The sequence below is a fragment of the Sciurus carolinensis genome, chromosome 11, assembly GCF_902686445.1.
Source record: "Sciurus carolinensis chromosome 11, mSciCar1.2, whole genome shotgun sequence".
Taxonomy (NCBI): Eukaryota; Metazoa; Chordata; class Mammalia; order Rodentia; family Sciuridae; genus Sciurus; species Sciurus carolinensis.
In genome coordinates, this window is record NC_062223.1 from 72,757,360 (window position 1) to 72,823,439 (window position 66,080).

The 66,080-nt window shown below is 35.9% G+C and overlaps 4 protein-coding genes and 1 pseudogene across 4 annotated transcripts; all 5 read left to right on the plus strand.

The window, feature by feature from the left end:
* The first annotated feature begins 7,863 nt into the window (after positions 1-7,863).
* LOC124958565 (hemoglobin subunit beta) lies at positions 7,864-9,257 on the plus strand. The gene is made up of 3 exons (XM_047516725.1): positions 7,864-8,024; positions 8,153-8,375; positions 9,001-9,257. Exons 1-3 carry the CDS (start codon positions 7,933-7,935, stop codon positions 9,127-9,129), a joined length of 444 nt encoding a protein of 147 aa, XP_047372681.1. The 5' UTR covers positions 7,864-7,932; the 3' UTR covers positions 9,130-9,257.
* Positions 9,258-30,905: 21,648 nt separating this feature from the next.
* LOC124959956 (olfactory receptor 52Z1-like) lies at positions 30,906-31,865 on the plus strand. Its single transcript, XM_047518460.1, has one exon. It carries the CDS (start codon positions 30,906-30,908, stop codon positions 31,863-31,865), a length of 960 nt encoding a protein of 319 aa, XP_047374416.1.
* A 9,490-nt stretch (positions 31,866-41,355) lies between these two features.
* LOC124959554 (olfactory receptor 52A1-like) lies at positions 41,356-42,306 on the plus strand. The gene has a single exon (XM_047517965.1). It carries the CDS (start codon positions 41,356-41,358, stop codon positions 42,304-42,306), a length of 951 nt encoding a protein of 316 aa, XP_047373921.1.
* A 3,012-nt stretch (positions 42,307-45,318) lies between these two features.
* Positions 45,319-46,472, plus strand: LOC124959555 (ribosomal protein L18-like; annotated as a pseudogene).
* Positions 46,473-51,917: 5,445 nt separating this feature from the next.
* LOC124960324 (olfactory receptor 52A5-like) lies at positions 51,918-52,868 on the plus strand. The gene has a single exon (XM_047519046.1). The coding sequence runs from the start codon at positions 51,918-51,920 to the stop codon at positions 52,866-52,868; it is 951 nt and encodes a 316-aa protein (XP_047375002.1).
* Positions 52,869-66,080: the final 13,212 nt, after the last annotated feature.

Genomic DNA, 66,080 nt, shown 5'->3' on the forward strand with positions numbered 1-66,080 from the left:
ATCCTCCTTTTATCAGGGCTTCCCATTAAAGATCATGCATGGAACCCAAAGGGTAAGAAATTCAGGGGAAGATGAGGAATAAGTTAAAGATAAGAATGTTAACCTACATCAAGAAACTAAGATGTGTGCAATAAATGAATAATTATAATGTGGAATGATAATTGCAATGATTACTGTCATGTTAAGATAACATGGAAAGACAGAACTCTAACAGAAATGAAGTGATATTAGAATCCTGGAGAGCACCGCATTAAAGACATAGAAATAAAAAATAATGTCACTTACTTACAAGGTGCCTCTTATGTAATGTGTAGAATATATGATCCCATGATTCAATATCCAGAGATTATGAATTAGGCCCAATTGCCCTTTTTCAAGTCAATAAAGTAGTCATAAAATCAGTATAATTAATTCACCCAGTCATATAGCAAGTAAGCAATAATTGAACTGAGATTATTCATTGAACTAATTTTGTGCTTATTAAATTTCAAATAGTTAAGTAATCTGTTCAGGATAGCTAGATGGTAAATTTGGTAGAAGACTTTACACCCAAGTTTAAATGACCCTGGAGTCCTTATTATTTCTCTCATACCACATAGCCTATTCTCTGTATATAACCCACCCTGTCCTTTACATGGTCCTTTCCTATTTTGTCCTTTCTTGTGAGTTAATTTTTATTTTAATTGTACAGATGTATAGGATGTGATGTAATACAGATTTTCATGGTCAAAATCCAAAACTTTGTCTCCCATTTTCTGTGAAACTAGCCATAATTTGAATTCCATCATGACCCAAGTTGAAATTATACTAAATAAAATCAATACTGATTCTAAAACTATTGGGCACTCTTTGTTCTCTGACCTCATATCTTGTGATTCACACTAAATATGGGTGCTCATTAAAATTCTTTCCTTTATCCACTCATTTTGTGGTTCAACATAATCTTTCTTAGGTATATCAATTATTCCTAAATGCTTCAATATAAATTGTATAATCATAATTCTCAAGTCTGATATTCAGCTCTCACCTCTGATCTCTGTGCCCAATCCACACATTGAAGAGTTTACTGAACTCTTTCACATAGGTGCCCTTAGACACTATGAAATCAACCTGGGCATTTTGCTTATTCTGTGGAAACAATTTTACTTCCAGTGTTTTCCACTTCAGTCAAATGAAGTCAAGTCTTCAAAATTCATAAAAATAATATATAACCTTGAGGCCTTAAAAAGTTTACTTCATATTTTTAAGAATCAAGTCCCTTGCTTACAAGAAGGGACCTAATGATACAGGATTTCAAGGAGGTATTAGTAAAGAGCATTTTCTGTCATTTTTGAACAGGTGGTGGGGGTGGTTTGTACAACATGCTGTGGTCTGTTTCTCTATGCTTTATTCCATTCTGTACTCTTGACCTGGCTCTATTCTTTCTTCCAAACTTAAATACCTAAATATTTCCTTTTGGATTGCTCAAAAGTGCATCAAATACAATATTCCCAAGACACAGCTCCTGGTCTTATTTTAATATTTCTCTTGCAAACTTAGCCCTCTGTTTGTCTCCCCTTCTCACACTAACACCACCATCTTGGCACAGCTTAATATGGAGATGACCACTGTACCTGCCCTACCTACTGCAACAGCAGCCCAGCTCTGTCCCTGTTTAACCACTTGTAAAATTCACCTATACACTGAAGAGAGAATAGTTCTTTAACAATACAAATCAAATCATGCTATCTCCTTTCTTGAATTATTCAATACTTTTTTTTTTTGCTTGCAGATGATAGAAAAAGAATCTGTAATGTAGTTTAAAGCAACTTATGGCTCCTCTCAACCATCCTAGCATACAAACTCTCCCTTGGGGTCCTAACCCCAGCCACACTGTTGATGTTTCTATATATGGTTTGAAGTCTTACCTCTGATTGCTTTTAATTAGTCATAAATTTCACCAATATGGCAGCATTGTCGCCTCTCCCTTCCTTTATTGTCTTTCCACCTTCTTCTTGCATTCCATTTCAGCCATCCCTCCATTCCTTTCTCCTCTATGTTCCTGGTTCTTCCTTTCATTCCCCGCTCCCTTCCTTGCTGTTCCCCCTCTTTCTCCCTTCTTCCCCTTCCTGCTATGAGGACGGATGTGAATTTGTCTGCTATTATAGTATTACTTTGAGTTGAACAAAAAGTGTAAATGTCTTTTAAGTATTCATCCCTGAATGTAAATCTACTTTTTCTGAGAATATATTTGTGAAAAATTCTGTACTATCATTTTCCTAGACAACCTGTCAGATGTAACCTCACCAAATGAGGTAAATATGCTTTGCCCTTCCTACGTGTTCTTTCTTTAGTTACAGCATAATTTTAAGCAGATATAAGTATCTATATTTTCCTTTGTCTCTTTGTAAAATGTTCTTATTGCCATCCATGTTCCCAAAACCTATCTCAGTAACTGGAAGAGAGACACTTCATTGTACTTTTAATTCTTTTAATGGATATTTCTTTCCATAAATGAAGAGAAAATAAGAGTTTTGTAGCAGGAAGGCATTACTCAAAAGAGAAAAAAGAGGGTTCAAATTATGGTAAAGTGTTTATCCATTATACCACTCTAAAATATTCCTAGAATCAAAAATTCCTAGAAACAAGCAGTAACTCTACAAAAAGTTAAATTGCTAAAATTCCTGCTCTACAGATTTGTTTTCTTTTCATTTTTTTTTTTATTTTTTGCAGTGTTGGAGGTCAATCCCAGGGCCTTGCACATGCTAGGCATGCACTTTACCACTGAGTCACACCCCCAGCCCCAGACTTGTTTTCTTAAGTATAAAGGGACTGAATTGGATGAGTTGAATGCTAGAATACTTTTCACTATCAGACTGAGTCACACGTATGAATGAAACTGGAGATATAGCTGCAGAAGCAAATGCTGAATGAGAGGAGTTCGGGAGGTAAGCAAAAGGACCACAAAATTTTGGAGTTCAGACACACAAAATCTAGAATAGCCAAAATCAGCACCAATTGAAGTGAACTGAAGAATGTAGGTATGTCTTCATCCTCACAAGCCAATGAATTGCCAGATCCTAGGCCAGTTTGCTCACAAGGGCAGGGAATGCAGTTGTACTTGCTAAGTGGGAGCCTATCACAACACTAATTAATCAAATATATATACATACACGCTGCCTGACTTTTCCTTCTATGCCTCTTCTCTTCCCCACCCTCATCCATGCACTCCATGCTTCCTAAAGATTTCTACCTATTCTGTTTTATCTTGTGTGTCTACTGTGCCTCCCACCAAATTCTTACATGTGTAGTAAGTGAGGATTTACTCAATGGAATACTCAGTGAATGAGTGACTGATTATTTCTTGACCCAGAACATCTGGTTTGGAGCACAATTGAATAATAAAATGATCCCATAGAGTATGCAAGAAACTAAAGCTCTCTAAAAGCAGTCATTTGCTTTCTGTCTAGGTAATTCCATTTATTCTTTTGAGTGCTATTTTGCTATCAGTAAAATTATATGGATTTTTAGAAATCTCTAACTCGCTTGCATTTCTTTAAATCTATATCATGCTCCTGTTGGTTACCTTTTGAGTTATTTGAAAACCTAAACAAAGCCTGGTGCCTCCTTCTGTATAAAAGTACTTTCACAAGCTCTGACAAGATACAATGACAATGAGTTGCCCTTTACTGGTTTCACCACTGCCTGAGAGCAAAGGTCCTTATATATCCATGTTTTCCTTCTTAGGTCCTTGTGTACTGCAGCCACTGGGAACTTTGCATTTCTGAGTAGGATCTTCAAGGACCACAGGCTCACATCCCAGAAGCAGAGCTACTCCAGGGCAATTTTACAAAGATCACTGTGGTGTTCCTGAGCATTAAGTCCTGATAAGAGTCAGATATGAGGAGAATAGAGGCTTTGAGAGTATTCCAAAGAGGATAAAAGAGATTATGGATAATCTTAGAATGGGGAAAAACTACCCTCCAAAAGCCCAAGGAAAAACAAAAATAGCTTTCTGTATCCTCTCCTATTCCTTTGATATTGAATAAAAGCAGCAGGTTGGGCCTAAAAATTTCCATATTGGATAATTCAGGAGAGCATGACATGGATGGGACTCCTGTTCACCCTCCCCTCATCATCTACTTATCAGAGAAAACATTTGGCTTTTGGTGTTTTGGGATTGGTTTATTTCACTTAGCATGATATTTTCCAACTCCACCCATTTACCAGCAAATGCCATAATTTTATTCTTTATGGATGAGTAATATTCCATAGTGTATATATACCACATTTTCTTTATCCATTCATTAATTGAAGGGCATTTAGGTTGGTTCCACAATATAACTATTGTGAATTGAACAACTATGAACATTGATGTGGCTGTATCACTATAGTATGCTCTGGAAAGCAGTATGGAGATTCCTCAGAAAACTTGGAATGGACCCACCATTTGACCCAGCTATCCTACTCCTCAGTTTATACCCAAAGAACTTAAAATCAGCATAGTAATTTAAAAATTTCTGTGAAACAAAATGAACAATATTGTGTTCCCTCCCCAGCCCACCCCTTCCCCTCAGACACACACACCAACACACCTCTTTCTGCCCTTGACCTTCTCACCATCAACATGAAGACTCAGCATCAGGATATAATCATCATATCTGTGCTGAACAGGAGTTTTTTCATACATTTGTAATTATTTGTCACATACTAAGCCAAAACTTTAGCTCTGCAGAGGTGCAGGCCCAATTTAGCTTGGAAGAAGATGGCCCTTCTGTGTACATTAACACCATACCCACTTCATGAGGAAAACAGAAACTCATGTTGAGTGATTGCTTAAGCCTGAGGGAGGAAATATCAGTGTTAATGTTCTAGAGTTGGCCGCCAGTTGTTCTGTAATAATTAGACATGTATTTTAGCAATCCTGTATTTTGTTGACTACATTGCTTTCTGGTGAGAAATATGGTATTGTTTTAAAAAAGAATGAAACTTGAGTGTGTGGTTTCTTTCTAGGAACTCTGTTTCTCTTTGGAGCTATTTTATTCATTCTGAGAAGATGTTTAGCTGAGGTCACCAAGAGGTTATACACATGGGAAGAAGACTGTAGCAAGTAGCTAGGCTATGCTTGGATTTGGAAAATAGATGTTTTGCTCCTGGAAACTGATTGAACTCCAGAGCATATACAAAAAGTATTCTAGTTCAGTGTCATTTTTTGAAGCAAATAAAAATACCATGTTCCAATGGATGAGTGTCCTGATTTTTTTGAAGGAAGTTAATGTTTATTCTCTTCATAAACTTAGATTAGGCCCAGAACATTAGGAATTAATAAAGCTTGAATAATAGGAGTAAAACAAATAAACTTTGAGACCTGTCTCTTTTTTTGAGGGCTCGTATTACCTGCCTGTGCCTGTGTGTGTGTTCAGTGGTCAGTGGGGCTGGTATTGGGGGTGCTGTAGGACTTTCACAGAATGGAAGTGAGTTCACAACCATGAATGGGGCAGTGAAAACATGGAGCTTGAATTCTTGAATGGGCCAGATCTGAACCTGAGGTTCTGAATGTAACCACATTTATCACTACTATAAGAAAGGTCTTACAACTTATTTTGGCTTTGTATACCTGAGCTGTTGATAGCCTTATGACCTTAAAACCTTGTTCCTGCAGAAATGAGGCAACTGAAGAAAAATTCTGATTTCCACACTAGGTCACAGTGAGGAGCAGTCTCAAGAGCAGCTGCCCAGCCCCTCAGGCTAGGATGATAGTATCTACAGCAGCTTCCAGTAGAAAGAGTTGCCATAGACCGGTCATTAAGGAAGAAAGCAAAATAGAACTAAGGAGAAACATTTCAGGGCACAGAAAACGATAGGGGATCTTAAAAAGTGCTAAAGTCTCCCAAATAAGATTTTAAACTTGTAGCCTTAACAATTTGGCTCTTTGCAGAAAAATATTAAAAATTTCTATATTATTTTTAGTCAGATCTAGGGGTTTGGGGGACAAGATTCCTGCAAAGGATGCAACAGAATTTCCACAAAACACATTTTTACCCCATCTGCATGACTGATCTCTGGCAGGAAGTTTGTGAAAAAGGACATTGAAAAGAGTCTGGATGTAAAAAAATTATAAGACTAATTCATATTTTAATATAATGAAACCCAAGAATGTAAAGATGAAGCTAAATCTTATTTTTTAACATTTAAAATATTTGAAAGAACTCTTATGCCAGAACAATGAAGATAAAAATTTTACGAATTTCCTTTGGAATAACTGGCAATACAGAATCTCCCTTTTTTCAGGGTAACCTAAAAATATAGTGTAATTGGGGTTCAGAGTGTTAGAACTGAAAGGATAAGCAATCTCTGTGAAATGTGTTACCAGGGACAACAAGGGAGGAGATGGATGAGTCTAGACATTAGGGTCCCTGAGTCAGGAGGAGATTATAAAGTAGAAACATGGTAAGGAAAAAAGAGCATGTCCCTTTTTAAAAAGGAAATGAAATATAATCAAAGGTCAAAGTTCAGGAGATAGACATGATAGAAAGTGGAAAGATGACTTAGAGGGCCGTCGGGGAATGTTGAGATCTTATGCTACTTTCAGAAAGTGCAAGTTGCTTTGCTTTCTAAATTGTGTCCACTAATAACAAAAAGTAAAACTCTACACTTCAAGAGCCTTTCCCAGGGCTGGGGATGTAGCTCAATTAGTAGAGTGCTTGCCTTGTAAGCATAAGGCCCTGGGTTCAATCCCCAGCACCAAAAAAAAAAAAAAAAAAAGTTTTTCTTTTTCCCTGCCTGAGAACTTAGCACTGTATTATGTAAGGCAAAAAAGAATGGAAGCGGAACAATACTGGAAAAGCTGAAGAGATAAAGAAAACATTTAGTACAGAGGACTAGTCAAATATATAGAGAAAAAGAGACTCAGGGAGAGAATTTTAACCAAGGACATGATTCTAAAACACAATATTCTTAGAGGCATAGGGGGACAAACAACCCAAGCCAAAGACAGAATGTCTTGTCACCTTGTGACCACTAAGGTTAAGTCATAGAGAATCTCTGTTTTCACATTTTCCCAGATGACCCCAGGCAGAACCATCCCTCATTAGTCTCCATTTGACGAGTATTAGTAGTTGCTTCTGCTAATACTACCCACAACTTTGTGTTGTAAATAGCTTCATACTAATTTTATTTTTACTGTATTAAGGTGTCTCTATGTTTCCATGTCTGGGTCTTATTACACAAGACAAGTTTGGATTCAGATTTATTCTGTTTTTTCAAAACAATTTATTTGATTAGGTGACCAAATTAAACAAACACACACACACATATACACACACGCACAGACACACACACACACACACACACACATACAGAAAAACATCAAAAAATGAATGAATGAATGAATGAATGAATGAATATTTATTTTCTTACCAGGAGAATTTAATCCAAACCAGGAGAAGGAAGATATACTAGAATCATGACAGAGGCTTTATCCATTCTGTCTGTGGGTTATTTTTCACATTCTGGAGAACCAGGAGGAGATCCATCCATGCACTCTTGAGCTGAACCATACAGGCAAATCCCTTACATTTTTCTGTGCCTCCTTTAAAAATTAGGGAAATAATCTCTAATAGACCTATGATTTATTCCAAAATTTATATAAGTTGCCAAGAAGGATATTTATAGTGGCCATTTGAACTGCTGACATGGGACCAGTGTACAGAGAGGGAGGGCTGAGAGACTGAACTCAGACTTCTAAGCAGGGCCACAACTGCCAAGGACAGGTATGGCTGTCATCGTCCAAGCCTCACCCAGTAGGGCCACGCCCTGGCCTTGGCCAATCGGATCATTAGGGCAAGGAATGCAGGAGTCAAGGCTGGGCATAAAAGATAGAACAGGGCCAGCTGCTGGTTACATTTGCTTCTGACACACTGTGTTTGCTAAGCAACCCCCAAAAAAGACACCATGGTGCATCTGAGCGGTGAGGAGAAGGCTGCCATTGCTACCCTCTGGGGCAAGGTGAACCCGGATGAGATTGGGGGTGAGGCCCTGGGCAGGTGAGTATCCAGGACATCAGGCAGCGTGGGGAGTCAAATGGAAGCTGGGCATGTGGAGACAGAGACATCTCCTGGGTTTCCGACAGGCACTGACTTTCCCTGTGACGGGGCTCTTTTCACCCCCTCAGGCTGCTGGTTGTCTACCCATGGACCCAGAGGTTCTTTGACTCCTTTGGAGACCTGTCCTCTGCAACTGCTGTGATGGGCAACCCTAAAGTGAAGGCTCATGGCAAGAAGGTGATAGATTCCTTTAGTAACGGCCTGAAGCATCTGGATGACCTCAAGGGCACCTTTTCCAGTCTCAGTGAGCTGCACTGTGACAAGCTGCATGTGGATCCTGAGAACTTCAGGGTGAGTCTAAGACATGCCTTTAATGTTACTCTTCCTTTTCCTTTCTAAGGACAACTTCATAGCATGAGGAAAAGGCTTAGGTGTTAGGGACAGTTTAGAATGAGAACAATTGTCTGGTTGTACCACTATCAACCCCTGAGGACAGTCAGTACCTTTTATTCTCTATTGACAACAGGTGTTTCCTCTCATTGTGTTCTTTTTCCTGTTTGCCTTTTCTGTAATTTCTACTCTGTCTTCTTCCATTAAACTTCTTAGTTTCCATTTGAAATTAAAGATCTTTCATCTTTTAACCTACATTTAAAAATTTTTTTCTTCTTTAAAATACAGTCTCTCATGTTTATTTCAAGGCAAGGAGGACAAAATTTGTCATGCTTCTTTGAACAGTCCTAAGGAATAACAGTGTAAATTTATTTCCTGGGTGAAGGAGATAAGAAAGAAAACATCTGCATATAAATTCTGACAGACACAGAAGAATTCTTATCTGTAACAGCAGCTAATTTCAGCTATCATTCTGCTTTTATTTTATGATTACAACCAGAGGCACAGCTTGAGATGAAGTTGGAATATTCTTTGTCCAGGCTGGGCCTCTGTTCACCATATTTAAGTCTCTTCTTTTTTCCCACAGCTCCTGGGCAATGAGATAGTGATTGTGCTGGCACTTCACCTGGGCAAGGATTTCACCCCGAAGGTTCAGGCAGCTTTTCAGAAGGTGGTGGCTGGTGTGGCCAATGCCCTGGCTCACAAATACCACTAAGCTCCCCTTCCTGTTGTCAACCTCCTATAAATGGCCTATTGCCCTGTAGAACAACGACTGAAGATTGGGGAACTTATAGAGGCCTTTGACCATCTGACTTCTGCCTAATAAAAACACTTTTCATTGCATTGGCGTACATTATTATTGTGTCTTTCATTCATGAAGGAACATGGGAAGACAAGGCATTTAAGACATTAAAAAATGAGGGCTTAGTTGAGACCATGGGCTGACACATGTATCTTGGACTCCATAGGGAGGTTATTAGTAATTAACGTATGTGGGAAACTTTCTGCTTTCTAATCCTTACTTACCAATTATAAAAGGATATAAGTGAAGCTTTGATTCAAGGGTTAAGTTTTGCTATGTTCTTTCAGCCTTCCTCATGAGTTTCTCTTCCTTCTCTAGTTTCTTACCGAGACCCTCACAGTCCTTAGTCCACCAAGTTCTCCTGCTTATAGATTCCACTACTCCATAAGGTTTTCCTTCCATGTTCTACTGAACACATTGCTCCATTTATCCTGATTTCTTTTAGCCTTAGTTGCCTCTACTGTCTCAAAGAGATCTGTTTGGAGAAGGGAAAATAGGAGAGTTGTGTGTCTTGAGACTTTGTTCTCCACCTCTACCATTAATGGTGACCACGAATCTGCAATGCTGGTCTCCCTGGGACCTTTGTTCTTGGGAAGTCTGCATTGGAAGGAGTGGGCTGTTAATAGTATGATAACTGTATGGCTCAGGGGGCTTTTTATGGCTTGATAAAAAGACACAAATAGACATTTTATTGTTGTCTTACAAACTTTATATGAGCCTGTGTCAAGTAGAATTTCTGTCCTTCCTCAAGATGTTTATCATTAATATTTGTGAAGTTATCAGAGATCTGCTCTCTCCCTTAGGCTTCCTGTCTTAAGTGTTACCACAAGTGACATATTCTAGCTTCATTTCCTTATTCAATATCCACTTAGGTATATGCTACATTCTGGAATTATTAGTTTCAAGTGGTCTCTGTCCTCTCCTCCACTCCAATTCTGAACCTAGCTGGCAAGTAGAAAGTAATGCATATATATAATAAGTGATAAGTAGTTGTGGAATACTTTGTATAGGGTTTTAACAAATTATAGTTTGAAGCCCTAAAAAAGAAATTAAATTATCTTACATATGTACAAAAGTCTACTCAAAATGGATTTAAGAGTTGAAGTGAGACCTGAAACAAGAAAATGTTTAGAAGAAAACAGGGTCTTGGCAACAAGCTTTTGGATTTGTCACCAAAAGCACAGAGAAGAAAAGCAAACATATACAAGTGGGATGATATCTAATTAAAAAGCTCATGCACGACAAAAGAAATAGCAAAATAACATGCAATCTATGAGATAGGATAAAATATTTGCAAAGTATATATCTGATATGAAGTTAATATCTAAAACACACAAGATAGTCATATAACTCAGTAGAAAATATATGAAATGGACAGAGGAACTCAATAGACATTTTTCAAAAAAAGAAAAACAAATGGACAGTAGGTACATGAAAAGCACTTCATCATCACTAATCTGAAGGGAAATGCAAATTAAAACCACAAAGAAATATCCTCTCACTCTTGTTACAATGGCTACTATGAAAAAGACAAAAGACAAATGCTGATGAGGATGTAGATGTATATATAACGTATACACACATGGATACAAGGAAACATGCACATGCTATATATATATGCACACACGTACCAGAATTTATGAGAGAATCTAATTTGCCATCTTTGCTAAGGTGGTTTTGTGGGTGATAGATTCCTTTGCAGATGCTCATGGCACATGTGGTGACTCTTCTCAACTATGGCTAGCCAAATGAGGTTGTCCATCAGTTCTGCTAGAAGGGAGATGGCATGTATGCAAAGCAGTGAAGTCTAATCAATTGAAAAAAATGAGCTGAAAAATCCCCTTGGCTCACATCTAAGTGCCTATAATGGGAACCCTGAGAGAAGGAATGTTTGTATATAAGAGACAAATAACAAAACATTAATGTATGAAAAGGTGGTAGAAAACAATCATCAGTTGTTGTCATAGATTTAAGTATTCATAGTCATTGCAGAAGTATTCTTTTCATTTCATATGTAAATTACTTCTTCATCTTTGGGTAGATTTAGTTGGAAACATATATCCTTCCTAAATAAAAATCATTGAGCTTTAATTCAGCATACTGAAATAATGTCTACCTCCCTTGTGGGTTGTTGGGAATAAAATAAGGTAGATATATTTTCTCAACGAATAGAACAGGATTACTTTGACTATTTGAGGTCTCTTGTTCTTTCAGATGAAGTTCATGATTGCTTTCTCTATTTCTATGAGAAATGTCATTGGGATTTTAATTGGAATTGCATTGAATCTGTATAGTGCCTTGATAGAATGGCCATTTTGACAATATTAATTCTGCCAATCTTATATTTCCTCCTAGCCTCTCAGTCCTCTCTTTCATTTACCCTTCTTAGATTACTCTTGGAAAAAGATTCAATTGCAAACCAAATCACAAATCTTTATCAGTTCTTGTCTCCTTTTTCATTTTTACTTGTTCTTCTTTCTATCTATTGCTTGCTCACTTATCTTTTTTTATAAAAGTAGAGTCAGTTCAGTGTATCAAAGAGGAAAACTTTATGTGCATTGTGAAGATAATTTATGATTCTTTACATTCAGTTTTTAATTTTCTTATTTTATTTTACTTTCTTTCTTTCTTTTTGGTACAAGGGTTTGGACACGAGGGTGCTTAACCACTGAGCAACATACCTAGCCTTTAATTTTTTTTTTTTTTTTTGTGACAGGATCTCTCTATATTGTTTAGGGACTTGCTAAATTCCTGAGGCTGGCTTTGAACTCACTATTCTTCTGCCTCAGCCTCTTGAGTCACTGGGATTGTAGGCATGCACCACAGTATCCAGCTCCCTTTATTTATTTTTGATTTAGTTTTATTCATGATGCATTTATTTAGTTCCTATATATTAACTCTAAAAAGCAACGTGTCTTAGTCATTGGAAGTAAACAATAATGGAGATCCATTTTTTTTGTCCTCAGAAAAACTGTGAACAAATTAGTTTGGATGATTCCTCTGTTAATCATAAAATTACCACTTCTCTGCAAACTTGAATTGTTAAGGTTAATATCTAATTCAGAGAGGCAACATCAGATTAAGAATTGTCCCAGGAGAGTGCATGGAGAGAAAGTGAGTCAATCTGACTTTGCTTTTTGGTGTGAGGGTAAAATTGCATGAGACAGTCAACCGTATCAGTCTAGTAAGGCCTTAAGCTTGGGAGCCCTTAGGTCTTAGATGTGAGACCTTAGGTAGATGGCAGGTTCTACTTGTCTGCTCTTTCTGTTCCATCACCTACCTGCTTGTTCTGGATGGTGACATTAAATGTCACATTTCACCACAGTATCAGTTTGTGCACCTACACCAAGATTAGACACCAACTCCCTTTTCTACAGAGAAAAGGAGGAACAACCTGAGTGGGATGTGGTTTACTTGAGTCGTTAGAGGTTCTGGTATTTCTTTAAATCTGTTTCTTCTGGGACCAAAAGATATCTGTTCTTCTCTTATAATTCTTAACCAAATATGGGCAAGCATATCTTCACTTGTTATTATTGCTCCTGGATATAGCCATGTGCAATTTAATTGTGTTAGAGCTCAGTTTTTCAACTATAAAGTGGGAATAATTATAATAATAAATTTCTGCACAGTCCTGTAATAAGAACTAAGAAGGCAGATGAAAGGATCAATTCAAAACATGGTCACAAGAGAAATCAATCATTATATTGAAGGTCAGTCAAATAACATTAAATTCTAGTGGGCAGATAAACAGGCAGTATATATAAAAATTGAACTTATGTACATCCTATGTCCCAGCAATTTCCATAAATGTGTTACAGTTCATAATGAGAAAGGAACCAAATCCCATCAACAGTGAAGTCAATAAGTATATCATGGCATACACGTAAACTGGAATACCATGGACAATGAAAGGTAATCACCTTCAGTCACACAACATGAAGACAATTCATAAACATAATGCTGAATAGATAAGTCAAGCGTAAGGAACACGGTATAATTCAATGTATAATAACTTTTTTAAAAGGGACATAATAGAAATGAATCAAATCAGGAAAATGACCAGTTGTGTGACCAATTAAAAGTAATGACAAAGTGGATAGAGGGGGTCTTCCAAGATATGTTTCATGTTCTGTTTCCTATACGAATTGTTATTACATGTGTGTATTTTCTTTGTAAATGTTAACCAAGACACACATGTATATTCTATATGCATTGATATGTGTATGTTACACTTAAATATTAAAATAAAAACTAAATTAAAAAATAAAGCAATGGGAAGAGCCATGCTATTACTTAGAATTTCAAGAAATGCATACTAAGACATTCTAAGACATTCTGAAATGACTTAAGTAGTTAGGTTTTGTTTCACCATTATGTTAGCTTTTATACCTAAATCTAGGTAAATGGTCTTATCTCCATGGAGAAGAGGGGAAAGCAATATTTTAAAATATTAGAGAAATACCTTTAGAAGAAAAATAAGGAGTCTAGAAAAATAACATTAGAAAGCGACTCCTTGGAGCATCCTTCACTTTTTTGAGTTGTTATGACTTTACACATACAGTCCCAAGTAAGGAAAATAAAGTGAGGAGATCACAGAGTTAATAAGAAGTAGAACTGAGATTAATCTAATCCAAAGCCAATGCTCCCCATACACAGTGCTTTATTTCCAAACAGTGCTCCATAGAAAAGATGGGGAAAAAAGCATCTTTATTGTATACTGAGAATAAGTTAGCATTTTATGACATGAAAGAAATGTTATGCCAATTGCTCACCTCTGCTAATATGTCCAATGGACTTCTCAAACTCAGCATGTTGAAAACTTAATGGATCATCATATCCCACTTCTTGGAATCTCCTCCAGTCCTCTCAAACTTGGTGAATGGCTCATTTAGACTTTGAGGACAAAAATTTCATTCTTAGTATTTGTCTCTACTCTCCATTCTCTTCCATTAGCCATGTCTATTTAATTATCAATTTCTGATAATTATCATACATGATAAATATTCATTAGGTGGAAAACAATTATTTTTCATATATTATCATTATGCCAACAATATTAAATAACAAACAAACAAATAACCAAACTGATAATCAGGCTAAGTGTTGAGCTAAAAGTTCTATACCTAATAAATGGCAATGTAAAGATTCGAATCAAGTTGTCACTGACTAGAATACTCTTTTAAATAGAATTCCCAAACTCTTCCATGGCCTTTTTCCTCTAGCTATCCCAACGTCATGATTTGACTTGGTTGTACTCCACTTCTAATTTCGAGCCACCATCATATCTTGCCTGGAGTAAGACAACAATTCCAAATCAGTTCTATTTCCCTACTTGTGCCTTGCAATATAGGGAAGCAGATTCTGGCATGAGACAGCCTAAGGTCTACTCTTGTCTCTGTAATTTCATAACCCTGACTTAGAGACAAGTTACTTAATCTCTTTATGCCTCAGATTCTTCAACTATAGAGAGGTATAATAAAATCTATTTCATAAATTTATTTTAATGAATGAATTAACATAAGGTCATTAGAAAAAAGACAAATCAAAATTTTCAGTAAATGACCTTAATAATGATGATTGTGATATTCATAATATAAATAAAATAGTTTTCTTTACTTGTAGCCATGGTGAACTTCTACATGACAAATAGGATTATCATCTTCATTTATATTGTATAATCAATACTAATATTTCCAAGCTCATTCTTACTACAGAGCCTGAATGTGGTGTGCTCTCAAAATAATAAATGAAATGAATACAGATAGATGATAGATAGATAGATAGATATCAAACAATCCAATAAAATGACTATGAAATAATGCACCATATACTATGCCACCAGTGGTCTTCTGGGTATTTTATCCCATGCTAGGACAATGAATCTTTCAAAATAGTTACCAATTCCAGTCTGAGGGACATTTTTTTTTTCACACACAATTTGTAAGACCTTGGAGTTACGTACACTCATTTCCAAAAGTATGTACCTTGGGTAAATCAGATAAGACTTTATCACCTCTGGAACATTCTAGAAGTAGAGGATCTACTAATCTAAGAAATTATAATTTCACAGTATAACGATGATCAAAGAACTCTGACATAGTATTCACATGGAACATGTTCAATAGAACAATCCAAACATCCAATGTCAAAACCTACCGCAAGGCAGATTTTCTTCATTTTATTTATCAGAACATATGAGATGTATAGGGAAGCAAACAAGCCCTGCAGTGAAGTTTACTCTTAATTACTCCACTATCTTTTCTTTCCAGTAGCAAATGTCCTAGCAAAAATGTCCAGGTGAGCTTTGAAAACTAACTTTCCTTCCTGACATAATGTGGCTACATACCTAGATCTCCTGCAGTTCACTTAGTGTTGCACTGAATGGATTGATTTTTGTCTGTCATAAAACTTAAACTCAAGACCAGCATGTCTTTATGCACAGGGCTTTGCAGCCAAGAATTCCATCTCTGTGGCAGCTGAAGTTCTAGTGGGAATGTCATGTCATCCAGCAATGCTAGCTGTTTCCTCAGTCTTTATTATACTTAAGGATATGGATACTAGTAAGTTTTTTTTTTTTTTAGGAGAACTGAGGAGTCATTTGGATATCCTGGACTCTGCTATGAACAACATCTTTAATTTCAGTGTTCTGAGGATACAACTACTTTATAGTAATCGGCATGAGGATCTAGGCTGCAATCTTAGAAAAGAGTACCATCTTCTACTGTGGATGAAGCAGGTAAATTTGAAGAACTGCCTGGCGTGGTGGTGCACGCCTGTAATCCCAGTGGCTCCAGAGGCTGAGGCAGGAGGATGGAGAGTTCAAAGCCAGCTTCAGCAACGTAGTGAGACCTTTAGCAATTGAGACCCTGTCTCTAATAAATAAAATATTTTTTTAAAAGTCTGGGAATGTAGCTCAGTGCTAAAGTGCCTCCAGGTTCAATACCAATACAAAAAATATTTTGAAGGACTAATTTACCTCTTGTAACTTCCTCTCACAGAAGAGGGTGGGACTGGAAATGAATGCTATCAAAGGAACTCAAAACTTCATTATTAATAACATTTCTATTAAACCTGTGAGTATAGTCCTAATAATGTGAATTTCTAAGACTAATAATTCTAATATAAATGTAATGTCTATAATTTTTCTAGACCTTTTTCCTGAATACATTACTCATTTGACATATTGCATTTTTATTGCTGGAGAAAACTCTTCTTTCTTCTTATGTGATGATCAGAAAACAAGAGAAGTGATAGAGGTGATGATGATAGATGATTCACTGAAGACACCTGGACTTGAAGTCTAGCAACCTGAGTATCCTGACTCAATTTCTTAGAAAGTTTCTACAGATTCCTTTGTCTTGAAAATGAGACTACTGAGCCTGATTGTCTGGCCCTATTCTGGAATTTTCATTGGAAAAATTTAGATATTTGTAATAAATACAGCATTTATTCTTATAAACTAAATGGTCCACTTTAGTTTAAAGATGACTTTTTTTAAAGTTGATCTCATAGTAATAGTAGGTAGGTGCTCACCAGTAGTTGGGGCAGGGCCAGGAGAAAAGGAGAGGAACAAGCAGAGAAGCTGTTGATAAAAGGGTACAAAGCTGTAGTTAGACAAGAAAACTAAGTTTTAGGGCACTGCATGGTGACCATAGTTAATATTTATGTATGTATATTTCAAAATTGCTAAATAATAGACTTTTTAACATCTCATTTTTAAAAAATGATGAGATGTTGAGGTGAAGGATATGTTAATTAGCTTGACTGAAACTTTCTATAATGTATGCATAGACCAAACCCTCCTGCACTCCATAAGTGTATACAATTCTTATTTGTCAAAAATGAATAATACACAAATACATAGGATTATTTGAAATTTCCTTTCCCCTTTTCTGTTTTCAACTTTCATTCAGTATCTGATACTTTTTATGGTTGGTTTTAACTAGTCTCACATTTTCTTAAAGAAAAAGAATTAAAGTAAACAAGACAGATAAATAAATCATTCATGTCATAGTCCAATTGAATCATCTAAATCTTTTTTATTATTATTATTTTTTTATTTTTACAGCCTGCCTTTGATTCATTGTACTTAAATGGGGTACAACTTTTTGTTTCTATGGTTGTGCACCATGTAGATTCATACCATTTGTGTAATCATACATATATAGAGAGAATAATGTCTGTCTCATTCCATCAGTTTTCATACCCCCGCACTCTTCCCTCTCATTTCCCTCTATGTAATCTAAAGTACCTCCATTCTTCTCTCACTCCCCCACCCCCATTATATGTCATCATCCACTTATCAGGGAAAACATTTGGCCTTTGGTTTTTGGGGATTGGCTTATTTCACTTAGCATGATATTCTCCAAGTCCATCCCTTCATCTGCAATTGTCATAATATTATTCTTCTTTATGGCTGAATAATACTCCATTGTGTATATATACCACAGTTTCTTTATCCATTCATCTGTTGAAGGGCATCTAGGTTGGTTCCACAATCTAGCTATTGTGAACTGAGCTGCTATAAACATTGATGAGGCTGCATTACTGTAGTATGGTAATTTTAAATCCTTTGGGTATAAACCGAGGAGTGGGATAACTGGGTCAAAGGTGAGTTCATTCCAAGTTTTCTGAGGATTCTCCACACTGCTCTCTAGAGTAACTGCACCAACTTGCAACTCCACCAGCAATGTAAAAGTGTGCCTTTTTCCCACATCCACGCCAACATCTATTATTGTTTGTGTTCTTGATAATAGCCTTTCTAATTGGAGTAAGATGAAATCTTAGAGTTGTTTTAATTTGCATTTCTGTAATTACTAGAGATGCTGAACACTTTTGCATATATTTTTTAATTTGTTATATGTCTTCTTCTGTAAAGTGTCTCAAATCATCTAAATCTTGATGGAAGTTTACAAATGCAGGTGGCCACAGTTAAATGTACCTTGTCATATATTTTTATCTTGCTTCTAAATTATAGAAAATAACCTTTTGAATACTTCATTCTTGATGTTGGTAATATTTATAGACATTTCATAAACAACCTATTTAACACAAAATCAATAAGTAAGACCATTTATAAAATTGATCATCACAACCATTAATGAAAACTGAGCCTTTAAGCCTACTTTGAGTTTATGATGAAGAATCCTCTCTGATATTGTCATACACAGAAACTCTAAGCGCCCAGGTCTTTGGATACAACCTGTAGGAGGAGGTGGTTATCTGTTCAGCCATGCCGAGGACCAAGAGGGTTGAACTCACTTATGCTTATCCAGCTCTGAAACAAACTTGCTTTGCCCATGAAGAAAGGAGAAAAAAAGCAATGGATCACTTCTGTCCCCTACTGGTGTTTTGAAGGAAGGGGTCATTAGAAGAATCATCTTTAAAAGGTGGTAGGCCATGTGTGGGTACCATTCAGTGATTATGCTGGACGAACAAGTAAAAAAACAGACTCAGCCATATTTGGTGAATTAGCAAATTTTTGTGATTATTTTATTTACACAGAAATTATATATCATTCATATTAAATTGGAGCACTTCATTTAAAAAATATTTTTCAGTATTTCAGCTCCAGAATTATTATGCTGGTAAGCTTAAGCATGAGTTCTTCATTTTTCCTCCTCACTGGATTTTCTGACCTGGAACATCAGTATATCTGGTTCTTCATTCCCATATCTTCCGTCCATGCCACAGAGCTTGTAGGCCATGGCATGGTGCTCCATGTGATCTGGGCTAGGCCAACCTCTCTGCACAGGACAGGTCTTTCCATCATGCTATCATGCATACAATGTTGGGGAACCTATGCAGATTCAAATGAGAAGTCAGTTCAGATTTCCACACTGCTCACTCCTATTTCATTCTTCATCTATCCTTCATGGATGTCTGTTCTTTGCAGTTTGAAACCCACGACACTATTCCTCCATCCTGACAAATTCTGGGTTTATCAAAATTACGTAGTGAATTAGGTTGGAATTTATCCTTTATTATATCCCTTATGATTCATCCCAAACTAATTTGTTATTATATCCTCACATTCTCTCTCACTTTTTCTGTTTCCACCAGGATCTTCTCTGCCTAGACTATTGGGACATCTGATAAAATAGATACCATGACCATTGCTAGCCATTTGCAGAGTGTCATTGTATGCTATGTTCATCCCTAAGTCCTGATTTTTAATTCAGTCTTGGCAATTGTCTTGCATGAGGGGTGGAATCAATCATTTTGAGCTGTATCTCCTACTTCTGTGTTGTCCTTGTGTTCTACATCCCTATTATTCTGATAATAATTATTTCATAATAATAATAATTTCAGGCTAATATTATTAGCCTGAAAATAGTGCACTGGTTTTGTAAGCCTTTCTTTCCCATTGTCCAAGTTTGTGTTCTGCCTTTCCCATTCTCTACAGTGTCAAGACTCAACAGATTCATGCCAGAATACTTAGACTGGTACATCTGAAAAAATAGTGCAATACTCAGGTTTAAAAAAACATGTGACCTTGGGTAGTATTGATATTTTAACAATATTAATCATTTAAATTCATTGAATGGGAGGTCGTTCCAAAATTGTTTGTGTCTTGTTCCATTTCTTTCATCAGTGTTTCTTAAATTTTTCTGGTATAGGTCTTTCACTTCTTTGGTTGTTTATTTCTAAGTATTTTATTTTATTGTATCTGTTGTGAACAGGATTACTTTCATATCTTTCTCAGCAATCTTGTTATTGACATATAGAAAGTCAAATGATTTTTGCATTTGATTTTGTATCCTGCAACTGTACTGAATTTATGAGTTCTAATAGTCCTCTGGTGAAGTCTTAAGATATTCCTGTAAGGTAGTATGGTACAATCTGCAAACAGGAATAATTTGACTCCCCTACATTTATATGGGGATTTTATTTCTTATAGATTCAATATAATTCTTATCAGAATATCAATGATATTCTTCACAAAATAGGAAAAAATCTTCAAATATATAGGGAATCAAAAAAGACATCAATAATCAAGGAAATCTTGAATGAAAAGAAAAAAGGTGGAGGCATCACAATACGTGATTTCAAGATATACTACAGAGCAATAGTAACCACAACAGCAAGTATTTCTTGTTATATTTAGATATCAACAAAAACCTCTCTAGGTTTTTCTTTCTGTATTTTTGACGTTCCCTCCTTTTTATTTTTATATTTCATCCAATCTCCGTGTTCTTTGACTTAGAATCTGGCAAGCAAAACTATGGGATTTGTTTTCCAACAGTTTAAGTCTTAAAGTAGGGAAATAGTTCCCAAATAGGATAAAATGTTTTGGCTAGAATGAGTTTCTGAAAAAAAATTTTAAAAAGAAATTCATTTGGAGGAACTGATCTTATTATTCATGACAATGAAAAAAACTTAAGAAGAAAATAGGTTCATGATATAATCAGTCATATTAAATCATTGATATAAAAAGGAATAAGCAAATTGCAAATTAAACAAAAGTATAAGAAGTGAATTAAAAGCATACACATCAGAATATAGGTTTAAATAAGCAAAAGAAAAAGATAAATATGGGGAATATGGGGCACTTCATGGAGGGAGGTCAAACCAGGGGGACTATGGTTGTAGCTCAGGGGAAGAGCACTTGCCTAGCATGTGTGAGGAACTGGGTTTGATCCTCAGCACCACATAAAAATAAATAAATAAAATAAAGTTATTGTATTCATCTAAGACAAAAAATTTTTTTTAAAAAAATTCGTCCAGAAACTCTATCACCTTACTAATGGGAATTCTAGAAAGATAGAAGAGAAATATAGGAAAAATTATTAGAGAAGGATATAAAACTTTTCCTTCAACAAAAGAAAATAAGAGTCTAAATTGAGAGCATTTTCTAAGTCCCCAGTACAAAAAGTAAAATTAAATAATGCTTCATGGTAAGCTATGAGAATAAAAAGAAAAGCACACATCAAGAAAATATTTGCAAAATACATTATATAATAGTTTGTATCTGAACTATACAAAGAACCTTTAAAATTCAACAATAGGAAATAACCTGGTTAAAAAGTGAGCAAATGATCTAACAGACACTTTACCAAAGAAGATGTGCAGATGCCAATAATTGTTTAAAAAGATGCTCAATACCATACATCATTAAGAGATCACAAACTAAAACAACAAAATACCAACCACAGTACTTCTATTAGAATGACTAAAATTCAAAAACTGATACCATAAAAATGCCAGTGGGGAGGTAGAACTACAGCAACCCTCATTCATTGTTGATGGGAATAAAAATAGCAGAACTAATTTGAAAGTCAGTTTTATAGTTTCTTACAAAATGAAATATGGAATTATCATGCAATCCTGCCTTGAAACTTCTAGTTATTTACTCAAATAAGTTGAAAATGTAGGTCCACCCAAAGATATGCACACAAGTGTTTATAGAAGCATTATCATGATTGACAAAAGTCAGAAGCACCCAAGATGAATGGATATATAAACTGATACACACATATGATGGGATAATATTCAGTGATTTATAAAAGCCATAAAACTATGAGAGGACATAGGGGAATAGTTAACTGCATATTTCCAATTCCAACTACATGACATTTTGGAAAAGGCAAAACTACAGAGTTTATAAAAAAAAAATCACTAAGCACAAGAGGTTTGGGGATAGGGAGGGAGAGAAGGACAGGTGGACCACAAGGGATTTTTAGGATAGTGAAACAATTCTGTATGATACTACACGGTAGATATATGATATCAGGCACTTACCAAAACCCATGGAACTATATAAGCAAAGAGTGAAACTTAAGGCTAACTATTGACTTCAGTTAATAATAATGCATTTATATTGGTTCATCTATTTTTTAAAAAAATAAATACAATCATACTGTTATTGCCATCCTACGACAACTCAAGGTACTTCAAAAGAGTATCTATTTAAAAAAAAAAAAAGAAAAGGAAAGGAAAATGAGGATAGAAGTGCCTTTACCAATGAACATTCTGTCTTTTCTATGTGAATTTACACACACCCAAACACAGAGCCACATATATACAGAACACACACATGAGTTGTTGGTTAACAATTCAAGAAAGGCTTGATTAAGTATTTGGTTCTACTTCAGATGAAAGGGGCTGAGGTCACTCCATAGGCATGGGAGTGGGTTGAACTGGAAAGTCCAGAAAGATGCCACACACAGGCCTGGTGCTCCTCCACCTGGTCACACTTTCTACATGGGTGGCTTAACTTCTTTACCTCATGCTAATTTCAGAATAGCTATATTTCTAGCATTGGTGGTTGATGGTGAATTAGGAACAAAATGCAATTGCTAGTCTTCCTAACATTTGGGGTAGTAACCCCAGAACATCACTACATTCTCTGGTAAAAACCACCACATTCTCTGGTAAAAACAACTACCTTGAGTGGTTGGGGGAAAATAAGTCCTGTTACTGAAGGAAGCAGTTGCACACAGATACGGAGAATGGAAAATGTGATCACTGTCCTCTTGGGAGATTACCATCTACCATCTATAACATCTGAAGGAGAGTAGTGAAAACACTGTCATGTGAATCGAAAAGGAATAACTGCAACCAAGAGACAAAAGGTTAGTAAAAGTATCACTGATAGATATGCAAAAGACAAAAAGACTAGCATGCATTCATGGATTCCTTAGAAAAACAAAAACGAAAAGGAAAAACAAAACAAAACTAAACAAAAATCAAAATTATAATTCATGAAGTCCTTCTGGAAAGTAAAGGAAAATATTCACCCTTACACTGAAAGAGTTTATTATATACCTGAGTACCTGAGGCAAAACAATCAAGAAAATTCTGACACATCTGGATAAAGTTTACTAGAGGTAAGAAAGTAAAATAAAGAAAATATCAAAGGTTATATTTTTAAAAAGATACATTGTTTATCTGGAGTTTTCTTTTTCAATACCAATAGATATGGTTTGAAATGTTCAAAGATGATCTCTTTAAACAATTGTTATAAAACTGTGTATGTGCATTGAATATTAATATTTTCATTGTTTTTACTTTTCTGGAGTTTATTTATTTATTTATTTTATTTTTACAGATTGCATTTTGATTCATTGTACACAAATGGGGTACAACTTTTTGTTTCTATGGTAGTACACCATGTAGATTCACAATTCGTGTAATCATACATGTACATAGGGTAATGATGTCTGTATCATTCCACAATCTTTCATACCCCCGCTCCCTTTCCACTCTCATTTCCCTCTAGTAATCTAGTAAAGTTCCTCCATTCTTCTCTTACCCCCACCCCACCACTCCCATTATGTATCCTCATCCACTTATGAGGGAAAACATTCAGCCTTTGGATTTTTGGGATTGACTTATTTCACTTAGCATGATATTCTCCAATTCCATCCATTTACCTGCAAATGCCATAAGTTTATTCTTCTTTATGGCTGAATAATATTTCATTTTGTAAATATAGTTTCTTTATCCATTCATCTGTTGAAGGCCATTGAGTTTTGGTGTAAATAAATATATGGAAAAGTGTTCAACCTCTCCAGTAATTACAGAAAAGCAAATTAAAACAATCGTAAGATTTCATCTTATTCCAATTAGAAGAACTATTATTAAGAACACAAGCAATAATAATTGTTGGAGTGGATGTGGGGAAAAAGGCACACTCATACATTGCTGGTGGAGTTGCAAATTGGTGCAGCCACTCTGGAAAGCAGTATGGAGATTCCTCAAAAACCGTGGATTGAACCCACCTTTTGACCCAGTTATCCCACTCCTCAGTTTATACCCAAAGGACTTAAAATTAGCATAATATTTTCATTTTATTTTTAATGCATTTTAAACATTCTGTAATGTTACATTGGGATAAAATAAAATGCAAAAATTTTAAAAAATCCACCTGTCAATCATAAGGCTAGAACAAAAATTATGGATAAAGTTAGCCACAAAGTTAATAGAAAACTATAATCTTCCCAAGGACTAGCTGAAGCTGTAATCTTGTGTTATTAATCCCCTTCTTTGGGTAGCTAATGATTTCTGGCTCAGGGAGAGCCTTTGTTTTTCATAATTACAGACTATCAGAAACTTGTGGTTTTGAATTATATCAAGAAGAATCAAACATTCCATTTTTCCTGGAAACTGTGTGTCACTGTGACAGAGAAGCAGCCTTGGTTTAAAACTTAGGTGCAAAACTTCAAAGAGATACTTCAATACAACATTTCACATAGCACTTTGCAGTGCCAACTTGCTTCTAATTTAAGCAACTCTGCTTTTTTCACCTTATATATTTTCTACCTTAGTTCATATAGGAAGTGAAAGATCACTTCATTTAGGTGATAGATATTCTGCAAAAGAATCAAACAGATGTTCTGAAAATGAAAGAATAAGGAAATCAAACTAAAAATTCTACTGAAAGCATACTAATAGACCACTCAGAAGACAGATTTTCAGGTCTCCAAAACAAGGTATACAATCATGAAAACTCAGTCAGCCACAAAAATAAAGACACTGAGAGACCATGGCCAGAATATTCAGAAAATCTGAGAAGTGATGAACCCAAATATGAGGACCACTGTCATTGAGGAAGGCAGTGAAATACAAATTAAGGCATGTGTAAACTTTTTAGTGAAATAGTGTTGGAAAATTTTCCAAACCTTGGAAACAAGATGAAAATTCAAATACTTGAAGCACTCAGCATCATCCTAAAGAGTTTCTGCCACTAGTTTAGTTAAGAGGACCACAATCCCTTATCCCTTTTCTTGAAATTCATAGAAAATTGAAAACTGAAAACTGAAACTTTTGGCAGCACAACCTGACCTAAAGTGTTGCCCAAACCTGACAGAAACTGATGTTAGAGAATTTATAATCCTTTATTCTACATACTTAAATATTCACATGTTCCTTTCAGAAATACATGTGTGTGTGTGTGTGTGTGTGTATGTGTGTGTGTGTGTGTACACACAAGGGAAAAACCAACACTCCTGAGATATCATTACACAGCGTGAAGTATGTGACCTAAGGTTTCTGAAATATGAATAGTTTTCCAAATTATGTGGTCCTGGGATTTCAGATAATGGAATATAGACCTCTCTAAGGGAAATTAAATTGTTGAAGGTTATGAATAACAATTAATATATTGCATAGAATGTTATTGGAAGTGAGTTTTAAACCAGAAGCAGGTTGAATTACTGTCTTCTTGCTTGTTATATGTATCGGAAATTAGTAACTACCAAAAACTTCTGATAAAAAAAAAGAATTCATGACTCTTCAAGGAGATGAGTTAACTTGTGTTGTAGAGAAGCAAGCTTTGCAAGTGTCAGAAAAAGTTATCAGCAGGACCTACAATATCCACTTATGGACCCTCTTCTTTGTTATTTCAGTCATCATCAGAAATCAAATGAACAGGCCAATTTCTATTATCATGTAAATCCTCAACATCCTTCCTCAATCTCTTTTTCTCTAATATGCTCTCCTTCCTTAATTTGTTTTCCAAATATAGAATGTGAAGATAAGTAATGGATCTTTACATACACACACGGGAAAAACCAACATTCCTGAGATATAATTACACAGCATGAAGTATATATATATATATTTATATATATATATATATATATATATATATGTGTGTGTGTGTGTGTGTGTGTGTGTGTGTGTGTGTGTATCCAAAACAGTAAAGAGAAGCTATCCAATTAACCCTTATTTATATTTTAAAACTTTTGATGGAAAACATTGAAATACAGGGAACATTTAGTGTCTCTCAGTTTCTCTCAGTCTTGAGCACAAAGATGTTGACAGACTAGCTGGGATCTGGGCACTTGCCTAGCATTGATCATCTAGTCAAGGTCAACTGAGGGTCAGCCATCCTGTATCTAGGGAAGTTCTAATCATATAGGTGAAAACCATACTAGGGAGTTCTTGATGAATACCAGAATATCCTAAATATTTGAAAATTTTCACTTTTGAGAAATAAGTGAGAAAACATTTGACACAAATCTCTGCATGGAGTCAGTTTTGAATCCCATGAATATCATGGCATTTGTTTAGATGTCTTTTTCTTCATCTATATCCCTCAGAAAAGTGTTGTTCAAAGGCCAAAAGAGATGTCTATAGCAGCTGATAGCACTCCTAGACCCTTCTAATGCTTCTAATGTGATGAATAGAAGAGAGCAAAAGCCAAAGGGCCTTAAATAAAATGAGGGAGTTCCCTTTGGGTGCCTTCTAAGAAGCATCCAGTCCTTTTCCTACATTGGCATTTACAACCTATGTTTTCAGATGCTGCCAGGGAACAGAATATGGCTGTACTGGCACCAGTCTTTGAAATGCAAATATAGAAAAATTCTGGGCATATAACTGTATGTGTTGAATTGGGTGTCTGAGAATGCTAGCTAGAGAAAAAATTGCAAAACTGGTAGAGGAAGAGAAAACAGGGATGCATCTCCCTGTGGGCAATGTACCACGACAAGCTCTGGGCAGTCTTCCATGGGAGAAGCAAAAATTCAACCCTCTGGGGCTGAAAATCTTGGACCCGAGAGATTCCTAAAAGGAGGTATAAATAGTTCCAGCTTTGCTCTCTGTGCTTTGGACATCTCCTTGCTTTTATTTTCTCTCCTCTCAACCTGTTAAATATTTTCATGATTCTAGAAAATACAAGTAAGTAAACTGAGTTATGTTCAGTAAAGGTATGTAAAGAAATGACAAGAGGAAAAAGTTAGATTCCTGAAGAAGTTGCTTATTTTTCCAACAACTTAATCATCTCATATATTCCTCAGTTCTGACACATGTGATACTGAACTTAACTCTAACTGAACTTGATCTGCAATTGTGGTATCTTTTTATGTTCTTTTATTGAGTGGGCCATCAGAGATAGGTATTTTTTTCCTTTTAGAACATGTTGGGCAATGGTGATTTTATTCTTTAAGTGCAGATCTTAATGTTGTGCACAGATTCAATGAACTTCTCGTAGTTAAAAACAAGCTTAGTGGTGAAACAAGTGGAATAGTTAACAATAATATGTATATGTAAATACACATATATTTGCATACCTTTCTTCCAAAAATTTTACTGACTATTTATTATTCGTGAGATTCTAGGTTAGGCACATATCGAGAGTTTCAATTTCAGATATTTGAATTCCATTCCTCATGTAATAAATGTGTTACATTGGTGATGGGGCAAGAATAACATGTGTCCATCACTATGCTAAATGTCTGTAGCTTCTAAAAAATTTAAATAAGATTTGGAGTGAAGATTTACAATTGATATAATGTGCCCAGTATAAAAAAATACATCTTGGTTTTTATGGATGACCTAGGTGAATTTGGTCTCACATTAGCCAGAAGTGCCAAAAGGTTAAACTTGTTCAAAGTAACAATTATTTTTGTCATAATGATGGTTATTTTACAAGTGCCCTAATGCCATTGAACACTGTTTGGATAGAGATATATCTGATTTATACAGATGTCATTCTAAAGCACCTAATTCAGAACTGACTCACACTTTACATTGATAGTATTTCTAAGGTATTTTACCATAAAATATTTTATAAGCAAAAAAAATAAGCTCAAACTAAGTAACTATTTCTGTGTCATCCAGTCACAATATGACAAAGGCCTGTAATGAGAGCAATCACAGGTAATAATGTTGCTGTGTAAACAAATCAAAACAAAAGATTATTGGTGTCCTGAAAGATCACTGGCAAAATTAGAAGGACATCTGCAGAATTTATTTTTTTCCCTTCCATTTCCATTTCCATTTATTTCTTTCATGCAGACTATTGCCTGCCCAACCCTAATGACCTTAGGAAACCCTACTCACTATAACCCACTCAGGATACTCATCACTTGCAAGCCTCTGCCATGGATCTCTGTCAGCATGCTTTGGTGTTAATTTTATCTTCTCTCTCTGAAACATCAAAATTCTACTTTAAAAATTTGAAGACTATGAGCTGTATGTTAAAAGGTAAAATATTTGGCTTATGTATATAAAGTAAATCCATAGACATAACATCTTAATTTTTTATTCTAATATTTTTAAAGAACCTCATGCCAACTTAAGACAAAATCAAATTGGCTGACCAAGTCAGCATTGTATATTTAAACATAATTTTCAAAAGGGAGAACTGAGCATGGTTGCACATGTCTGTAATCCCAGCTGCCTAGGAGGCTGAAGCAGGAGTATTGCAAGCCCAGCCTCAGCAACTTTGCAAGGACCTAAGCAACTTGTAAGACCTTGTCTTCAAACAAAAAATTAAAAAATGGGCTGGGGATGTGGCTCAGTGGTTAAGCACCCCTGGGTTCAGGGTTCAAATATTGCAAATCATATGAAAAGAAAGCTCAGGACATTTAACACTTAAAAAAATAAAATGTACCGAAACTATATTATACATGGTTAGTATACTGAACTGCAGTGAAATCTAGGTAGGCAGAGGCAATCCATTCTTTTCTTATTACAGCATTATAATTTGAAAAATTTGATTTGAATCCCCTTTCCACTCATTTTCCTTCCTTCCTCCCTTCCTCTCTTCTTCCTTCTCTACTCTACCAATCTTCCTTGTGCTACTTTGTTTGTTTGTTTATTTATTTATTTATTGGTATCAGGGATTGAACTCAGAGACATTTAACCACTGAACCACATCCTCACCATTTTTTTTTTTTTTTTGGTATTTTATTTTATTTTAGAGATAGGATTTCACTGAGTTGCTCAGGGCTGCATTAATTTGCTGACACTGGCTTTGACCTTGCAATCCTCCAGCCCAAAACTCTCAAGTCGCTGGGATTATAGGCATGCACCACCACACCTGGACAATTTTATTTTTGATTGGTATTTTTTACATGTACATAAAGGTGAAATTTACTTTGGTGCCTTTAAATATGAATGTAACATAATTTTATTAAATACATTACATATTTCTTTTCCTTTCCCTTCCTTCCTCCCTCCCTCTCATTCTCCTTCTTGTACTCCACTGATCTCCCCTTCATCTTTGTGATATACTATCCCATCTCCAACCACCTTCTTTCCCTTATTTTTCTCTAAATTCCACATTGAGAAAAAAAATTCAGCCCTTGATTTTCTGAGCCTGGCTTATTTCACATAGCATGATTTTCTCCTTTTCCATCTATTTACCAGCAAATGCCATCATTTCATTTGTCTTTATGGCTGAGTAAAACTCCTTTGTATATATACCACATTTTCTCAATCTATTCATCTATTAATGGGCACCTTGGTTGTTTCCACAATTTGGCTACCATGAATTGTGCTGCTATAAACATTAAGGTAGCTATATTGCTATAGTATGCTGCTTTTAGATCTTTTGGATAAACATCAAATGGTATACTTGGTACTTGGGTCATATGGTATTTCCATTTCTAATTTTTTTCCAGGAATATCCATACTGCTTTCCAGAGTGATTGCACTAATCTACAGTCCCATCAACAATGTAAGAGTGTAACTTTTCCCCCACCTCCTCACTCGAATTTATTATTATTCATGTTATTGATAATTGCTATTCTGACTGGAGTAAGATGAAATCTTAGTGTAGTTTTGATTGGCATTTCCCTACTGACAATCATTTCTTAAGTCCATGTACCACTTCAGAGAACAAGAACTTTAGCTCTGTTTTGCTTTACAAAGGAATTGGCATAAAATAGTAGCCACCTATCAAACAATTATTGTATCTATGTTCATACCTAAAGCTTATTTCTATAAACAAATACATGAACGCACATACATGCACATATATCCTGCCCTTCTGTTGTATTTGCTACCTTGCCTTTTTACTCACCGTTGTCCTTCCTTTTTTCCGCATTCATCTGGAGCTAGTAATCAGCAAATTTTCTTCCTCCTTTTGGGTAAGGACAGCATATGCTTCATAATGCAAAAATACTGAATTATTTGCTACCATGGTACACTTGGTAAAACAAAGTATATTATCTAATTTTTAATCAGTGACCTGAATGTAATAGAATTTAAGAATTTAATATTTTTTTCACCACATACTAAGCACATATGTAAGAGCCCAACTCAGTTTGGCATAGCAAATCTTTTAGATTCTTAATGTTTCCCTCAGTTTTGAGGAATGGACTGATTAGCAGACAGGAATTAGTGTAATTCACTGTGTGTCATCAATGACTGGCATAGGGCTTATCATCAAGACAATGGTCAATCAATGTCAAACAGGGCATATGTGCATATCTGTCTTGTCAAACTTAATTCACTCCATCTTTTAAAATAAGCGTCAAAACTCAATTTCATATTTATTTTCCCAGAGATACAACCAATGAAAAATTTGATTCTATATTTCATATATACTGCCTTTTATTTTGAAAGGCAGTAAAAGATAGTGGTTAAAACTAGACCTTTCAGATTTACCTGGTCTGACTAAATCCAGTAAGACCTAGGGTAAAAAGGATAAAAGTCCGTAAAGTCCCTTTTCCCTATGCATCTGTGTCTTTTCAAAAGGCCATTATCAAGACTTAAGATTATTGATGTGTGATACTATGTCACGTTAGGAAGTTAGTAAATGAGAATTATTTTATAAGATGCAAGAATTAATTAGATGATAGGAGGAATAGAATTTTACACTAGTCCATCCATCTTACTGTCATTCATACAGATGAAAATACTGGGAAAAGTTAGATTAGATGCCGTCAGCCTAAGGTGGTGCTCCTGAATCCTTCACCATGTGCTTTCCTTCATTAAAGGTGAACTGAGCAGCACAGATGGATTCTTCCCTTCACAATCACACAAGCCCCCAGGATGTGTGGTACATCCTGATTGGAATCCCAGGACTTGAAGATTTGCACCCCTGGATTTCCATCCCTATCTGTTCCATGTACATTGTGGCTGTAGTGGGCAACATCTTCCTGATCTTCCTGATTGTGACTGAGCGCAGTCTCCATGAGCCCATGTATCTCTTCCTCTCCATGCTGGCCTTAGCAGACATCCTTCTCTCCACAGCCACAGCCCCCAAGATGCTGGCCATCTTCTGGTTCCATTCCACCGATATATCCTTTGGTAGTTGTGTGGCCCAGATGTTCTTCATACACTTCATCTTTGCAACAGAATCTGCTATCCTCCTGGCCATGGCTTTTGATCGCTATGTGGCCATCTGCTACCCACTGAGATATACCACAGTTCTCACCTCCTCAGTCATTGGTAAGATTGGCATTGCAGCTCTGGTCAGAAGCTTTTTCATCTGTTGTCCGTTCATCTTTCTGGTATATCGACTTTTATATTGTGGGAAAAACATCATTCCTCATTCCTACTGTGAGCACATGGGCATTGCCAGATTGGCATGTGATGATATCAATGTCAACATAATTTATGGCCTGACGGTGGCCCTACTCTCTACGGGAATGGACATAGTGTTTATCATTATGTCCTACACAATGATACTTCACACAGTGTTTCAGATCCCTTCTTGGGCTGCCAGGCTTAAGGCCCTTAACACGTGTGGTTCCCACATCTGTGTTATCCTCTTGTTCTACACACCAGCATTCTTTTCATTTTTTGCCCATCGCTTTGGAGGCATAACCATCCCTCGCCACATCCACATCCTAGTGGCCAACCTTTACGTGGTGGTGCCCCCTACGCTCAATCCCATCATCTATGGGGTGAAGACCAAACAAATTCAAGATCGAGTGGTTTTGCTCTTCTCTTCTATGAATACATGTTGTTAAAATGATAAATAATGTGCAATGATGGATATTTCCAAATGAAATGTTTTCTCTCCTTAAAATTGATTTCAGTGAGGAATAGAATCAAAAAAGTTTATAAAAGTACCTCAAACACTTAAAAGTGTAGTATCTGCCAAAAGTTTCCAGTAAGTTTTCTTAAGGTACTCAAAAGATTTTGAAAACTACTTTATTTTCAACATTTCCAGACATTTTACCACCATGTATTTTAACTTATCTTAAGGACACAAAGAAAAACCAATAAAGTGGAAATATTTAGGGGGGCTAATACGAATTGACTTTTCCTATGTAGAGCTAGGAAATAGGAGTGGTAAGTCATTGAATATTGTTATAGTTAAACTGAATTTTTGCTGAAATATAAAACACTTCTACTGTAATCAACAAACACATAGACCAATGACAGGAAGTCACCATATTAAAATTATTTTGCTGTAACATATTTCATGAATTAAAATATTATGTCTAAATTATACATTGTCTGATTCACTGATAGCTCAGTTGATTCTATTGCATAAAAACACAAAACATATAGATTGAATGAATAGATAATATTGAATATAAAAATAGTAACCAATATTAAATTAACCCACATGAGAACACATGGATGATTTAAAAGTTACTTTCCCCTACTCATTTGGGATGTTAGTCTAAAATCATCGAAGGAACATCCTGGTATCTAATAGAAGATTTACTGAATGAGTAAAAGGTTGGAAAATTCCATACCTAGCAACAACAAAGAAAATTTTAGAAAAACTAAAAAGAAAATCCAACAGAACACTAACTAGACCATTTACACAGAACTTTGCACTTAAAAAGGTTGTGATCACACATGAAGTTATCTATTAGCTTGTCTCCAGACTACACCAAATTCCTCCAAATCAATACACATTTTTAAAAAATTGTATAATTTCTTTTTATTTATACAGAACTATAGAACTCATTTTTAAATAATTATACAAGCATGGAATATATTTTATTTTAGTCAGTACCCCCTTTATCGATGTATATGATGGTGGAATTCACACCATAGTGATGGTGTATTCATATAGGTACACAGGAAAACTATTTGATTCGTTCCACTCTCTTTCCTTTTCCTATACTCCTCCCTTCCATTCATTCACTTGTGTCTAATCTACTGAATATCTATTCTTCAATACACATTCTTACAATCTCCTCTCTAAAACCAAAGATAATGCATTGAGAATGTGCTTTTCCTCTCTGAAACACACACACACTTTCCCATATGAACTTTCCCATATTGTTTGTTGTGCTAGAACTGAAGAAGACAGAAAGTCTCTTAATTCATACTACTCAGACTCTGCTCAACATTTGCACATTGCTTAGATTTACCTTCAAATAGCAAAATATTTGAGTTTCACACCACATTAAACTTCAGAGTAGTTGCTTTTCTCCTCTACTATGCTTTAGTCATTCTGCTGTGACACATATACTCCATCAAAATAATTCTATAAGTTTATTCATATTTAAATGTGAATAACCATGTCTGTATTTCATAGACAATGAATCTACAGATAAGGTAAATTCCTTAAGATGTTAGAGAAAGTGTCATGCTTGAACAGGAACTGAGATCCATACATTTTAAATATTAATATTTTGGTACTCAAAGCATAACTGAGTCATATCTTTAGAAAATACGAAGAGGACTTTTCATGTTATTTTGTCTCCTTACCCACTAAACCTTCTTCAGCTAGTGAAAAATGATGCCCCACACACACCAAAAGACTATCATAAATCTTGGGGAGAATTAAGAAAATGAATATGCTCTCCCACGTAGAATCAACAAAGCAAAAACAAAATAATCTAAGGTGCTGAGATTGATAAAGTGAGAATAGTAACTCACATGAGTGAGAAGTTGGATAGTTTACTTGTCAAAAAATGAGAATCCCAGAGTCAGGATATATTGTTTAGGTGAGAGACTAGCAACTTGTCCCTGGAGGCAGATTCAGGAGACTAAATGTACTGAAGAATAAAAGTTACTTCTATGACTTACTCTGCCCTCAGTGACCTCAAAAATGATAATACTCAGTGACAAAAAACACAGAGCATCAAGAGAAGAAATCCAATGCTTGCCTGTGATTTCAGGATCATATGAAAAAACCATTGTTTAGATCAATATTATGGAGTTTTTCCCCTATGTTTTCATCTAAGAGTTTTAGTTTCAAGTCTTATCTAATGAAGGAATCCAGCAATCTAATCCAATGACTGATAGGAAATGGGGAAATCATCACTAGTGTCAATACAACACACACAGTTTCTGGCTACTCTCAGGAATTCTGAAATACTGTAATGGTGGAAAAATATGAAAAGTTACACATTTTAAAAATATAGGAAAAATAGTAACTAAAAGTAGTGAGGACTTTATGGTTATTATTAAAGTTGATTGCTACATTAGAAAAACATAATGAAAAGCTGAAGTGATTCATTGACAATTAGCATAAAGGTATCTATGGAGACAATATGTAGATGAGGAATTTCCAGGCATTCATAGGATGGAGGGATGAATAGGTGGAGTACAAAGACTTTGAGGTCAGAGAAACTATTCTGTGTGATATTGCAATGAATACATGCCATTATACATTTGTCAGGGTACACAGAATGTTCAATTTCAAGAGTATACCTAAGGCAAACCCTGGACCTAGGTTGATGATGCTTCCATTTGGTGCATCTTTCCACTATACCATGTACCACTCTGCCATGGGGAAAACCTTGTGTGCTTTAAAGTGGGGGTTATATGAAAATTTTCTGTAGTTTGCTATGAACCTAATGCTACTCTCAAATAATATCTATTTATAGACGTATTTTTTAAAAAACTAGAAAATAAAAACTTAAGAAAACTAAATGTGTTATCCATAGGTTCTCATGAGTAGAAGGACAAAAGTCTTCTGTTCCCTGAAGTGAAGGCACAAAGAAAATTAAAATGAAGACTAAGACTTAAATGGCAAGAGTAGAGAAGAGCCACAGAAAGCTAAACTCCATGCATTTGCAAGTTGAATAGATATCTGGCATACAGAAGGGATACAGAGAAGACAATGTATTTACCTTCCCATATAAAAGCTTTCTTAGCTTTTGTTCCGTCTGTCATTGGGAAAACCTGGATTGTCTCAATATCCCATAGCCTACTATACTGACCACTGTATTAATCACATCATGCTAATCTGACTGAATTTAAAAGAATGGGTGGCATTTGTGCACATTAGTGAAATATGCTTTCCTACTGGGGAGGGAGATAAAACCTATAACAACTCAGGTGTTCATAAAACAATCATATCCTTTAGATAGAAAGTGCCCAGGACTGTGGAGAGCAGGGACTTGAACCATGATTTCTGATTGCCTCATGGCTGCAGTTGCACCGGGAAATTCTTGTGCAAAGGTACAGATAAAGATGGCCCAGTTGCTAAGGATAGGCTGGCCTGAGGAGGCTCCTTGCAAAAGAGCCAGTCAGAACCTTGAGTTCAGGCACCAACTGCCAGGGATAGAGAATTTTGAGCATAGCAAGATAACCCTCATGTCTTGCCAGTCCTGCATCCTTCACACTGCCTATTTTACTGAGACATTCCCATGAATAACCTTTTGATGAAACCTGTATAATAAACATGTTTTACTAGCTCTGGATGATCATCCTTCATTAGAGGGAGATGTCTCACCTGGCCTCAGCTTTTCCTCTCTATGTTTGTCTCTTTGACTTTTCTCAATCCCCCATCTGAATTAATGACCAGGACTGAGAGATGGGGCCAGGGCACAGGAATATTTTGGACAATTCTCTAATTAAAGAAAAAAAAATGAATGCAACTTTCACCCTCTACCACAAAGAAGAACGCCAAAACTCTTGCTTTTTGAGTTGATTAGAAAGCATATTTTATACTCAAAACACTTGTTAAGAAGCATAAAATGCTGAATATGATCCAGATAGCAAGGTTGTTCAAGCAGGTTCAGAGTGTGGTAAAAGCATCATCTTTGTCAAATAATATGATGTACTACATATTAGTGATTTGTAAAAGTGTCATGTGGCAGAAATGGCATGCCCCAGTTGTGAATCATAACTCAGAAATCAAGATTTCTGGGGCATGGACATATATTTACAATGGAACTTACACATATTCTTAAGAAGAGCTGTTATTATGTTACTTTTTTGGGGTACTAAAATAGATTCTCAACATGGAACAAAAATGAATAATATAGGAAGAATTACCCATCACTTTTTGACATGAGTCATAAACCATAAGCTATAAACTCCAGCACACAATGAAAGCAGCATATTAAAAATAGACCTCTAAACATGCCTGGTAGGCATAGTCAGACTGTACAAACAGTAGCCCTGATTCCTATGTCATCCTTCAAATATTATAACAACACCTTTCCATTAACTCACATTTATGGTCATATACAGAATCTTTTATGAGTAGGTGACAGAAAGAGAAAATTCTTAATATTGGTTCATGGAGTAGTTAGCTTGATTTGTGCATAGAAACTTAAAAATTCATGCTTGCTTTTTATTAGGAATGATCTTGGATATTGAAATATGATCAATGGCAGAATTTTTAGCATTGCATCTGGTCATCAATTTAGTGTGAAATTGAAGGATCACTGGTTGGAGTATGTAGTGGTTTATGGGAAGTGGCAAATATTAGGCCAGCTAGTCACAGACTTGGGAGGAGAAAAATTAGAAAATTAAGAAGTCATTTGATTCAATGGATATGAAAGGTTTATGGGAGAAAGAGCAAAGTGTAAAAACTTTCTTATTGCATATTATTGCCAACCAGAGGGCATTCTCTGAAAGAGAAGACAATATGGAAGAAGAGATAAACCACGAAAGAAAAACAGAATGAAAATTTGATATCCTCCAGAAACTGTTATTAAATACACTGGTGTTTGTTTAATACACCTATAAATGGTATAGCCATGATGGCAAAGAAGGAGACCACGAATGGTCCTTGCAATTCTACTTTGACTGATGACCCAGCTACATCTGTGAATGAATGTCAGCTTGACCCTGACCTGGTATAATTCCATAGTAAGATAAACAGGCCACTTAATGGTAATAACTGGATTATACTGGGCTGCCTCCAGTTGAATGGGTCATTGATTCATTCTGACAGTTATAGATAGAAATTTGGGATGTTTGCCTTTTCTGCTACAATGATGCATTCAATGACTGATGTGAGGTCATAAGACTTAGCACCCTTATCCCAAATTGGACAACTCTAAATTGCATCCAAGCTACAGAACACTCTGTAAAAATAGTTCAGAACAAGACTGCAAAACAACTCCTCTTGTAAGTTTTTTTCCATTTTTTTATCAATGACATTGATTCGAGCCTTGATTTTTAATTAATCTTCTCCACAAATCTCCCATCAAAGTTTGCTTCCCAGGCATCCCAGTCTATAAGGAGCACAATTAAACACAAAACAGAAATATCACAACAAAATGTAAAATTGTAAAGTGCAAATTAGTAAAACAAACATATACATTTAGAGATGAGTAGAAACATGAGGAGGGGGACAATTAGGAAAAAGGAAAGAATAAGGAGAGCAAATTCAGCTCAAATCAGTCTTTGGATAAATTGCAGGTCAAAGAGAAAAAGGAGACACATTTCTTGGTATTTAGATCTAAAAAGTAGGTATAAGATGGTATTTCATTAACATGTTTTATCTCTTAGCAAAATGAATCATTGAAGTAGAATTCATGATGTCATTGTAATCCTGTCAGGGACATAAGGTCCTGATGTTGAGTCATGCACTTCTATGTAATAAAACACTATGGAATAAATGGATATGTTTTGGATGTTCTACTTAAGAGATTAATAATAGACATTCAATTTATTAATCATTTTTACAATATTTTAAAATGAAATTTTCTCCTTTAAAAAGGAGAGAAATAGGTTTAACAGGTTTTACTCTGCTAAAGATTTAGGAAATCAGATGGGCTGTTTTCAGAATCAATACATACCCATGTATTCCAGGGAAACAGATTAAGAATAATGCTCCTTTAATAAATGAGTAGTAGATTAATGAAAAATTATTAAAACAGACTCTGATCCATGTGTGAAGGTGTTTACAAACTTTATATGTAAACTGAAATTAATTAGATAATTTGTGTCTACTCTGAAGCTAAATGAAGTGGTGAGTGACAGTTTTTGAAAGAATGTACTTATAACTGAAATTTGGATGGGACATACACAAAAGAAGGAAAAATGTGAGATGGAAATAATATTATAGGACTTAGGATAATGAAAGTAATACCTAAATTATTTTGAGCAGACAGAATCAATAGCAAATTTATGAAGTTTAGAGTGATAGGACTCAGGATAGAACTTTGAGGCATTCCAAAATTTAAATAAAATTAGTAGAACAGAAGAGGAAGGAGTCAAAGTAGTGGAAATTATTTGATGATGATTTATGAAACTGAAGATTAGTACAGATGTCTTGACTTCTTAGATCAATTCCAGTCAACCTAAAGCAATACCATTCTTTTCCTTTTCTTCACAGAAAGAGAACATTAGATGCCTTATGTCCTCATCCTTCACTCTTTGGATCCCTGAAATCCATTGTGAATATTGTCCATTTTTATTAAATTTGCAAGTGTCCCCACATTACATCAAGTACCTCTTAGTTAGCTACATATAGGAAAGTGTAGAAACTTAGTGAAAAATCTTCAGTGAGAAAGATAGATACCAAGTGCATAAAACTCTTAAATTTCTCAGAGGCTTTCACAACGAATGGCATATTAACTTATAGGACTCATAACTAAAGTCTGTGGCATTTGTGTGTTTGCATCCAAAGCACACGGCATGATTCCCTCACATACAGGATCCTATCACAACTGATTTTTGACAGAACAGAAGGGAGAAAAGCAGCAAAGATAAAGGGTGATAAGGAGGGATGAATAAAATATTAGTGACAAGTGCAATGACATGCTTAGACTTATATATGGTAGGATGTGGATATGTCTGCTATAGTTAAACATTTTGGTATTGGTATTTAATTTACTAAAAAAGGGTCTTAATAAAATAAAACATGAAAGAATGAGACTGTAGAACAACAGGTAAATGCATGATGAAGAGGTAAATCAATTTGAGCACACTTTTCTTTTAGAAAGAAAGAGAAAAACTTTGCTTTAATGAAGAAAGTATCACAAAAATTTATAAAGATAGAGTGGAACTGGAAAAGGAACATGTCAGCATTTAAGAGGACTTTCTATTTTTTATTTGTTGTTAAGTAAGGACAGCAGAAAAAGAACTCAATTTAAAGGAATAAATCTTTTGCATATCAATTTCTTTGCATTTATCCTATCAGGAATGGAATAAAAGAGGAGAAAGTGAGGAAATTTCTACAAATGTAGAATAACTTCAGGTATATTACCTGTGCATGAACCCTAAAGGACTAATTTAAAATTCACTAGCTCCCTCAAGGCTTCAACTAGGGATGAGGAAATCCCTCATGCCATGTTTATAACCTTGCCATCTTCTCCACACACTTGATAGAGAACATTAGAATCAGTGACCAAGAGCTTTCTTCTACAATTCAGCCTCAAGAAATTTATACTGTGTCTCAGAAGGTTACAGAACTTGCTATGAGTTTCGTTGGAGGATGGACACACAGACATGGTCTCAGACAGATGTAGAGAGAAGGAAATGTGTCCATTTGCAGAGACAAAAGAAAAATGTGAGAAACAATCCCAGGGATGTCCACAGGTTCATACTGGCAGATAACCCTGGCATCGAATGGATTAGGGTTCATGAGATTAACTGTGTTCTGTTACACAGAGCACACAACACAAAACTCAAGGGAATGAGACTGGAATCCACGGAGGAGAAAAAATGATGAGTGAGGACTGACAGTGATATGAAGAGTTGACAATTCTCTACAGGTACCTGGTAAGAGTTCAGCCATCTCACAACAAGTAGGGAGTAAACCTTCCTATCCGTAAGATAACCCCACAATTATTTTTTACCAGTGTTTCCTATTACAATAGCTCCGTTTAACTCACTAGGTACTTACATGCTCCCCTGCTCACCACCCAACTATCTACCTGTCAGGTAATGCTCACACATTGTCTCTTTATTTTTCAATAAGTCAGACACTGTGCTTACTCCAGGAGGATTGCTTTTCCAACTGATCATCTTTGGAAAAGAAAAAAGTTACTCCTATTAGAAAAAGTAACTTATAGATGTCATAGATTTGAGATTTGCAAACCTGTGGAAATCACAATATTGAGTTAAGTGACTAATGTCTCTGAAATACATGTCCCCTGATGAACTCATTCTTTCACCAGAGGTTCAGCAGCATTGACCACATCTGCTTTTTGAATATCTGGCATATTATTCATATTGAATATAAGAATAAGTGATTCATGAGTCTGCTGGCATAATGCAATGTTTTGGAAAGTCTTGGGGAAAAAGAAGAAAGAACCTAATTCTATTTTCATAAAATCATAAATACTTATTCAACATAAATTTAAGAATTTCTTCATTCAAAATATGTAACTTTTAATGTGCTATTTTCAAGATTTTTTTTTTCTCCAGACAGGGTCTTGTTCAGTTTCCAAGATTGGCTTTCAATACGCAATCCTCCTGTCTCAGCTCCCAAACTTGCTGAGATTACAGGCATGTGCCACCATGTCGCAATGAGAACTTACATATAAGATGTCACAGAACAAGTTTTGAGAAAATTCAGTCTTCAGAGAAGATAAGTCCTTAAATTTTCTTCAGTTATTCTATAGTCCCCTTCTGAAACATTTGTTATCACAAAGTCCTTTGTGTTCTTTCCTTGTCTAGTACATTATTGATTCCTTTTATGAAATCTAATTTTAATCCTTTATTTTCTATTACTTTGTTTATACCTGAGATTGTGAAATGATATACACCCTCCAGATGATGTAAACACATATAGATATATAAATGTATTATGCTTTTGAATTTTAACTATTTCTATCTGTAGCCTGTTCCACAGAATATTTTTATATTAATGTTCTGGTAAGAGTCTAAGCATTTGCTAGACCAAAAAGACTATTCTTCACTTAAAGTCAATTGGAAATATAGTACTAGGCAAGTAGATGAAATGTGGGATATGTAGAGACTCCCTAAACTCTGATTAAAAGCAAATATCCAATGAAAATATTTTCTGTGTGTGTCCACAGGTATGGCAAGGAAATATCAGACTGGTCAATAGTTTAATCCTGTACCCAGGTGATTTTGCTGGTTCTAATGCAAAGGACCTGCCATGCATGTACCACCTTATTCAGGCACAGTACACGTGGATACCCTTTCTAAAAACAGTGGTATGTTTTTATGGAGCTTTATTTTCTATTCTATGATAGGAATGAGGTGGATGATATGATCTTGGAGTTCTATTAAAATCAGAGAAATTCTATATAATGACTTTGGATGAAAACAGAAAGTAAAGTGCAATACCACTGAGAAAATTCTTTTGTTCACATCACGAAGTTCAAGAACACAATGTTCCTTTCCAATGTGACAGTCTTCATGCCTCCTATCTTGACATTAATTGGGATCCCAGGCCTAGAGTCTGTGCAGTGCTGGATTGGAATCCCATTCTGTGCCATGTATATCATGGCTGTGATTGGAAATTCTTTGCTTCTGTTTATTATCAAATCAGAGCCCAGCCTCCATGAGCCCATGTATATTTTAATAGGCATGCTAGGAGTCACAGATACTGTCCTGGCTAGCAGCATTGTGCCCAAGATGCTTGGAATCTTCTGGTTTCATGCACCAGATATTTATTTTGACTCTTGCTTGTTTCAAATGTGGCTCATTCATACATTCCAGTGTATAGAGTCAGGCATCCTGCTAGCCATGGCTCTGGACCGGTATGTGGCCATCTGTTATCCACTAAGGCATGCCACCATCTTTACCCTCAAGCTGGTTGTTCAACTAGGAACTGTTGTAATACTTAGGGCCGCCATTCTTTCAGTCCCATGCATTGTTCTGATAAAGTATCGACTTCAATTTTATCACACCACAATCATCTCCCACACCTACTGTGAACATATGGCCGTCGTGAAACTAGCTGCAGAAAATATTAAGGTCAACAAAATCTATGGTTTGTTTGTGGCATTTACTGTTATAAGGTTTGACCTCACATTCATCACTTTTTCCTACAGCCAGATATTTGTCACAGTTTTTCACTTGCCCCAGAAGGAGGCCAGACTTAAGGCCTTCAATACGTGCATAGCTCACATCTTTGTCTTTCTCCAGTTTTACCTCCTGGCCTTCTTTTCCTTCTTCACACATAGGTTTGGTTCTCACATCCCCCCTTATATCCATATTCTCTTTTCTAGCATGTACTTGCTGGTCCCTCCATTTCTAAACCCACTGGTCTATGGTGTAAAGACCAAGCAGATCCGTACTAATGTGGTAAAACTGTGCTGCTCATCAAATCCCGATTGATTAATACCTGCCTCCTTTACTTTTTGTTTAATAGTAATTGTCTCTCAAAGAAACAACAAAAATACCATGTTATTTGAGATACCTGAGTCTCCCAGTTAATTGGTTTATAAACAGATTGCAGTCAATGAGGTTTGTAGATCCTACTGAAGGAATGAGATTGAGACATGTAAAAAGAACAAAATAAGAAAGATATCCCATTTAAAATATTTTTCAAAAAGTTTTAGTCAATGCTTGTGTTCTGCTTCTTTGAATTTTTCTCTGTAATGATTTATGAATTATGTATCTGTCACAAATTTAAATGCACCCAAGGCTCACTGCTTTGGAGTAGGCAGGCACTCATTAAAAACAAGTTATTTACTCTTTTTATATTTAATGTACAAATAATTTGTTAAAGTAAAGGAAGTATATTTCGACTGTTGCCTTTTTCAAAAAATAAACTTCATAGATCTCATGAGATAAAGTATAAAGTTTAAATATTTTCCCAGGGTCATTGGGACATTGTAGGCACAAAGTCAAGGAGTACCTTGTGTTCCATCACCCACCCCCATTTCTCTCTCTCTCTAGATATATGTATATGTATATGCATATGTGTATACACACACACACATATACATATAAAATATACATAAACACTCATATACATATACATGTATATATATTATTTGGGGCATACTGCGGATTGAACACAGGGAACTCTACCATAAAGCTACATCCCCAACCTTTTTTATTTTAATTTTGTGACAGGGTCTTCCTAATTAGGGCCTCACTAAGTCCCTGAAGCCAGCCTCAAACTTGTGGTTCTCTGACCTCAGACTCATGAGTCCCTGAGATTTCAGGCATGTGCCACTTCACCTGGATACACATCAATATTTTTCAACTCCTTCTACTATTTACTTATTAATTACACTCTCAATTATTATAAAAGCAATATTATAAATAATGCACAAGAGACTAGTTATACAGTAGTAAATTTGACATATGGCTAAAGTTTCCTGAGTTTGTAAATGTCTATTTTTGGGAAAATGAAGGAAAAGAAGATAGAAAGCGATCAAAGGAGGGAAAGATAAAGAGAGAAGAAAGAGTTGTGGTTTTTAGTTAGTAGTGTGATTTTTTAATCAATGATAAATGAATGGCCAAGAAAAGAAAGGCATAACAAATCAGGTCGATAATAGAGATTTCAAATAGAGACTGTAGTTTAAGTTAACTACACATATTTTGCAGATATTTAGATTGCAGGATATAATGTGGGGAGACTGGAAAAAATGAATACCAAAAAAATGGCCAATAATGTTGTGTGAAGTTGTTGGTCCTTTATCAGATAGAATGTGTCAGCAGAGGGCTTATCTCTACAACACTCATTAATGTATGTGTCTACTGGGACTGTGACAGCATACCCTCTCAGCAGATGTAAAATAGTATGCTTTTAAATTAATCAGGGATATTTAATTAATGAACAGATGGGGAGTTTTTTCTAAACTAATGGTCTGAAACTTAGAACTAGTTGATTATTTCTACAAACCTAAGTCAAGGATTGTTTTTGAAAAGATCATGTAAAATACTCACATGTGTGCCGACATCCATAAATTGATTAACCAGATTAAAATCACTGCATATGTAAGAAATACAGGCCTGAATGTCACAGAATTGGTAGATAACCTGGGTGATCTTATGCACCTGACTATTTTATCAGATATGTATGGCTGCTAAAGATTATATTGCAAACTGTGGGAGCTATCTTTGGAGAATCTTTGAGACTAAATATCAAAGTTTATTAGAGCTCTTTGGATTGAATTTTTTAAAAGGGGCAGATTTTTTTTTTTAGATATCAAAATGCCCTTAAAAATAAAACTACTACAGCCTTAGGATTAAAGTTGTCATTAGGATTCAGAAAAATTTTAAATAAAAGGTCAAGTTAAAAGTAACTTAGGTTTGTAGGCATAGAGTCAAATTTAAGAATATTATGTCAATATATTGACATTTTTTATTGTTGGTTTTCATGTGAGGGAGCCATTATGCATTGACCCTTCTGATGTTTCTGCTGTCATTCATCTAAACTGTTTAGTTTTGAAAGGTTACCTTGAAATTTTAGTGCATCTCCACCATCTTTAATTTTAGATAATATTCTAAAACATACAAAATGTATCCAAAGTAGAAATTTTTAAAACTTGTGCTTTCTTCTGCAGAGGAGGAAAGGGACATCAGGAAGATAATTCTGTTTAAGGAGAAGTTCTGTATCAAGAAGGAATAGTGAATATAATATGTCACAATATAAGCGTAAGATCCACACATTTTGCTGACATTACACAGTTACAAAAGAGAGTATAAATAAAAAGAACTAATGAAACATAAAAATATATAATTCTAAGTAAACAAATACTAAGCATTTGTTATGTTTGCTTTTCACATTGATATTGACTAGAAATATGCAAATTACTTGGTGGTTATTATGCTCTTGGAGAAATGAGACATGTTGACGATAATTAAAAATAATTGCCATACTATTGGAGAATTGCTTTTATAAAAATGTTTGGAACTAAAATGAACTTATGGATTCGGATTTGTCATTGAAGCTGCATGGATTCATTATTTTTAATAGATATGCAAACATAAATCTAGTTCTATAGTTGCATGTATGTGTGTATTTCTGAGTGTGTTTCCTACCTGTGTCCACTGACATAAACAACAAGTACTGACCAAGCAATGGTGATGAGCAACATTCCTTTCAGAATCTTGAATTAGCAGTGTTTCTTTGCTAAGAGATAGAGCCACTGGAAAAAGAACTGCTTCTGTGGTTTGGGCTAAAAAAATACAAAGTAATTTGGAAATCAAATGCTTTGCCAGAAAGGAGGCACTCAAAGTATCATTTGGATGTAGTGAAAATGTTAGGTGACAGACAGATTTCATCACAAGAATCTGTTTTTTTCCATGTTTACATTTTGTATATTTGTTTTTTGTAAGTCTTTAAAAAATATTTTTCAGGTCATTTTTCTTAAAAAAAAAAAAAAAAAGATCATGGTGAGTGAGCCTTGTGACATCCAAGGCCTGCCTATCTGCCACCATCCTCGGCGGTCTTGGGGTAGCGGCTTGTTGGAGGGACACAGGGGTGCCGTGGAGTCGCCAAAGGAGGTGACTTTTGAGGCAGGAGGGCTATTCCAGGGTCCGGGAGACCAGGGGTGGGTCAGAGTCCCACAGTCCTGTTTTACTGCCACCATTGCAGAGATGATCAAATTGAGGTGCAGAGCGGTAGATAGCCCCCCACCCCCAAGCCAGGGAATGGTGGCACCAGGAATCCGGCTTAGGAGCTGTGCTGTACCCACGTTTAGCCATTTGCCTTTGCTGCCCTTTCCTGAACCTGTCAGTTTTGTTCTGTAGCAGTCGAGAATCAGATGCCTGGATATGTGGTCCATCTGGGCCTCGATTTGAGTCTCAGCCCCCTACCCACCTTGCGCTGGTACTTTCCGGCCTGTGCCCCAGTGTCCTTTCATTTTTCTTTGGAAACATGCTGTTATCTGGAAGGTTAGCAAGTTGGGAAGAAGTAATTCAGAGGTGGTGCACATCACGGGGTGTTGCACGGAGGAGTCGACATTTGCCACAACAAAGACCGAAAGGTTCGAGGAAAGGAGCCCAAGAACCAGGACATCTATCTAAGGCTGTTGGTCAAGTTGTACAGGTTTTTGGCTAGATGGACCAATTCCACCTTCAAACAAGTTGCACTGAAGATGTTGTTCATGAGTCACACCAATAGGCCACCTCTCTCCCTCTCCCGGATGATCTGGAAGATGAAGCTTCCTGACTGAGAAAACAAAACAGCTGTGGTCGTGGGGACCATAACTGATGATGTGCGTGTTCAGGAGCTGCCCAAACTGACGGTCTGTGCACTGCCTGTGAGCAACCAAGTTTGCAGCTGCATCCTCAAGGCTGGGGGCAAGATCCTCACCTTTGACCAGCTGGCCCTGGACTCCCCCAAGGTCTGTGGTACAGTCCTGCTCTCTGGTCCTTGCAAGGGCCAAGAGGTGTACCCGCACTTGGGCATGGATCCTGGGACCCCACACAGCCACACCAAACCCTATGTCCAGTCCAAGGGCTGGAAATTTGAGCACCAGAGGCCGGTAGGCCAGCCGTGTCTAGAAAATCTAACCCCAGATCTTACTGGATCTTACAGTTAATAAAGAGAGTTTGGATTCTGAAAAAATAAAAAAGTGATGCTCTGTACAAGTAAAACGAACTTTAGAAAAATGTACCATTTCAAAATAGTTACAAGAAAATCACAGTTTAGAGTCCACATCTACATGTCCTATTCATATGTGCCCCCAAGGGAGAAAAAGCTACAGCATGTTAAACACACAACTGCTACACGGTAGTTGGAAAAACTTGGATTTTTGAGGCAAATCAACATTAGTTACCCAGACTTTGTTTAGCTCAACAAGAATTTCACAAAATAAAATAAAAGTCAGACTTTTTCATCCCAAATGAAATAAAAATATGAATTAGCTGCATAGTTGACCCCATTCCACCACCTCACCCAGGCCCCGGGAGTCTCTGACTTTAAAAACAATTATGCCATAGTCTGACTGGAGGTCACAATGTGACCATGGGAAACAGACACCAAATGTCACCTCCCACTGCTGTCACTTGTCACTAGATTCAACTTTGGAGACAAAAGGCCGTTGCTCTTGGGAGAACGTATCAGTGGCCCAAATCCCCCAAACCAGCTGGTCACCAATCTTCAGCCACTTCATGGACAGTAAATCCCACATTGGGTGCTTTTATATGTGCAACTGTCAAATACTGAGCAGGAACCTCAACTCATCTCCATGGTTCCCAGGGACTCTCCAAATTTGAGTTCATTGTTCCTGGGAGGGCTTGAGGCAGAAGCTCAGAAGCACCTTCCTCTTGTCTCAGACCCATCCCCAGTCTATCCTTTCTAGTTACATATTAGTCTTCTTTTAATTTTTTTTTTTTGTTGTTCTAATTAATTGTACATGACACTGGAATGCATTTATACATTAGTCTTTCCTTTCCAATGATTATACTATAAATACCTTGGCCACTCTCAGTGGCCCCATCCCCAGTTTTGTTCAGGCTGTAGAGAAGCACCACAACCTTCCCATGACCTTCCCATTTGGAATTCCAGACTTGTAAGAAACAAGGTTTGAAGAGGGGATGTTCATGCTTCTTCAGTTTCCCAGAAGGCCTCAGCTCTGTAACGAAAGGATCCATTATCTTCTGTGAGATGGTTCCTCTAAATTAAATTTAGGAAATTTGCAGCTCCAAAATGAATAATAATGGTAATTGATTTTAGTCCATCATACAATGTCAGATTTTGTAAAGCCACTGAGATGAGCAAAGTAATGCATAATAATTAAATGGCTGAAGAGCAAGTTCTTTTTTATTATGCAATGAAAACCAATATAAAGTATGACGAATTCATAAATTCATCAGTAGAATAAAAAGTTTTAGGAGGAGCAGCTATTTAAATAGTTTCGAAGTATCTATCCACAGATTTCTATGAATTACAACAAGAAAAATAGTGACATAGCAACAAAGTACAGAGATGGCATCCATTAACCTAGTGATTGAAGCCAACATCATTAATTTTACAACATGTAAACATCACATGATTAATGATATAGTGAACAAAGAAACAATATATTATTCTCTGGTATCCAATTAAGAAATAATATAACCTTGGTCATAATCTTGAAGAAACAGAAGGGAAATTCAAATGATGGACATTTTGTATAATAAATGATATATTATTAAAATATTTCACCACCAATAAAGAAAACTAGTTAAGCATTTTGGTACTCATCTGTAAATCCAGACTCATGAGTCTAAGACAGGAGGATTTTAAGTTTGAGACCAGCCTGGGCAACTTAGTGAGATCCTGTCTCAAAATAAAAAGAACTGGGCATGTGGCTCAGTGGTAAAGTCCTCCTAGTTTAATCTCCAGGACCAAAATAAATAAATAAATGAAAACAGATGAATAATCAGAAGGTCTAGTCTAAATGGCTTTAAATGCAAAAGAGAAGGTCTATTAAATCAGGCATTTGCAATGACACGAGACAAAAGCTGTGTCTGTTCTATGTCACCATTGTGTCTCTCAAACATGTGCATGCAATCCAGTCTTGGTAGCCCATTTCCTGTGCTACCCAAAGAACTGGAATCCTCTGTCTCCTTTTCCTCAAGCTAAAGGTTTAAATTCCTTTAAGTTTTTCCTAATTAACACATATACACTGTATAAATTTATGGTGTAGACTGTGATATTTTAATCAACATATACAGCGTGTAATGGCTACATTGAGATATTTAGCCTGTGTATTTCCTCACCTGTTGATTGGTAATGAGACTTAAAATGTAATCTTAGCATTTTTAAAGTGTACAATATATTGTTATTAGCTGGACTCACCATGATATACCATACACCTCTATTATTGTGCCTAACTGAAATTTTCTTTGGATCTACATCTCAATCCCCCTACCTACCCAGCCTCTGGTAACCATCATTTACCTCTTTGATTCTCTGAGTTCAACTCTTAAACTCCCTTTTCTAAGGTACATATTCTTCTTTCAACTAAGCAAATAAGAGACTGCAGTATTATGTCTGAAATTAAATAATTGACAATAAAATTATTGAAGATACATTTATTTAGGTCAAAATTATAAACATAGCAAGAGCAACTTGGTGAGACCATGATGGATACAGGAAAGAATTATGTCACCCAAATTCAACTAAAAGAATTTTGGAACCTCGAAGGATTTGGGGGTCATGTGGTGCACTTTCTAAAGTTGGCCCCTTTCATGAACCTATGAAGAAAATCACTGTTAATCACACTGGAATTAGATTTATAAATATTCCTTTTGTTTCTCAGTCAACGAGTGTCTACACAGATTAATCTGAGGATGTGAAGCTGTTTCTATTTCCCTTTACAGCTCATTATTTTTGTAGTAAGTGTCATGGTTTATTTTGTGTCATCATTGAATGCTGTCTCTTCTTAAAAAGTTTTAAAAGGACGCTTATTTTAGTTTCAAGTTTCAAATAGATATATGAGTTTGGTGGAAAAAACAAAAACAAAAACAAAGGGACATAGAACTCCTATGAGACAAGGAATCTTCTAAGTTCTGAACCATGTTATACTTATGTTATACTTTCCCTTTCTCCCTTGCCTTAGAGAGAACTTAAGGATCACAAGGGATTAGAGAAACCCAATCCCACAGGGGCAGACTATGGTATAAGAAAACTTGCAACAGTGTCTGCTCTGTGGGTTCTGCTTATATTTCAGTGGATAGTTCCTTGTAAGTCTATGGCTTGAAATTCTGCAATGTGAGTGGGGAAATGGAAGATTTGTTTTCCAAAAGAAGGTATACCCCAGGTCAATTATAAGTCATGTGGCAATGTTAAATTTTTCAAATTAACGTTCTGATAAAAAGCAAAAGTATAATTTTTAGATGAAATTTTTTTTTGGGTTACTATCTGAGGATCCTCTGTGGTTTATATGGTCATATATCAGATAGGAAGTACATAATGGACATGATTAACACCACTTGTACTGTATGTACCTTGTATATTAAGGAAGTAATACAGGAACAGTTTCTGAACAGGCACACACCACCTAAAAACTTTAGTGTATTTTATACAACTCAAATTGATTCAGTTATACTCTGTTGAATATTTCCTGATCCTTTTAACTGAATTGTAACTATAAACTCTCAGAGGATATAAATTGGTCATTTTGTTCTTGCTCAGTAAACATGCTATTGAATATAGACATAAGGAAAATTACCTTTAATGATTCTTAGTTCTTTTTATTAATAGTATAGAATAATGATGCCAATATCATAAGCTAAGAAAGTAATCTAAAACCTTCAATGATCTTAAGGGAGTAAATGACGATTAATACATATTTTATAAATAAATGATACTTTTAAAATTCTAGATATATAGTACAATGTAGTTGCTTCCTAAATATAGTATAAATAAATTTATGTTTCTTCCTCAAATGCTTTAAACAATACTAAGAATATAAGGAATACTTAATAAATGTATCTGAATAAAATCATTAGGAAATAAAATTCTAATTTGCGTGTGATGATATTACCTTGTGATGAAGGAAGACCTGGTTAAACATATCAGAATTCCTCAATGAAAAGACTCAGAAAGGAAACTTTGATCATCATTTAATAAGGTTAAAGAAAGGGAAGCAGCAAATGCTCCGCTGTTGACCTGCTGTGCATCACAGTTGCCCTTTGGTTTTGGAGAGACATTCTAAGTTTATCAGGAGCAAATGGAAAAAGCAATAACAAACACCCCTGCCAAACGATGGATATGATGTGTTTTCAGGCCATCCTCACAATCTCTATCACTTTTATACTTTACTTAAATGGTTTCAGAAAATGACTTTTGCCATTACTAAAAGAAAACAAATGCATTGTGTGACATTTAACATTTTTACATATTCTGAGATATACTTTTTGAAAGAGAGGGAAATACAGATTGCAAACAAACATCAGGCAGGAAAATATCCTAAACTTTGGAAGATGTCAAACCAAGTCCCCTACACTGAAGCAAATCCCTTAGTAACAAGAATGGAGGCTCTGAATGTCTGTAGTGTCATGGGGTGGGAGTGGCCAGTGACCTGCAGAGACATAACAGGATGAAGAGAGGGACCTATGGAAAACAATGTGGAGAAGAAAATTTTCACTTCTATGAAAATTGTAGTTTGGGTGGATAGAAAATTTATTAGGCTGTAAAGAAAACAAAGACTTTTTAGATTATTCCATGCTTTTTCAAATGGTTAAGGAGAAATAACTGTTTGTTCTTAGAAAGGCAAACTTATTGCGGAGGGAGAGGGAGAAGCAGAGAACATGGGTGGGCATTGCTGTTAAATACATGTCCATGGCAGGACATGGAAGGTGAGAAGAAGCTCTGAGAGAAAGCTTGGACTAAAACATATTTTATCAGAGGACAAATAGAAGAAGTTGTAAAATAAATGCTTGGGTTTGGGAACATCGGAAACTTGAGAAATGAGTTTGAATGTATTCTGAGGAATTTATGACAAAAGAGACCATAAATCGACTAACCTGAGAAATCCAGCCGAAGAGCTGCAAATGTGCCTGCATAATGCGTCTTCTGAGTTTGAGATAACTGCTCAGTCACCTCTGGATTCTTTTTGTCAGGTGCAGGTAGAAACTATTTCTTGAAAAAACTTTATAAGTAAATAATTTTTGTACCTATTACAATTTGCATGTCACACACACACACACACACACAAAATACATGATTAGTAGCAAATACAGAGAAAGGGAATCCTCTTGGTTCAGTAGTCATGGAACAGAAAGTAGCCATCTAGAAAATTTAATTTTGTTCATTCAGTGTGATCATTGTATGCAGAAACATGGAACCTGATGGTTGTTTTCTCAATGACTTTGAAAAGAAAGAGAAAAAAATTAAAGAGGAGTGTTGTGATGAAAGAGTTAAGAACATATTCCTAAGCTAACTATAGTATATTTTTTAAAGTAAATTAAGTTCTTCTTATTTTTCATTCCTCAGTCCTGACATGGATTAGAAGATGAAACAGCAGCACCACCGTGGCTCTTCTGACCAAGTCACCATGCTCACTTTCAACGGCTCATTCTTCCTGCCTTCTGTTTTTACACTAATTGGGATTCCTGGCCTGGAGTCCGTGCAGTGCTGGATCGGGATTCCATTCTGTGCCATGTACATCGTTGCTATGACTGGAAATTCCCTCATTTTGTTTATAATCAAAAATGAAAACAGCCTCCACATACCCATGTACATTTTTTTGGCCATGTTGGCAGCCACAGACATGGCACTTAGCACCTGTATTCTTCCCAAAATGTTATGCATCTTCTGGTTTCATTGGCCAGAGATCTCTTTTGATGCCTGCCTGCTGCAAATGTGGCTTATCCACTCATTCCAGGCAACTGAATCAGGCATCCTGCTGGCAATGGCCTTGGATCGCTTTGTGGCCATCTGTAACCCCTTGAGACATGCTACTGTCTTCTCCCGACAACTCTTGACTCATCTTGGTGTTGGGGCAACACTAAGGGCTGCCATTCTTGTATTACCATCCCTGCTGCTTATCAAATGCCGCCTTAAACTCTACAGAACTACAGTTATTTCCCATGCTTATTGTGAGCACATGGCCATTGTGAAGCTGGCAGCTGAAGACATCAGAGTCAACAAGATCTATGGCCTATTTGTTGCCTTCGCCATCCTAGGATTTGACATCATCTTTATTACCATGTCCTATGTTCAAATCTTTGTCACTGTCTTCCAGCTGCCCCAGAAGGAGGCCCGAGTCAAGGCCTTCAATACCTGCACAGCTCACATCTGTGTCTTCCTACCATTCTACCTCCTGGCCTTCTTCTCCTTCTTTACTCACAGGTTTGGTTCTCACATCCCACCATATGTTCATATCCTCCTGTCAAATCTTTACCTGTTAGTCCCACCTTTTCTCAACCCTATTGTCTATGGAGTTAAGACCAAAGAAATCCGCAGGCATATCTGGAACATATTTTTCTCCTCTCAAAATTCTTGATTGTTACTTACTTACTCCCTGTATAGAAATTTTAGGAAGGTTTTAAATAACAATTTCACTGAAGTAAAAATTTATGTCTTCCTCAAATAGGTACATCAGGAAAAAAAAAAAAAAAACCTTTATAGCTCAGATGCTCATAATTTAAGGAGATATTCAATCGATTATCTAATACATAAGGAATATGATCTCTCTGTGTTGAGATTTCAGTTTATTCAAGTTATTCTTCTGTGTTTATCCTGTCCATTTAAATTCTAAACTTCCTAGCTGGCACCACTTATTTTCTATGTAGAAAATAAGATTTCAGAAAGCGGTGCTTGATTCTAAATAATTTTAAAGGACACATGCACTTTCTTAAACTGCTAACCCAAAACACAACTGTAATTCTGACTATATTCTATTTCCTAGTATTTGCTTTTTTTTTTAACATTTGTAAAATGTGTTATTTTTAGTTATACATGACAGTAGAGTATATTTTGACATATTTATAGAATCATGGAGTATATGTCATTCTAATTAGGATCCCAGTCTTGTGGTGTAAATGTTGTGGAGATTCACTGTGGCATATTCATATATGTATATAGGAAAGTTATGTCACATTAACTCCACTGTCTTTCCTATTTTTGAATCTATGTTTTAATAAATTTGAAATCAATTATATTTATGGTATCACAATTCACAGTATCCAAGTTGTGGAACCAGCCCAGGTACCCATCAACAGATGAATGGATAAAGAAAATGCAGTATGTATACACAACATGCCTTATACAGTCATAAAAAACATGAAATTATGGCATTTGATGGTGAATGGGTGGAACTGGAGAACATCATGCTAAGTGAAATAATCCAGACTCCGGAAGTCAAGGGCTGAATGTTTTCACTTATATGTGAATGCTACATTGAAGAAGTAGGGTGGGAATCACTGAAAGTATCAGTGGAACAGAGGAAGAAGGTTAAGGGTAAGGCAGGAGGGAAAAGAGAAAGGAGGAATGGTGGAATAAAACTGACCAAATTAGACTATGTACATATATGAATTACCACAGTAAACTTTACCATTATGTATCTGTGTGTGTGTGTGTGTGTGTATCCAGCAGTAATTTAAATAAACATAAATAAAGGAAGACTAAAGAGGAAGAGAGGGAGGGAAGATGAGAGGGAAAGAGGAAATACTGGGGACTGAAGTGGAGCAAATTATATTCTATGCATGTATGGTTATGTCAAATGAATTGCAGTAGTATGCATAACTATAATGCACTAATAGACACATTTTAAAAAATAAAAAGAATCATGTTAGTTGATAGGCAGACAAGATGAAAAATGTTAAATGAGATAATAAATGCTAACAACTAAATAATTCATTTTAATTCTGCATTGGAGAATTACATGTTTCATTATTTGTGGGTCCAATAACACAAATAATTTATAAGGAATCATTCTCTTACAAAAATAAATGCCAAATATAAAAATTCTTTCATAAAGTTATTATACATGAAAAATAAAGAGTAGAGAGAGTATACATACGGTGTTTCCAAATAAGAAACCAAAACAAATAGAATATAATGATAACTACCAGTTGATCATGAATGAATTAGAAAATGAAATTCAGCCCACCTGCCTCCATGTGGATTTGCTGCTCCATGCACTCCCATGGTGCCAGTTGCTCCCAATCTACCAACGGCAGCACCCGCTGTGGCCCCCTCCATGTGGTAGTGTCCACCTTGGGACACCAGACAGGGCCTGGAGGCAGACACAAGCAGCAGCACCTCCTGCCACAGTGCTGCATCTCTGACCATGCTGCCCAATGCCACCACATTGCCTGCCCTCGCTGTCCCATCTCTGAAAGTGGTCCCCTCCATCTTGGAACACCTCTGCTGCCACCTTGGGTTACATCCACTGCTGCCATCATCATATTTAGTTGGAGTAGCTTCCATCTTGACACATAGGCTGGGGTCCAAAAGCACAACATGAAGGTACCTACAGGTTTATCTCTACCGCTACTACCAATTTGGAACACAGCCACTTTTATCAAGGAGCAACAGCCAGAGCCTGGAAGACCATCACCAAGGTTCTTCTGCAGGCTTGGTTACACTTGAGGTCACCCTGCTAGGTGTTCTAATAACCACCATCTTACTGCAGAGACACGAGAGAGCCTTGCATGGGGTAGGTAGGTTGGAAGAGGGTGTAAGGGTATTTTGATCCCAGCTCACCAGCCAGCCCAATACCCACCAGGTTCCCAGAGTCAACTTGGGTGACACTTGCTGGGACCCAAGACCAGTCCAGTCTTGGACTCACTCCCCAGTCTGGCATCTACTGATCAACTGGTCCCTCTAGTTTGGCAATCAGCAGGCCCTTCCAACTCCCCCAAAACCCAGTCTCCCAACCACCTGTTAACCACCAACATGGCCCAGCACTTGCAGCTACATGGCCGGCCCATGGCTTTCAATGCCTGGTCCTTATCTGCATGACACAGGGCAACTCTCCACAGAAAGCCCACAGCCATGGCTCCAGCACTCAGCCATCAGGACCTCCAGAGAGAGAGGTTCCTGATAGGAAAGTCAAAAGGGCAGGGGTAGGAAAGATACAGTTTAGAGACTAAATTAGGGACCAGAAATTGTGAAGTCCACAGGCATTGTAAGGGGCTAAGACCAGGCTCCTAAATAACATGGGCATACACCAGAGGAGATTCCTGGAGTGCAGTCCTCCAATGGGACCAGCAATTGCTATACTCCTCCTCTAGGAGTTCTACCTCCAAGACTAGCCCTCCTACCCTAATATCCCTTACCATCTTGAGGGTGGAGATAGCAGCAAACTCCAGAAATCCCCACCTATCAGAAGGGAAGGGAAGCAGAGAAGATATTGATCCCCAACAAAAGCAATTGTTCAATTTTCCTTTGAGATGTTTTTCTTCTTTCTTTTCCCGATCTCACATCCCCAATATTTTTTAAAACAAGTGCTTTTCATGTACGCAGCTATTGAGGACTGAGATGTCTGAATAGAATATTACAGTTCTGTTGCATATTCTTTTATTCTTACATTATTTTCTTTCTCTTTTTCATTTTTTCATTTTTATTTATTTTTGAATTTTTATTGCTCTCTCTATATATTTTCCTCTCACTTGTCTGTGTCTTCAGAGTCTCTTTCTCTCTTTCCTTCTGCTACAGGTCAACTTCTTTTGATCTCTCCTTCACTCTTCTTGTGATCTAACACTTCCATATTCTCAATTCCTACCTCATAAACATCACATCCCACACTCCTCAGGTTCTCTCTTTGTCCACCATTAGAAACTGTACACTCTTTTTGAAAGTCTACTGTTTATATGGTATACTGTAAATAATAATTGAACACATCATTTCTATTTATTGTGATGAAACTGCAGTCATCTAAATAGGAGCTATTTGATTTAAGGCTGCATATTTATTGTATTGGGTGCTATTAATATCGATCTCCCCCTTAAAGGTGAGGTATCAGAAAACTGCAGGGACACTATAAGTTTATAGGATAGAAATTGTAATATCTTGGATCTGCACTGCTAGAGGGAAAGACATAAAGTGCATGAAAAAACAAGGGAAGAAAGTGCCCCAAACAATCCAAGATAGTAAATAATAGAATCCATTGATAGCACAGTATAAGAAATGTCAGAGGAGTTCAGAATGTACATAGTTGATATGATCTGTGAAGCAATGAATGATATAAGAAAGCAAATACAGGCAACAAAAGATCACTTTATTAAAGAGATAAGAGCAAATACAGGAAGCAAAAGATTAAAAAGAGATAGAGATTCTGAAAAAACAAACAAACAGAAATCCTTGAAATGAAGGAAACAAAAAATCACATTAAAAATTCAATAGAAAGCGTCATCAACAGACTAGCTCACTTCAGAGATAGAACCTCAGGCAAGGAAGACAAAATATATAATCTTGAAAATAAAGTTGACCACACAGTGCAGATGGTAAGAAATCATGAACAGAAATTCCAAGTATTATGGGATAACATGAAAAGAACACAATTAAGATTTATCAGGATAGAGGAAGACACAGAGCTACAAACCAAAGGAATGAACAATCTTGTCAATGAAATAATATAAGAAAATTTCCCAAAACTAAAGAATGAAATGGAGCATCAAATACAAGAGGTTTATTGGACTCCAAATGTACACAATTACAGCAGATCCACACCAAGTCACTTTATAATGAAAATGAGTATCATAGAATAAGGATAGAATTTTAAAGGCCATGAGAAAAAAATATTAAATTACATATGGGGTGAAACAATTCAGATCTCAGCAGATTTTTCAACATAGACACTCAAAGGCAGGAGGTCCTGGAACAACATCAAAGCTCTAAAAAAAAAAAAAAAAAAGAAAGAAAAAGAAAAATGGATGCCAACCAAGAATCTTATATCCAACAAAATTAAGCTTCATATTTGATGATAAAATAGAAACCTTCCATGACAAACAAAAGTTAAAAGAATTTACAATTAGAAAGCCTACACTACAGAACATTCTCAGCAAAATATTACATGAGGAAGAAATGAAAAACAACAATGAAAATTAGCAAGGGGAGGAACTACATTAAAGGAAACATGAATCAAAGGAGAAACCAAGTCAAGTTGAAATAAAAAATAAACAAAAGTGACCAGGAATACAAATTATATTTCAATAATAACCCTGAATGTTATTGACCTAAGCTCATCAACCAAAAGACATAGACTGGCAGATTATATTAAAAAAAATAGAACCAACAAGATTCTGCCTTCAAGAGACTCATCTAATAGGAAAGACATCCACAGACTGAAGGTGAAGGATTGGCAAAAAACTTACCATTCACATGAACTTCATAAACAAGTGGGGGTTTCCATCATCTTATCAGACAAAGTGAACTTCAAACCAAAGTTAGTCAGAAAGGAAAAAGAAAAACATTTCAGACTACTTGAGGGAATCACACACCAACAAGACATAAGAATCATATTTACACCCCAAACAATGGAGCATCAATGTACATCAAATAAACCCTTCTCAATTTCAAGAATCAAACAGACCACAACACAGTAATACTGGGTGACTTTAACACACTCTCTTACCACTGAACAGTTCTTACAAACAAGGATTGAACAAAGAAACTATAGAGCTCAATAATACAATCAATAATTTAGACTAATGAAATACATAAAATATTTTATCCATCAATGAGGGAAGACACGTTTTTCTCATCACAAATGGATCTTTCTCTAAAACAGACAATATGTTATGCCATAAAGTAAATCTTAGTAAATGCAAAAAGATAGAGATATTACTCTGTGTTCTGTCAGATCACAATGAAATGAAATTAGAAATCAATGATAAAATAAAAAATAGGAAATAATTAAGAACATGATGAAAGAGCCTACAATATGGGAGAAAATCCTTAACACATGCACTTCATTTAGAGCGCTAATCTCCAGGATGTATAAAGAACTCAAAAAAATTAACACCAAAAAAACAAATAACCCAATAAATAAATGAGCTAAGGAACTGAAAAGACCCTTCACAGAGAATATATACAATTGATAAAAAAAATATGAAAAAATGTTCAGCATCTCTAGCAATTACAGAAATGCAAATCAAAACTACCCAAAGATTTCATCTCACTTCAGTCAGATGGCAATTATCAAGAATACTAGCAACAATAAATGTTGGTGAGGATGTGGAGGAAGAAGGTATACTCATGCATTACTGGTGGGAATACAAATTGGTAAAACCACTATAGAAAGCATTATAGATTCCTTAGAAAACTTGAAATGGAACCAACATTTGACCCAGTTATCCCATTCTGTGACCTCAACCCAAAGGACTTAAAATCAGCATATATTACAGTGAAGCAGTCACATCAAAGTTTATAGCAGTTCAATTCACAATTGCCAAACTATGAAACCAACCTAGATGCTCTTTGATAGATGAATGGATAAAGAAAATGTATATATACACACACACAACAAAATATTACTCAGTTTTAAAGAAGAATGAAATTATGGTATTTGCAGGTAAATGGATGGAGTTGGAGACTATCATGCTAAGCAAAATGTCAATCCCAGAAAACCAAAGGCCAAATGTTTTCTCTGATATGTGGATACTGATCCATTATGGAGTGAGGGTGGTATAAGGGAAGAATGGAGGAACTTTAGATGGGGCAGAGGGGAGTGAGGAGAAGAGGGGTGGGGATGGGAATGATGGTGGAATGAGATGGGCATTATTACCCTATGACGGCATCACATACAACCAGAAAAATGAAGTTATGCTTTATTTGTGCACAATGAAATGCATTCTGCTGTTATGTATAACTAATTGAAACAAATAAAGAAAATTAAAAATGAAAGGCAAGGTTTCAAACATAAAATACGCCAAAGTAAATAAATGAAATTAGAGAAAATGCCTTTTTTGAACAAATCAACAGAAAATGTAACAATCTAACCTTGTTGCATCAGAATAAAAAGAAACCCATTACATATCTTTAGGAATTCATGGTTTAATTTTTTGTCTAGAATGTGAAATAAGACAACAAAAATCTTAAAATATAAAATGGAAAAATGGAAAATGGAAAAATAATTTTTAATTGAAACTCTTATGACATCAGAATTAAGTAAGCGAAAGTCTTTTATGTTGTAATAACTTAACAACTTTTCTATACATAAAATAGATTAGATTTAGATAAATTAGCAAGAATAGATAGTATAGAAGAAATACAACTGTGGTCATAGCCCTACTTTACCTATGAGTAAGTAGTTACCATATCTTAAATTTAAGTGATTAGAAAAAAAAATTAGGTAAATGAAACCACTTGTGGAAGTGCATTTTTCTTTGTTTTTTTACTTTAGCTTATAATTCACAAGAATAAACATGAAAAACTTATTGTAAAGAAAATGATTATGATATTATTCTAGTAAAGGACTAAATCATTAGTCACTGTCAACATTTCCTGTAGTTGTCCCTTTATTATCACCATCTCTCCCTTCCCCTAATAGGTGTAAACTTCATTCTCACATCTAATGTAATTATTTCCTTTTTCTTTTATACCTCACAGCAGATTCAGGCATTCCTAAGTCTTAAATATTAGTTTTGCTTGTTTTAGAATTTTGTACAAATGGACCCACACAATATATAATTTATGTATCTTCTTATAAATTTTGTCCAGGTTGTTGGTTGTACTTCTATTCTGCTCATCTTTCTTCCTGAATATGCCATGGTAAAGTATACTGTAATTTGTTGACTTTTCCTATGCTGGTGTGCATTTATAAAGGTTGATTATAGACAATAAATTTGTATATAAGAGTCTTCTTGCACTTTGAATGCTGATTGATGCATCTAATAATCAAATGACCAATTCACAGATATCAACATTAGTAGATATTTTTAAACTTTTCTGAAATGCTTCTCCCAACTAAAACCATCTGCAAGGAATAAGGATTTTGTGTTGCTTAACATCTTTCCTAATGCTTAAGACTGGACTTTGTGATTTTAGTCATGTTTTATATAAATAGTAGAGACTCTGTGATTTTTTAAATTGACATTTGTTTAAAAATAATAAAACTAGACAATATTTTCACATATATTATCTGTGTATCCTCTTGTATGAATTCAATAATTTTATCAATTTTCTACCTGAATTATCAAATTATCTGCATTACTTTTTACTAACATATAAGAGTACCCTATATATGATCTGTGCAACAATTTTCTGTATTATACATAATGAAAATATTGACATCTTTTCTGAAATATACTGTTGATGCAGTTTTGAAGAACAGATATGTGTGTTTGAATGTACCCAAAATTATCAAACACTGAAGTCCAGTACTATCCATGCTGTATTTAAAAAATCTGCCTCATATGTGCTTATGAACATATTCATTCCATTATCTTTCATTTTAAGATAAAAAATTTCAAAATTATATTTTAATTATAGAAGTAGTAGATATTGTATATTTTTCAACTTTATCATAAAAAGCATATGATTAACTGTACATGAAGTATAAAATCTGATCAGTTTTGACAGATACTTAGGTCTATAAAACCATTACTTCAATCATCCCAACAATCACCCAGATTTCAAGTGCAGTTGTGATTCATCCTTCCATTTACCATCATCTCCAGGAAACCACTTGCTTACTCTCAGTAAAGATGAATTTTGCACATTGTAGATTTTGATGCAAAGGTAATGATGAAATATTTAATTGCATTTGTTGTTTAGTTTCTTTCATTTATAATAATTACTTTTAAATTATTTCATCAGTTGTTTATTTTTCTCTTACTAAATAATACTAAATAATATTCCACTATATGGAGACATTACAATTTACTTACCTATTTATCTGTCTATGGGCACTGGGGTTCTTTCCATGTTGCGGTGTGATAAATAAAGCTGCTGTTCACATTCATTTATAAATCTTTTTTGGTCTGTGTTTCATTTGGGGTGCATAACTAGGTGTAAAAGGGCCAGGTCATTACACAGGTGTATGTATAAAAGTTAGGAGATAGAGTAATATGGAGGCTGAGTAAGATGCTCCAGTGATTGTCCACCCAGTGTAGACAGCTCTTCATGCAGCACACCACCTCCTCATCACCTCAGGAATTCAGGTGGAACACTACAGTGCCTGGAAACACACACTGCAGAAGGTAGGAAGAAAAGAGCTGTTAGTGTCAACCCTCCTCCAACTCCAAGGAACCCAGTGTGCCAAAAGTTGTAGGGAGCAGAAATTAAGTATAGATCTTAGACTTGAAACCCAGTGTCATCCCCAACCTGCGGAAACTCAGTGCTGGACAGGGTTCATGGACTCTACTCCCCAGGCCAGTACCATAAACTGAGCCTCTTGTCCCTTTTAGGTGGCCAATGTACTATGCCCATCACCCTTCCTAAAACCTAGGACAGACAATAAGGAGCAAACTTCCAGCCACGGTTGATTAGGACAGGAAAGCGAGCATAAGACCTTATCTTAGAACTCAATATGGGGCTGGTAAAACAGAGCACTGGGTGATCTAAATAGTCCCTATCCCCAGGCCAGTGCCTGCAGATGGTGCCACCTGCCTGCCTATTGGTGACTCACAGAACCAGGTACTCAGATAATAACCCAGCCAGCACCAGCCATGGCTGGCTGCAGCAGTCTTGGACCATGAGTCCCCTGCAGCATCAGTCAGGACACAGCTGGTTCACTCAGTGCTGTACTACTCTTGGTGGGTTCTGGGCTCAGGGTGTGATCTGTCATTGTATGAGGGCTCATGAGACTCCATATTTTTCCTCCCCACAAAGCTCCCCCTTTCTTAGGGCAAGTAAAAGAGGTCCTATGAAGTTACTGCCTAGGAGCTGTGTGCTGGTCTCCTCAGAGTGGGGAGTAGAACCCAGCGGAATCCTGTGGCACTTGACCAAGGCCTGTGACCATGGATGAGGAGTCAGGCACATCCTCAACCAGGTAGGGGATGTGGGGATGAAGCATGCTTTCTAGACACTCCCCCAGATCTTTTGGAACAACACACCTAGGATTTGGAACAGACCTGGGCTTGGAATGCCCTCTAGGGCTGAACTAAAAACAACACTTAGACAGCAAACCTGAACTTAGAGGACCATATAGTTCTGAAATAGTGGAAGTGTACAGAGAGGAAACAAGTGAACTGCTTACAACTTTTGAAAGGATGGACACTAGGAATGCCAGATCTTAAAGATTTGAATAAAGGCCCAACCCTTAATAAAGAGACAAAATTGTGCACTAAGTAGTACCAAGAACTTTCAAGGAACCATGATCTCCTCAAAGAACAAAATATGGGGACAGAATCTGACCCCATAGCAACACTCAGAGAGAACCGAAACTCTCAGATGTTGAATTAAAAGTCACAGTTTTAATAAGGAACTTAACAGGCTTCAAGAAAACACAGACACAGTTCAATACTCTGAGATACTTAGAAAAATAATTTTATAAATAAAACAGAAATTCTTAGCTGAAAAGTGTATTCAGTGAAATTAAAATTGTGAAAAAAGTCTTCAAACAGCAGAACAAACAAAGCAGATAACAGAATCAGTGAACTTAAAGATGGACAATTTCACAATATACAGTTGGAGCAGAAAAAGGAAAAGAGAAGAATGAAGAATGTGTACAGGAATTTTGGAACTGCATTGAAAAGGAAAATATTCAAGTTAATGGGGGTTCAAGAGGATATGGAGAATACCAAAGTTTATTCAAAAAGATAATACCAGAGGAATTCACAAAACTAGAGAAAGATACAGAAAGATACATATATCCAGGCACAGGAAGCCAAAGGACCATCAAATTCAAGTAGATCAAGTCTATTCTAAGACTTGTTATTAAATTCAATCTCTCTGTGGTTAGGAATTAAGACAGATTCTCAAGGCAGAAAAAGAAAAGAAAAAGACAGAAGGGTGTCACAATTGGCCTGACAACAGACTTAGCAGAAACCTTACAGGCCAGTAGGGTGTGGGCAAGATTTTCACAGTACCTGCCAAGGAAAAATACTGTGCCCAGCAAAGCTGAGCAAATTTAACAGCATCAGACATATTCTAAAAAATGATAGAGTTCTTTACACTGGAAGAAAAAGATGTTAATGAGTAAGAAGACTTTATCACATGATAGGAAACTCACTGGACATTGGAAGAATAACTACACAGATTTAGAATACTCTAAAGTAAACAGGATGCTTAAACATTCATATCTTTAATATGAAGACTAAAAAATAAAAAATTTAAAAACTGCATTAATATATTACAAGATAGGCAATATAGACAGATGTAAATATGGACATAAAAAATTTGAAAGGTAGGGAGATAATTATGGTTTGGATATTAGGTGCACCCCAAAAACCCATGTGGCAGAGAATGCAGGAATGTTCAGTTGAAATAATTAGATTTTCAGAGCTCTAACCTAATCAATGGATTAATCCGTTTGATGGATTAATAATTTGGCTGGAGGCCTAGGTGGTAGCTTTAGGCAGGTGGGGTGTGGCTGGAGGAAGTAGGTTACTAGGGTAGTATCCTTAGGGATTCTATTTTGCCCCTGGTTCCTCAAGCTCACACTGGCATGCACTCATGCACCACCTCTCTCTCTCTTCCTCTTGCTCTCTCTCCTTCCCTCTCTCCCTCTCTCTGCTTCCTGAGAGAGGAAGGAAGCTGAGCACCTTTTCTCTGCCACGTCCTTCCACCAAGATATTTTGCCTCACTTCAGGCTCAGAGCAATGGAAACCATGAGCCCCAGATAAATTATTCCTTCTCTAAGTTGTTTTTGCTTTTTTGGTCACAGCAATGAAGCATGACTAACACAGGGACAGATGAATTCAAGTGCAAAATTTTTTATTAGTATTTTTTTGTTTTGCTTTTTCATGTCTTTATGGTTAATATTAATTTGCTATCAATTCAAAATAGCTGGCTGTAGCCAAAAGATTTTTTAAAGTCTCATAGCACCCTCAGAGCAGACATCAGTAATAGACAAACCAAAAATAATAAGCCAGAATCAAAACACACTACTAGAGTGAAATCCTTAATTATACCTCAGAGAAAGACTACATGAGTGTGAGAAGTAAAGAAAAACCTAAAATATAACTAGAATCTAGTTATTGAAATGATTGCACTAAGACCTGACCTATCAGTAATTATCTTGAATATAAATGCATTATGTTCTTCAATTAAAATATATTGATTGGCCTGAGGATATAGCTCAGGGGTAGAGTGTTTGCCTAGCATGCACAACACCCTAGTATAAAAAAGACAGTGACAGAATGGATTAAAAAGTCAAGAATCAACTATATGTTGCTTATAAGAACACTTCTCATGTATAGACTAAAAGTGAATAGATGGAATGAGATATTCCACACAAATGTGATCCAGAAATAGTCATACTTTTAGCAGATAAATTAGACTTCAAATCAATAGCAATTTAAAAGAGATAAAGAGGTCAATATGTAATAATAAAGTGATCAATTAAGCAGGAGAAAATACTGACTCTAAGTCGATATGCATCAATATCAGAGCACCAAAATATACACAGTGAATATTAATACATCTAAAGGGAGAAATACACTTTGGAACAATAAGAGGGGACACTATCATCCCACTTTCAGCAATAAACAGATTATCCAGACAGAAAATGGACAATGAAACAGCAGAGTCAAACTCCACCTTAACCTAGTTGGGCCTATTGTGACATCTAAAAACCATTCCATTTTTCAGCAGCAAAATATGCATTATTCTCAATAGCACAAGGAACAGACTCAGGATGGAACACTCAAGAGGTCACAAAACAAATCACAACACATTTTTAAATAATTAAATCACACCCCATATATTTTCTGACTATAATGTCATAAAAATCAATTAAAAGAAATAAAAACAATGAAAACTATGTAACAACAATGGAAATGATACAAATACATAAAAATGAAGTAACTTACTCATGCATGAACAACCAGGGGATCAAGAAGAAATTGAGACAGGAATTACAAACATTCTTGGAACAAATGAGAATGGAGGCACAACATACTAAAGGGCATGGGGACAAAGCAGAAGTAGTATCAAGAAGGAAGTTGATGACTGTATGTACATGTATGTATATAGTCATATATATGTTCCATATAATATGATATGTTTCATATCATATGAACATATATAAATTTTGTATCACTGTATCTCAAGGAAGTAATAAAACAAAACCATATCAAATAGAATACTGAAACCGAAGTTTTGAGATGAAACTTGATTACCTGCTTCTGCTGGCAGGTTCAGTCTGTGTAAAGTTGCAGACCTTTGCAGTTGAGAAATGCTGTAGCTCTTATTGGTGGGCCAAGTCCTCCAGTATCTCAGTGGACCCCAGAAGCTCATTGTCAATTTCTTCTGTCAGGATTCTTCTCTTGTGAAGTCAAAGAATGAACTTCACTGACCAGGATGAATGAATGTAAGAGTAGAATTTATTGGAAAATAGGAACAGGAACAGAACTATTGCACTGCAAGAGGGGATGATGGCAGACGTTCTCCTCCCACTATACTAGTCTAGAGGTTCATATAGGGTCACTACTATTGGAACAAACTTTGCTAATTAAGGTTTAGAAGAAGTACCAATGTTAGTGGTTCAAACTAATGCCAATTAGAGTTTGGAAACCAACACTATTGGTCAACTCTCAAGTTCTGACTTCCATTCAGGTCTGCCCCACTTCCATTTTTTTCTGGGCAGGTCAGGAAGCTGGAGGTT

Coding starts and splice junctions, on each gene's coding strand:
- LOC124958565 (XM_047516725.1), top strand. CDS start 7,933: ATGGTGCATCTGAGCGGTGAGGAGAAGGCTGCCATTGCTACCCTCTGG. Junction 8,025..8,152: donor GGGGGTGAGGCCCTGGGCAG/GTGAGTATCCAG, acceptor TCACCCCCTCAG/GCTGCTGGTTGTCTACCCAT. Junction 8,376..9,000: donor TGGATCCTGAGAACTTCAGG/GTGAGTCTAAGA, acceptor TTTTTCCCACAG/CTCCTGGGCAATGAGATAGT.
- LOC124959956 (XM_047518460.1), top strand. CDS start 30,906: ATGGATTCTTCCCTTCACAATCACACAAGCCCCCAGGATGTGTGGTAC.
- LOC124959554 (XM_047517965.1), top strand. CDS start 41,356: ATGTTCCTTTCCAATGTGACAGTCTTCATGCCTCCTATCTTGACATTA.
- LOC124960324 (XM_047519046.1), top strand. CDS start 51,918: ATGCTCACTTTCAACGGCTCATTCTTCCTGCCTTCTGTTTTTACACTA.